Source organism: Dermacentor andersoni, chromosome 7 (genome assembly GCF_023375885.2).
Source record: "Dermacentor andersoni chromosome 7, qqDerAnde1_hic_scaffold, whole genome shotgun sequence".
NCBI lineage: Eukaryota > Metazoa > Arthropoda > Arachnida > Ixodida > Ixodidae > Dermacentor > Dermacentor andersoni.
Genome location: NC_092820.1, coordinates 166,256,405 through 166,328,493, shown reverse-complemented (window position 1 = coordinate 166,328,493; position 72,089 = coordinate 166,256,405).

Sequence of the window (72,089 nt, the reverse complement as noted above, 5' to 3'; positions counted from 1 at the left end):
GACTTATAGCCATTTTATCTTTTTCTCGCTTTGTGTTTCTTTTTCTCATGCTGAACTTATCGTAGAAGCCACTGCAGGGAGATGATGGAAAATGATGGTTTTTCGAGCATAACAGAACTTCGATAGCGCCATAATGTTTACGATCGCGACGAGAACTAAACCTAATAACATGCATGATAGATTACGTGACATTAAGTAATCAAGGTGATTGCCATTGAGTGTCAGGCACATTGAACGTCCTGTACATTGCACCCGCAATGTAAATAACAGACCTGCTTTTTATGTTTCTGTAGAAACCGAAAGAGCACGGAGAGAGACGATCGACAAGGAAAAGAGAGTGAGTGGGACGATAAAACAAGACGGTGCTCTCGTGGCTATAGAAGTAAATTGGCAACGAAATGTTGCTGCTACGCAGGTCCCTACAGTATCCACGAAATGGTGCATTTACCCCTCTTTCTTTTACTGAGGAACAATATATCTACGTGAAAGAAGGTAATCTTTCATCACGGTTAATTCGAGTGGCCCCACTCGTGGTGCAGCGGTTTCTAAAGAAATCATTAGGTATGCTTTGGCATATGTAATTCTCAATTCTTTGTGACCTTAACCGGGCACTTACCAACGCTAAAGAAGATTTGTGGCGCCGGTGGAGTGCTTTTGCAGAGGGCTAATAATAACTATTTTTCCCTCAGAAATCTTTATTCACATACTTATGTAGAGATCCTAATACCAGTTCTGGTATTACATCATAATTTCAAGCATTTCCTGATGATTGCATGGTATTCATAGTTATCTACAATGAACTTAATAAACAACCACTTAGTTTGTCTATCAATGCCTTATGGTGCGATAAATGGAAGACGTGACTGAAGGTGAAAAAAAAAATGTGCATGTCGCCTTTACGAGGAAGGGCTCACACGGGATTAATAATAAACACGGACAATGTTGCTGTATATAATGCGGTTGGATCTCCGCGCTTTTGCCTGACTTATCTCATATTAATCGCATCATCGTGTTAAAAAGGACACAGTTCGGCAATTAAAGAAAATTCTGCAACAATTATGTTTCATTCATGTGCGCAGGCGCGATTGTAAGAAAGTTTGCTGGGATCCACGCCTATCATTTCGTACACAAACTAAGTCCACAGTACTGCTTTACGTGCTCTTTTTCCTTGGTAATTATGAAAGAAGGTTAAGTATAAGTCCTATAAGTTGGAACAAATGAGAAAATAGTGGCCGAACTCCCCATGTAAAGTTTTTTTTTTCTTTTAAAGTATACATTGTCTTAAATGAAGCGTTGAAAAAGAGTGTTATTTTGCGCCACCCAATTATGTATGTCTCTGAAGGACGAGATAAGTTGAAAGTCCCCGTGTGATTTCTTTTAAGGATGTCGCCTTAAATGGATTCTTTTACAGTGAACAAGATAATTTGGAACAATGCGTTGCTTGGGATGCTGTGTGTTGGAAAAGGACATTTATTCCATGCGAATGAGCTATATTGTATTCCTTGTTTGAAGAATTGAAGCCCCTGGTGTAATGAATACACAAAGAGGAAATTAAGAACATGTGTAAATGTTTTTTCACCGCACCTTTTTCTCTTCCCTGCAACCCCTCCTTCTCCTCCTTGCACCCTCTCTCTTTCACACTCACACACACACACACACATGCACGCACGCAAGCGCGCACTTAACTGGCTGAGCTTTACGAGCGACTATCGTGTTGAACTCTGAAATGTGCTCGTGAATAGTAGTAAGGAAAGCAAGCAATATTGAAAATAGGAAGTAAAGATGCTTTTGAAGATATAACTGTTTTATTGTCCAACTTTCCAGAACAGCAATAATCCTGCCGTTTCTACGAATACCACCGCACCAGCTGGGGTATGAAGACAAGACAAGAAGAACGCGCATATTCATCGGAAGTAGTAAGGATTAAAGCAAATGAAGATTGAACAATAGGGCTACTGATGACTGAAGATCTTGTTGTAAACTTCTTTATTAATTTAAATACCACAAACACACGCCTCTCATATGTCCATACGTACATGCATACTCATCTACGCTTAACGAAGTAGGAAAGCCATCGGCTGCAGCAAGATTAACTATTGAATTAGAGAAGAGCCTTGGACATATGTCCAAGCGCCCTGCCACTCTAGTCCTAAGATTTCTTCGAAGCAGGTATTACTTAACGAATGTCCTGCTTCAATTCCCCAATATCAACATGCGGAAAAAGGTAATAAATCTAACGTTAATTAGGACATCTTTTGCATTACCTGCCTTGAAATCGTCATTTTCATTCTGGCAACTTTTGGCATTTCCCGAAAATCTCCTTGAAAAGGCAAGCAGCGCTATTTCTCGCCGGCGATTAACAAGAGAAATGTAATCTCCATGTACCTTTACCTTGCCCACGATAAGAATCCGAAATGAGCACTTTAGGTTCCGCGTCATAGGGCTCCGACGCACGCCCTCCTTTTTTTTTTTTTTTGTAATGATAATTGTATTGACTGAACGAAAAAAAAAGCACTAGGTCCAAATGTATCGGTTCGGCTGTTCCGTGCGACCAATTCGCAGGTACGGTCCCACTACAGCAGAGCTCGGAAGCTTTTGCCTGCTGCGTTTCCGCCCTGGGCCGGTCGGTATCTCCTTAGACGACCTGCCCACCGCCGTGTTCCCCGGGGGTCACAACTTCGATGCCCAGATTACCGCAGACACCCGATCAACATCCAGCACAGAACAGCACAGCACAGAATAGGGCTCTCAGCCTCAACCCACGCTCTAGTGCAAGCCTCCAGGCAACTGGACTACAGGGGCATGCCACAAAACCCGGCCGTCGAATCTGCACCCCCCCCCCCCCCTAAATTGGGTTTTTACACACCAAAGTCTTGTTGCCTGCACTTCTTTTATTAGTCTATGAAGAGTGTAATACGCACTAGATCGCGTTTCGAAATCGACGACGCTGCTATCGGGGTGGCTTTCGCAAAGGTACGTCCATGCTATCCCACTGTTTGCACATGCCCTCCGAGATGGCACACGCTGGCAGGTTTTTCACTCTCGGAGCGTTGCTTTCCACATGGAGGTTAGCTGAATTAACGGTAGTTGCCCCAGTAACAATACCTTTCGGTGTTTTTGTAGCACATTGTGAAGAGGCCAATAGTTAGAAGCAGGAGCGTAAAGCACAGAGTTTCCTGCAATTGCTTGAGTGAACTCTGGCGCTGCGATCGTTCAGCCACCAGGGGAAATGAAGGGTTATTGTGCATGGATTTGTCTGATTTTTGGTCTTTGGGCTTCAGACGTTCTGGTGGCTTCGTTTATTATGGTTGACCTAGTATTAAATTTGACCAAATTTCAAAGAAACTATATCTTTTTAGGACGGTAGGTGATAGGATTCCGCAAGCAGGCATATTCGTTGCCGAACGCAGTTTTTCCACTTGTTCATGCGTCCGTGGCATAATAGTTTCGATATCGGACTTCTGTGCTTAGAGGTCCTGCGCTCGAATCCTGACGTCGGACAATGTTATTCACGTTTATTTAATTATATATAAATTATATATACGGAAGTGAGTTCTTCAACATGGCCTCTTTACAAAGTGCCGAAGCCATTTAAATCCGGAAGGACGAAGTTTATGCATATGCATGTACCACCCATCATGACCGTTCACAACGTGACACCGTGCTGGCTACACTGGCCTGCATGCAGCTCTCGCAGACACCAGGGCCACATTTGCCTCTAGTAGTCGTAAGAAATTCTATGGCATAAAGGGTGTCGCTACCGCGCGCAGTTGGAACAATGCGCTTCCAAAATTTAAAAAAAGTCCTTTTTCGAAGGTCACCGTTCTGACACGATTGCTGTCTACAAGGGCTATTCGCAGAAGGTGCTTCACTTGTACACGAAAGAATACTTCCAGTAATTGGTTCGAAAGTGGCAGGAACACTCAATGCGCGGCATTGCTGCGCACGGGGACTCTAGCAAAGGTGACAGTGCTGGGATGCAGATGAAGTAAGCTCGTCACTGTATTTCGTTTGCAGCAACAGGCGAAATATATAAAGCAAATATAAAGGTATCATTCTGGACTTGGTTTTAGGAACGCGCTGATTTAAGACCACTACACGAAGAAATAAGACGTAAACACAAGTTGACAGGACAAACACAAGTTGTCCTGCCAACTTGTGTTTCAGTCTTGCCTCTTCGTGTAGTGTTTTCAATTCAGCTCGTACTTAAAAAAAAAACATGAACCAACTAGCACCATTTATAGATGTGTTCGCCTTCTTGGAGGGAAAGGAGGTACAAACAAGCCAGTCAAAGGAAACTAGACAGCAATAATTGTAACTGATACCATCTAAACGCAAATATTACAACATTACACCGAAGGTGTAGTGCGCGCCATCCAGTCATGACCACTGACCGGCGCGCACACCCAGAACAGCACGACATCATACGGTAGTCTGGATTCATTAACACAGCCATAATACAGTCATTAATAGAGTCCAAGAGTGAGACACTACTTGCTCCATTGTTCATGTTGCAATGCACTTGTTTACATGTCGTGTATTTGAATAGAAACGTTTACCTATCAGCATTTCTTCTCCATCTGGTCTACAGCGCTTCCTGTATGCATTTCATCACCACCTCCGATGATCGTGCGAGAAATTTCACGTTCCAACAAAAAAACGGAGAAGTCACAAGAAGAACCGACCTTAAAACGTTGCTACCTTCATTTAAGTGTGGCACACAGCTACTGGAATATACCCAGCGACCCAAGTTGACATCAACAAGTTTCTTTGAAGGCAAGCACAGACCGAGTGGCACATACCCAGTGCTTCAAGTCGGCGACAAAGAGTTTCTTCGAACCGCGGTACCTGATCTGTCGCGCATCTACAGTGGTCCATGTCAGGGTTAAAGAGGTTCGTGGAAGGGCGGTGCTAAGAATCTCTGGACCCGGACAGGGCGCCAATAGAAACTGACCTCGGCAACGTTTAACAACAGAAATTTCGCGAGTGAAGCTAGCCTAGCAGGACTCTTTGAGGAACTATCAGGCATTGGTTGAGATCGCTTTGGCCTTAGTGAGGTTAGAAGAACTGGTGAGGCTTATACAGTGCTGACAAATGTCCACGTCTTCTGCTATAGAGGACTACCAGATAAGAAGCAATTCGAAGTAGGATTCCTAATCAATAAGGACATAGCGGGTAACATTGACGAATTCTACAGTATTAATGAGAGGGTAGCAGTAGTCGTAATAAAGCTGAATAAGAGTTATAGAATAAAGGTAGTAAACCTACGCTCCAACCTCCAGTCACGATGATGAGGAAGCAGATCAGTTTTATGAAGATGTTGAATTAGCGATGCGAAAAATGCAAATTCAGTATGATGTAGACATGGGCGAATTCAATGCAAAAGTGGGGAAAAAGCACGCTGGTGAACAAGCAGTTGGCAACTACAGCGTGGTTTCTAGAAACACTCGAGGAGACATGTTGCTGCAATTCGCGGAAAGGAATAAGCTACAAATAATGAACACCTTCTTCAGGAATTAATGGTGAAGCAAGTAAGGAAATTGATTTCATATCTTCTGCCGATCCCAGCATAGTGTAGGCTGTACCATTGTTAGGTAGGGTAAAGTGCAGTGATCATAGGTTAAGGAGGTCTAGGATTCACCTCAATTTGAAGAGAGAAAGAGTAAAATTCATCAAGAAGAAACTGGCCAATCTAGACGCAGTAAGGGTAAAAGCAGAGCAATTCATGTTGGCACTTGTAAACAAAAATGCAGCCTTAGAACAGGGAGATGAAGATGACATAGAGGCAATTAGTGAAACCGTAACTAGGCTGCCTTCAGAAGCAGCAATTGAAGTATGAGGTAAGTCACCAAGGCAACCTGTAGGTAAGCTCTCCTAAGTAACCAAGAACCTAATACGGAAACCACAAAGAATGAAAGTGTCGAACTTAAGAGATCAGATAAAATTCGTGGAACTGTGAAAACTGACCAACAAGGAGATAATAAGGGTTATTCGAAATTATAACTGGAGAAAGACTGAGGAAGCAGTAAAAAATGGACGCAGCATGATATCAGTGAAAGGAAACTTGCCATAAGCCAAGCCAATATGTATGCATTGAATGATAAGCAGGGTAAAATCATCAGCAATCTCGAGGATGTAGTAAAAGCAGTGAAAGAATTCTATACTGAGCTGAACAGTACCCAAAGCAGCCACGATATCTCCATTCGAAGTAGTAATGCACAGGTTACAGAGGCTTCTTCTATAATTAGCGATGAAGTTATAAGGCCTTGCAAGACATGAAATGGAAAAAAGGGACTAGAGAAGATGGAATACGAGTTGATTTAATCAACGATGGAGAAGATATAATGCCTGAAAGACTGGCGGCCCTTTTTACGAACTGTCTGTTGATTTCGAGGGTCCTAGAGAACTGGAAGAATGCTAGCATTACACAAATCCACAGGAAGGGAGATGTTAAAGAATTGAAAAATTATAGGCCCAGTAATTCACGTACTGTATTATATAAAATATTCCCCAAGATAATTTCCAATGGAATAAGGGCAACACCGGACTTAAGTCAACCAAGGGAACAGGCTGGTTTCAGGAAGGGATACTGTAGAATTGACGACATCTACGTCATAAAGCAGGTAATCTGGAAATCCGTAGAATACAATCAGCATCTCTATATGGTTTTCATGGATTACGAAAAGGCATTTGATTCAGTAGTGATACCAGCAGTCATAGATGCATTACGTAATCAAGGAGCACAGTGCGCTTACGTAAATATCTTGAAAAGTATCTACAGAGATTCCACAGCTATCTTGATTCTTCACAAGAAAACTAGGAAGATACCTATAAAAAATGGGTCAGAAGAGGAGACACAATCTCTCCAAGTCTGTTCACTGTGTGCTTGGAAGAAGTATTCAAGCTATTAAACTGGGAAGGCTTAGAACTAAGGATCAATGGCCAATATCTTAGCAACCTTCGATTTGTAGATGGCGATGTCCTGTTCAGCAGCACTGGGGACGAGTTACAAGAAATGATTGAGGACCTTAACAGAGAGAGTATAGGAGTGGGGTTGAAGATTAATATGCAGAAGAAAAAGATAGGGATCAATATCCGGGCAAGAAAACAAGAGTTCAAGATCGCCAGTCAGCCTCTAGAGTCTGTGAAGGAGTACGTTTACCTAGGCCAATTATTCACAGGGTACCCTGAAGGAAATTTACAGAAGAATAAAAATGGGTTGGAGCGCATTGCGCAGACATTGTCAGATTCTGACTGGAAGCTTACCATTATAATTGAAAAGATAGGTGTACAATCACTGCATTCGACCGGTGCTGACACATGGGGCAAAAATTTGGAGACTGAGAAAGGAGATTGAAAACAAGTTAAGGACTGCGCAAAGAGCAATAGAGCGGAAAATGTTAGGTATAACGTTAAGAGTCAGGAAGAGAGCGGTGTGGATTAGAGAGCAAACAGGGATAGCCGATATTCTAATTGACATCAGGAGAAAAAAATGGAGCTGGGCAGGTCATGTAATGCGTAGGTTAGATAACCGCTGTACCATTAGAGTTACAGAATGGGTGCCAAGAGAAGAGAAGCGCAGTGGAGGACGGCAGAAGACTAGGTGGGGTGATGAAATTAAGAAATTCGCAGGCACTAGTTGAAATCGGTTGGCGCAGGACAGGGGTAATTGGAGATCGCAGGGAGAAGCCTTCGTCCTGCAGTGGACATAAAATAGCCTGATGATGATGATGAAGGACGGCACCTATGTACACTTTGCCACATACTACGTAGCCAAAGTTGCTGCCATGGTTGGTTTTGAACCCTGTTCTCTCAGCACAGCAACGCAATACGCTATCCATTCGACTGCGGACTACCCAGTGGTCTAGGTAGGTGGGCAAGCGGTTGTTAGAAACATAGACAGAACCATAGAAACGAAGATACTAACATAAGTAGCCCCCGGAAAGTGCGTGAAGTACCCTAAGAATGCTAACGCATTAGAAAAAGCACCTCGAGAAAGCTTGGATGCTGTGAACATAGGGTAAGAATTACATGGATATGTGCACAATGTGTCTTATTCACGGGACCTGAGCTTTGTGACGGAATAATTGTGACGTAAAACTGGGGCTACTCAACTTGGCAATGGCTAATATTACGCTATATCCGCCGTTTTGTCAGCGGTAACATACGTGTGCATTCCTCTTTCTTTATCGGCTTCTTAGTTTTTTTATTTAGTTTTAGACACTGTAATTTAGGCACCAGCACATGCTCTCTTGACCACAGACCATACGAAGGCAATGTTTGGCTGATAAAGCATAGTTGGTAGTGTGATCTTCGTCTTCCAGGTGCGATGTATCCGTCTGTGGTTACAAGTATATAGTACTATGGGCACTGCAATATGAAATAACACCAAATCGCCGAATTTTTCGCTGTACTAAAGATTTATGACATTGCCTCTATGTATATATTTAGAGTAGCATCTGTGACGATTTCGAGGAAAGTGAACGATTGCGACCCAAAATAATGCGAATATATAAACCTCACGCACCTCATTTGTATAACAACAATAATTAAAGAAAAAAGGGATTTCAATAAGTCCACATTTTCGTCGCTTGGAATTTGCTGCAGCTTTTGTGATATTTTAGACTGTGAGCACAAAGATAGAATACACGAGAACATTTGGAGGCTTCGATAATGCTCGGATATGCTGACTCAAATAAGAATTCCCAATTTAAGAACATTTCTTCGCATGACATATTGCTCAGCTTCACGAGGACATCTGTCAAGCTCGTGTCGAACCAAGTATACACTGTCTGAAACTTGCCCAGTGTGTCTCTTCTGTCTTCTGACGGCCTCGGGGACTGCCTTTCTCTCCAGTGTTTTTGAATTCTAGCCCTCATTGAGGAACTGGGCTGAGTTTGTCGTATTCTTGCGCATTGCACTGGCTGATTGTTCCAGATGTTGTTTTTGAGTGCGTTGACTCAAACTGATGCTTTCTTTGTCGTCCAGGCGTTGGTTAAGCGGTGACAGCGGCCTCGCATCTGCTTGCGCCTTACCCCACAACATTCCACGTAAGTGAACACAAGAGAAGGCAAGCGAATGACTGCATCACATACGACTGCAGCGTATGCATTGCTCGTCGTGTCAACCGGAGTTGACTGTGCGGCAGCAGCTGGTGCTGGTAGCGTTGTGGCCATGTCTAGTCAGCAGTCCAGACAAGTAAGGGATGATTAGAATAATGTTGGAAAAAAATCACGGACGGCGTTTATAGAACCGGAGTCGTTGTAGAGCAGGAAATTATAGACTAAAATGATTCAGATTTTAAATACGAAAGTTAAGATCGAGATCAGATAGGCAAAAAGATAGATGAAGTAGATAATTGAATGTAGATAGGTAGATATAGTAAAGCCTGATTAAATCAAGCAGACTAGGTGACTCTTTGTCCCTGATCCGTTGGAAAGGGGATGTCAATGAACATCATCATCATTATTATCATCCACAGTTATTATTACAATCAAAATTTTCTTGGAAATCAGGACCCTGTATAGCAATAAGTGACGAAGGTGCGGGAACGTGGAAGTAATCCAGCATACAGATGCTAATGGGGAAGACGTTTTCAGTTCACCTATATATTATCGTTTCCTAGTCCTCCATCTCCTGCTAATTTCACGGTGCCTTAAAAGTTGTCGCATCTGCGTGGTGCTTAAACGTTACATCTTGATCGGCCCTTACTAACCTTATCGAATTTGATCCGACCCCTATCTCTTGTCGGTGCTTATTAACCTTATCAGAATTTATCCGACCATTACAAGCCCTTATCTCTATTCAGCACCTTATTCATCCGCGTCAAACCATTATCAACCGTGATCTTATCACTCCTTATCATCCTTACCAACTCATTGACTGCTTATCTGTTTGTGCTGCGCGACGTGAAGCGCCTGAGCTCTCAGAGGTTGGTTGAATTTCGGTCGGTGAAGGAACACTCCAAGGGGAGGCGCATCCCGCGACCACTGAAACGCATCGGAGATGTGGCGTGTTTGGCAATAAATTTTGATAAAACCAGGACATTCCCGATGTCTATGAGGCACTCAGTCGGCGCTACGTGTGGTGCTAGAGATGGCTTTTATTCCACCATCACCAAATATTTTCACAAATCCTTAATAGAAACTGTTCTCATTTGGCACTTGTTTTATACCGCCGCTACAAGACACGCATATAGTTCTGATATATTCAACTTCTGTAAGCGTGGGTGTTCATAACAGCTAATGCAACATATAACTGTTCTAAACACCCACACTTAAAGAAGGTGATCCTTAACGGCAATCTGTCCGAACCAGAGCCTCCGTTTTCCTCTGTAAAACAATGTTGTCCGTTATTGCCACTTCTATTTGCCCTTTATCTAGAGCCACTGTGTATAAGTGCAGTGGCTTTCATGGTTTTAACATTTTGGGCAGCGAACATAAAGTATTGGCTTACGCAGATGAGCTTGCTTTTTTTTTTAGGCTCAGACAAACCGAGCATTGATAAAGTTCTATCATTGTCTGAAACTTTGGTATGGCTTCTAGTGCCGAGATAGATTGGTCGAAAAGCTCAGGTTACTGGTTTGATTTATGGGAATGTACGCCGACGCACTATGGTCGTATAGACTGGGCAACACTGCCATCTAAATACCTTGGTGTTCCTTTTCATGCGTATGAGCTTAGTGCACGTCTCTGGCTAGAGCGTGTACCGGTGCTTCAACGCTGTGGCAGTTCTTTTCTTTTTGAGGAGCGGGGGGGGGGGGGGGTTGTATCTATAGCCTGTGTAAGTAATACTGTCCTGTACAAAGGGTTGAGGGCTATAGACCCCATTTTATTATGTTTTGACTAGTAGCTCGGATGATTTCGTTTTGTTCTCGCAACTTGCCCTGATGTTCTCGTTTGAGTGCCCGGATAACGGCTCTGGCTTTTGCCGCAAGGTCACTAGAAGGTCACCGACTACGGAACCTAACAGCATTTCATGCTTAATGTGCAACTTCATTTATAAATGTGTACGTATCGACGCTACGTGGCGTGCATGTCACATGGCTTGTGTCCTCGCGCGCTAGGACGCATTTATATGGCAGTTTCCCGCTGCATGCTAGCAAGTGCTGGCGAGCCTCCAGCACATTCCGCTGCTATGCACTAAAGAAAGAAACGCATTGGCGAGGCTTAGTGGTAGAGTAGCTGACTCCCACGCAGCCGACCCAGGTTCGATCCCAGCGGGAACTGAGTATTTCTTTGCTCATTCCCCGCGATAGCTGCTACAGATACCGGACACCGGCGGACACCATCGCCAACCGAAGCGGTTATCGGAATGAGCCCACAACAGCATACGCTGTTAAAAAAGTAGAACAAAAGAAAACACCCGTTGTACTAATAAGGGCTGATTCTTGGATGTGTCGGGTAGAGTGCAGTGTGTTGCCGCCTTTGATACGTCCTGCGCGGCGTACTTATCTATACTTGTATGATATGTTGCATGATAATGTTGAACTGCTGTACAGGAAGGTGATAGTTACTCGCATAAAGGAATCGATATGCAAAACACTTTTTCTCTAAAATGAGAGAAAAGAAATTAGTAGTACGTTTTAGGCAAAGTGCGCAAACAAATTGAGACACAAATAACATAACAAAATAGAACACGTGTGCCACGAGAAGTGCCATATATGTTGTTTTCTTTTGAGAATAATTTTTCACAATGTACAAAATACAAGGTAACAATATAGCAGGTGTTGTAGCCGTCTGTTGTATGTTTTCTCACCACACACTACTGTTGTCCCTGAAGTTTGTGAAAAAGTATTGTGATCACATGTACTTTAGACCTTAAGTTTTTGTTGCAAATTAGGATTTGGTACATTTTTTGCCTGGTTAGTATAATTAAAAACATACAGGAGCAGAAGACATGCAGAGTCTAAATTTTTTACACAGCCTGTGGCGTCGTGAAACATATAATGCATGCTAAAATAAAAAGAACACAAACGGAAAAACAGGGAAAAAAACAAAACAAACAGTAAGAACAATACAGCGACACATCCTAATCGTTCAAGATACCTATTGAATTAAAATGTGTGTTACTCGAATTCAACGTAACTTGGTTACTTCATACAAGGAAAATTTTTTCTATAAAGGTACAGTCAACAGCAAAAGTTTACAGCACGCGGTTTCCTCTTCAAATGCAAATTCCTGCACTGTTAAGGCATGGCACATCGTATTTCATCAATCACTGTGTAGGTGGCGAAGGCTACTACATGCTTCAACATTTATTTCGAGGCTGTGCGACCACGCTTCGCGAGAATCCAGCTTCTTGGCAGATCCTGCGTCCCGTAAACGTTTGCGGTTGACTGTACATATACCAGCAGATACTGCATGAAACAATGAGTCAACAGAACCAGAGAAAATTTCATGTGCAGTACAAAGAACTCCGTGCTATTCACCAACAAAGCCTTTTGCGCAAAGAACATCAAAATCTGGTGAGGAAGAAAGCAAAGTCAGAAAAAAGTGCACAATAGCACAGTGATGCATGTAACGAATGAGCAAGAGAATACTACGTTAGTACGTTAAAATAATGTTTTAGTTTTGCTAGGGCCCACCGTGGTTGTTCTGTGGCTATGGCGTGGGGCTGCTGAGAATGAGGTCGCGGGATCGAATCCTGGCCACGGCGGCCGCATTTCGATGGGGGCGAAATGCGAAAACACCCGTGTACTTAGATTTAGGTGCACGTTACAGAACCCCAGGTGGTCCAAATTTCCTGAGTCCCCCACTACGGCGTGCCATATAATCAAAGTGGTTTTGGCACGTAAAACCCCTTAATTAAAAAAAAGGTTTGCTAGGAAATCAGCATGACTTAGAGCTGATACGGTTTCATTTGGTGACATATTCCAGTGCTATATCACCAGAAAGAGGGGCGAGTTACTCAAGAAGTTAGTGCGCGCAAGAACAGGCTGCACTTTAAAGGGATGATCAAAGCGCGGGAAGATACGATGGGTGGGCCTGATGTAGCATGCGCTGGAAGACGGCCTGCAGTGATAAAGCTTGTGAAAATGGGAAAGAAGTCCTATCAGCTTTCGATTTTCCTGATAGGGAAGGTTTAGAGATATCTTAATGTTAGTGATGCTAGACGTTCGTGAGTAATTTCTCGTGATGAAGCGGGCTTCTTTGTTTTCGACCGATTCGAGCTTGTTCGTGAGGTACGACTGATGCGGATTCCAAATAAAAGACGCGTACTCCATTTTCGAACGAACCAGTGTCGTATAGGCTGATAATTTAGTGGACTTGTTTGCCGAGTAAAGGTTACGCCTAATGTAGCCAAAGCCTTTACACGCGCTGCTAGTAATAGCTTCGATGTGATGATTGCATGAAGCGTTTGAAGATAGATGAATTCCCAAGTATTTTATTGTTTGCGCATGTGCAATACAAATGCCGTTCATCGAGTAATGGTTAAGCCTCGGGTTACTAGAGCTAGTGAAAGCTAGAGCCTTAGTTTTTGAAACAGTTTGAAACCGCATCACATTCAGTTGTTTGAAGTGGCATCCGAGAGAGACAATCAGCGTCAGCATGTCGCCGGCCACTTTTGTAGCAAATAACGAAATCGTATTCCTGTAGACGGAGGGCCCAGCGCGCTAGTCGTCCTGAGGGATCCCGCAGATTCACAAGCCAGCATAGCGAATGATGATCTGTTATCACAGTGAAAGGGTGCCCATAGAGATACGAACGAAACCGTTGCACGGCGAAGATGACCGCCAGACACTCTCGTTCGGTGACTGTGTAGTTGCGCTCGGAGCGGCTCAAGGACCGGCTAGCGTAAGAGATCACGTGCTCACTGTCGTCAACACGCTGAACTAGCACAGCACCGATGCCTACGCCGCTGGCATCGGTGTGAATTTCAGTTGGTGATGAAGGATCAAAGTGCCGAAGAATTGGTTGGGATGTCAACAGGAACTTGAGCTGGCGAAACGATGAGTCGCAATCTGCAGTCCACTCAAAGGGAACGCCTTTTTGGAGAAGGCGTGTAAGGGGATGAGCCATGTCAGCAAACCGGAGAATGAATCGGCGAAAATAGGAGCACAAGCCCAAGAAACTTCTTAACTGCTTGACAGAGTTGGGTACTCTAAATGCTTCTACGGCTGCAGTCTTTTGTGGATCTGGTCGGATGCCTTCTTTAGCGACGAGATGGCCTAGCACAAGAGTTTGTCGTTCCCCAAAACGGCATTTTTTTAATTGAGCACAAGGCCCGCTTTCTCCAAGCAGTTCAAGACCAAATCCAAACGTTTGTTGTGCTCACTAAACGTTCGCCCGAAGATCACAACGTCGTCTAAGTAGCACATGCAAACTTCCCATTTTAAGCCGCGTAATATCGTGTCCATGAACCTTTCGAACGTTGCAGGTGCGTTACACAACCCGAAAGGCATAACGTTAAACTCGAATAGTCCGTCGGGTGTTACAAATGCTGTCTTTTCTCTGTCGTCCTTGTGTATAGGAATTTGCCAGTAACCTGACCGTAAATCGATTGAGGAAAAGTAAGATGCCGCAAAGAGACAGTCGATGGCGTCGTCAATTCGTGGGAGCGGATATACATCTTTCTTAGTGACGGCGTTTAGGCGAAGGTAATCGACACAGAACCGCCACGTACCGCCTTTCTTCTTCACCAATATCACGGGTGCTGCCCAAGGACTAGATGATTCTCGAATGACGCCTTTGCATAGCATTTCTTGGACCTAATCACTGATTATCTTGCGTTCTGACGGAGGTACACGATAGGGTTTTTGTCGGATTGGCTGGGCGGCTCCTGTGTTGATGCGGTGACGAGTTCTGGACGCAGGAATTGATGGCGGGCCATCGTGCTGCGCAAAGTCGAATACCGAGGTATGTTTCGTAAGCAGGGCCATCAAAACTCGACGCTCGTGATCGCTGAGTGACTTGTCAATCATGAAAAGTATCTTCGAGCTCCCGGGGCTCGAGACATTGGTTGCTCCTCCATCGGGGAGCTCTGTAAATACTGCCACCGATACGGGCGAGTCTTCCTGAAACGTGGCAATCTTTAGGCCTTGAGGTAGCACTGCCGCTTCAGTGGAACAGTTTAGCGCCCACAGCCCCGCGCATCCATTGGTCACTGAGACTACGCAGTGCGGAACTAACACGTTTTTCTTGAGGCAGTTCCGATGTACAGGTTCCACTGCAGCGTCGAACGAGATAGGAGCCGGAGATGAACAGGCGACGGCAACACGCATCGCGGATAAGGCGGGCACAACTGTATCCTCAGACACGCACAGCACACTCTCCGGGCAAGCTTCACCTTCAAAGAGCACAGGTGAAACACTGGTGTCGACACTGAGTTCTCCCGTCCGGCAGTCAACATTCGCACCACACAATTGCAAAAAGTCAATCCCCAGAATCACGTCATGCGAGGAGCGAGGAAGAACAGTAAACTCTGCATTAAAAACTTTCCCACCCAATGACACATCCACGTTACACACACCAACCGGGTATAATGATTCACCACTGACTCCACGGAAACTTGTGCACTGGTCCCAACGAAACATCACCTTGCGTCCCAGAAGGCCTTTAAACCCCACACTCATGACCGAGACAGTTGCTCCTGTGTCGACTAAAGCCATTGTAGAGACCCCATCAATCAGTACATGAACCTTATTCTTTAGCATGAAAATAGTTGGAGGCAGTTGAGTCGGCAGCACACATTTTCCAGCGACCTCACCTCCTCCATCGGCCGCGCTGGCTAGTTTCCCGGCGGGAGCGACACGAAACGGCGCCGAGGCGATGGTGACGTGAATCGCGGCCGAGGGGATGGTGATCGGGAGGCTCGGAAGGCTGGTGGTGGCCTCAGAGTACGGTCGGAGGCAGGGGAGCGGTAGCGGTTCCGGGTTCTTTCTTCTCCAATGTAGGTCTCCTGGGCGCTGCATCGGTCCTCTCGAAAGTGGCTTCCTGAAGTGGAGTCTCCTGGCCACTGAGTGCGCAGTGTACGACCGCTAGACCGCATAGTCGGCGCTGACGATCCGTAGTTCGATGCTCGGCGTCGGCTACAGTACCTAGCTATATGGCCAGGCATGCCGCAGCAGTAACACACTGGCGAAGGGCGAACTTCAGAATGCGGATTGAAGTATTCTGCCGAAGACATCGGTTGAGGGTAACGAGGCTCTTCCCCTTGAAAGTCGTAGGTAGCGGCGAGTCTTCGTGGACGAAATTTGCGTGGGCGTGGATCAAAACGTTGAGGGGGCGAATCATTGCGTGGTGGTTCGGTTGTAGGTCGTGGGAGTTACCCCGCACCTCCACCAAATGTTACACACGAGGTGTTTAACGCAGAACCAGATGAATCTGGTTTATAGGCGCGGTTGTTGAAGAGCGGTCTCGCGGCAGCTTGGTCAACATCGTTTTCTGCTTTCTTCTGGTTGTCTCCGCGGCAGGCGTGGTTCATGACAGCTTGTGACAATATATTTCCATTTTCCACTGTTTACACCAGTCAGTATTTTTCGCGAGGTCAGATTGCAAAATGTAAGTGTCGGAAAACTTAATTATTCGACTATAAGTCACGCAGTCATCTGCAAACAGTCTTATTGTCGATTTAATATTATTGCTGATGTCGTTGACGCATAGCAGGAATAAAATTGGTCCCAATAGAGAGCCCTGCGGCTATTGCTTTTCGCGTATCGTGCGTGGTCAGAGCGTTATCGAGGTGCCCATGTTATCAATGAAGCCAGTTGGCCTCGAGAGACGGATATTAAGTTTGACGTATAGAGGAAGGAATAGCTGCGAAGCCGCGAAACCTGCTGTTCGCGCTTCTTCCGTACAATTATCAAGGTGGTGCGCTGCCTCTGCGTGTTTGCGACAGGCAAAGCAGTTGCTTTCAATCAGCTCAGTTGAGGGCGTTGCTTTATGATGAGGCTGTGAGCGCAGTCACGTGGTATTTTTCATATATTGTGGGGTTTCTTTACGAGTCCGAAGAAATTGTACGCAATTAGTACGTCGCAGAAAGCACCGAAGTTTGATGTTGCTTCATAGGATCGTTTCTATACTTAGATGTCATTTGGGGCACGTGCCTACAGATGCCTCATGAACACTAAGATAATCAGGAAACTACTTCTCGAGTTCGATAATTAAATGCCATTACCTAATTAAATCTCAGTAAGGAAAAAAGTTACTGGCGGCTACTCCATTGCGCTGGAAACAATATGCACTACGTTTTTTCGAGCAATGCAACTGCTATATTTTGAAGTCTTCGTGCATGATACTTGGAGAACAATGTATGACTCAGTCAGTAATCGAAATGAGGCTAAGCCGCATTGACTCGAAATAAGAATCAACAGCAGTCATGCGCACTAGCGCTTATACTTGGACTCACACAGGAAAGAGTGAAAGAGAGCGCCTGCAGTTTCTCCGGAAAGGCAAAGCAGTATTGGTGATAGAGAAGTATATGACAATTACATGACGCAATATTAAACCACCGAGAGATGCCAGATTCCTGGTGGTAAGAGAGGACTCAGGATGTGAAATTGAACTGTCTCCTACTATGAGGTCTTGTAAATACTCATGTAAGGCCGTCACTTATATGAGTGTTTCCTGGAGAAGGAGCAGCCCCCCCCCCCCTTCCCGCCACGCAAAAATGAAAACCTTCCGCCTATGCGTGCGAATCAAACCCTTTAGAGACCCATAAAAAAAAGAAAAAATATGCAGGCAAGGAGGCTTTCCTGTATCTAAAACCCCGATTATGTGCATCCTCGATCGCTGGAGGTTGTGGCGTGCTCCTGTAATCCAGCTACCTGGAGGCTTGCACTAGAGGGCGGGTTGAGGCTGGGATTCCTGTCCCATGTTGACCTATGTTGATCGGGTGTCCGCGCTAAGCTGGGCGTCGATATGGTGACCCCAGGGGAACCCGGTGGTGGCCAGGTCGCCTAAGGAGGAGCGAACCGGCCCAGGGCGGAAACGCAGCAGGCAAAGTCTCCCGCGCTCTGCAGTGGTGGGATAGTACCTGTTAATGGGTGGCATGGTATAGCCCAGCCGATAAATTCGGACCTAGGGCTAAATTTTTTTTTCTGTGCTATTAGTAGTTATGTTTAAAAAAACATGGGCATGCGTGGGAATCCTGTGACGCGGAGCATTAAGTACTCACCTAGTATTTTTTCTCGTGGGCAAGCTAAGAAGCGTGCGGAGATTACATTTTTCTCGCTAATCGCCTGCGAAAAATTGCGCTGTTTCACTTTGTCAGTGGAATTTTCGGAACTACCGGAAATTGCATTCATGAAAATGACGATTTCAAGGTAGGTAATGCACAAGATTCCCTAATTTCGATTTATTTCCATTTTCCGCATCCTGAAATTGGGAAATTGGATCAGGACGTTAGTTAAATAATAACTGCTTGGAAGAAACCCAAGGTTTAAAGTGCCAGCATGCACTTGTACACACGTCCAAGGCTTTTCTATGACTCAATAGTTAAACTTGCTGCAGCCGACGGCCTTCTTACTTCGTTAAGCGTAGGTCTGTATGCATGTATTTGCATATGAGAGGTGTATGTTCGTGGTCATGAAAATATTAAACAAGAAGCCTACGGACACAACAATATCTTCAGTCTTCAGTCGCTTTATTGTTCAGTGTTCATTTGCCTTAATTCTTACTGGTTAGGATGAACATACGGGTTCTTCTTGTCTTGTCTTCATACCACAGCAGGGGTGATGGTTTTCATAGAGGCTGCAGCATCATTATTATTCTGGAAAGTTGGGCAATAAAAACAGTTATATCTTCAACAGGATCTTTACATCCCGTTTGCAATATTACTTCTTGTCTTTACACCTTTTCACGAGTACATTTCAGTGTTCAACAATTAAGTTGGTCGCTCGTAAAACGCAGTCAGTTAAGTGTTCGTGTGTATGTACGTGAGAGCGTTTGTGAGTTTCTGTGTAGGTGTGTGTGACGGGGTGGAGAGGGGCAAATAAAGGCGCGGTGAAAAAACATTTGTGCTTTCTATTTATCTTTCTTATTTCCTCATCGTAGTTCTTACAGCAGGGGGTTCAATTCTTAAAACAAGGCACAAACAAAATCGCTTTCGCACGGAGGAAATCTTTATTTCCAACACATAAAGAATATCCCAAGAAACAGAAAGTTCCAATTTATCCATTTCAGGTATTCAATTAAGCTAAAAAATCTATTTAAGGCATCATCCTTAAGAAGAATCAGACAAGGACTTTCAACTTATCTCGTGTTTCAAGAACATAATTGAGTGGCATAAAATAACACTCGCTATTAATGCCACTTTTAACTTAGTATATATTATGAAAAAGTCTTACGTATGAGCTGTGGCGACTGTTTTCTAATTTGTTTCAATTGATAGCTTTCTTCTTTTTTCACTATCGGTAGTCTTCTGCCATAATTACGAAGAAAAAACGGCATCTTCATATTCTGCACGTTGTCTTCGAAATGAGCGGTAGGGACCCCGCAAACGAACTTATAATCGCGCATGCACATGTGGATGAAATATAACTGTTGCTTAATTTTCATTTATAACCGAACTGTCTCCTGTTTAACACGACTGACGTGCTGGCTCAATAAAGGATAAGCCGGGAAAATCGCCAAGATTCTACCGTATTATCTAGAGCAAGATTGTCCGTTTTTTATATTATTATTAATCTCGTGTGAATGCTTCCTCGGAAAGGTGGCGTGCACACTTTTTCACTTTCAGGGACGTCTGCCATTTATCGCACCATAAGGCACTGAAATGCAAGTAATGTTTAAGAGCTTGTTTATCAAACTCAATGTACATAACTATGCATACTATGTAATCATCAGGAAATGCTTTAAATTAGGATGTGTTAGCAGAATTGATATATATATATATATATATATATATATATATATATATATATATATATATATATATATCAAACGAAAGACCTCTACAGCGTTGCTAAGTGCCCGGCAAATTAAGAAAAGAAAGTGCGAATGCCATATGCCAAAACATAACTCATGATTTCCTTAAAAGCGCTTCAGTACGAGTGGGGCCACGTGGAATAGCCCAGACGAAAAGAGGTTGTGTTCTTTCACGCACATATACTGTTACACAGTGAAAAAAAAAAGTGCGCTAAATGCGCCATTTTGTAAATTCTGTAGGGACCTGCGTAGTAGCAACGTTTCGCGGCATATTTACCTATACAGGCACCAGAGCACTCTCTGATGTTAGCATCGCACTCACCCTGATTTTCTGTCTTACTGTCTATCACAGTCCGTGCTATATCGGCCCCTATAGAAACATAAAAGAGCAGGTCTGTTATTTACCTTGCGGTTGCTACACTGAGCACGTTCAATGTATCCTACACTCAATTGGCAATCATCTTCATTACTTAATGTCACATCACCCGTAATTTATCATATTATTCAGTTGAACTCTCGATCGAAAACATATGGTGGTATCGAAGTTCTGCTATGCTCGATGCACAGTCATTTTCCATCATCTGCTTGGAGGGGTTTTTAGGATAAGTTCAGCATGAGAAAAAGATAAAGTGGTGATAAGTCGAGGGCAATATTTGCGTGGCTGAAATTGTTTGAACGGGTCTCATATAATATGTTGTATAATATTTATTATCCTTAAAAAGACCAAAAGAAAAAGCCTACAGCCCTCTGAGTCTCGTTTCCGCAGCTAAGTGATGTGCGGGGGCATGGGAATAATCAACGCACTTTCATTTTCTGAGAACCGTGTGTTTCTCGGTGAGACACTCCCACTCTTCCGCATCTGGTTTCAGGCATTCATGTTTCTCTCACATTTCGTGGACCACTCAGGAGATAGCGCAATGTAAAAATGTGGGCCGATCCGGATGATAACGCCGTCAAAAAAAACTGAAACAGTCTGACGCTCTTTCTATACTCCCCTCACGCGAGAGGCGACATGATAGATTGCCGTTCGCAATGAATACGCTTCATTCTCACTCTCAACACCATCCGGAAGATTGTCTTTGATCGACTTCAACTGGAGGCTCAGTGGCCTTCCAACTTTTTTTTTCAATCATGTGGCCGTTATGGTTGTCCTATATATCTGATCAGATGAGCGCCACCCTGGGCGACCGCTGAAAAGACGTGTCGGAGAGAAGTTGTGCTTCGAGTGACAAGAAAAAAGCTCACAAAAAAACTTAGAACTTGAAGCGACTTCGGTTAACAGGACAGTTCCACGATAGGGAGCAGATTAAGAAATTAGGAATGAATCCGTCGGGACCACTCGCTATGCCCGAATAACGCCCGACAGAGCACTTGCTATGGAAGTTACCTGTCAATTTAGTGAGAACAAGGAAGCTGGCAAATGGTGTGCCGGTGGGAAACCGGCAAGGTGACTTGCAACCCCATGGTTTCGTTCACACTTATCACGCGGCAAGAGAGCCAAAAGGCCACAGCTGGTGGGTATTCTTTACCGCGCATGTCCAACATGTCCACATTTGTTGTTGCCTCCGCCGCCGCTTTCACCACACTTTCGCGCACTGTAGAGTGCGCTGCACGGCATCTCTCAGTAAACCCGCAAGTGTCGCTACGACTCGACTGCCCGTGCTGTGGTCTGGTCCCCTGGCAACCGAGGTCTCATCTCGGTATTCGTGCGCATCTCCTTGCTAACGCGACAAATTCCTCAGTCGTTTTGTTGTGCCTTACGACGTTACTGAGCAGGCATTTCTTGGTAATTGCCGCAATTTCGCCTGTTCCTACTCATTCGGATCGACGTTGCCCGAGGGAGAGCCGAAAGCGAAAGCCGTACACTCGGCACGTTTCATGATATACTCCCACGCTCCCATGGGGCCATTTTCGCCGTAAACAGTTAGTGTGAGCGATGTTTGTGACTTCCGTCTATCTCACCTGTACGCGTCGTCATCACGCGCAAGTGTTTCTCATCTGTGCAGACCATCATCAGCGCGCGTCTAGTCTGATTCGTCAACTCCCAGCTCGAGCTCGACGAGAATAAAACGATCCTGTTCACTTCGGTGGCTGGGATCGAACTGTTAATATTCGAGACACCGAACATATACTGAACAGCTCATAAATATAATCAGCAGCAACGTTCAAGTATTTGAAAATGAGAAACATAAAGCATCGCGAGAATTGTTTCTCTTGTTTCCATCATTTGAAGAAACCGAATCTAACGTGTAGCCCAACCTTTTATCAACTACCGGTGTGCCCAATGTTCGTCTCGCGGCGACGCTAATCATTAAATTCGTGTGACTCCGATGAACATGTACCACCAGTCGGGTATTACTGTCATGCAGTCCGAAGATTAGTTTATCTATCAAACTCTGCCGCGCAGCTTTCTCTCGACCATGCTGTTGTCGGTACTCTGGTTCTCTAGCCCTGCTCGTGCAGCTGTCATTTTGCTAAAGGTCGACTTTAATTCTAATGTCTCACTTTACTTTTAAGGATGGTGACAAAACAGCACCTCGACTTCCATATTCTATGCTGAATAGAAACGTATCTCAGCTTACAGTGCTCTGGTCTTTATTTGTTGATGGATGAAATTTCCGAAAGCTTCAATGTAATATTCGCGCAACTCGAGCACTGTATTGAACGAATTCGCCCTAATCATTCCAAATGTACTGCTAAAGTACTTAATTCACGTTCATATTCGTTTCGCAGTCATCGCGATTTGATTCGTATTTGATTCGGTTTTAAATGTTACTATTCGAACGCCCATAAAACGTAGCCCACAAAAGCGCATGCTCATTTAGCTGAGATAGAAAGCAACAACATGGCAGTGTGCGGTCGGAAGCAACCTGGGCTGCTGAAGAACTTCGTTGTAAAGTTATTTGGATCTATTTTGAATGACAGTGAAGTTTCCGTTGGTAAGAAGGCGTTCGCTGTACTCACCCGCACTTCCCAGTGAGCCCACAGCGCCTGTTAGGCCCAAGCCGACGTTGGTAGCGGTTGCAAGCCCTAAAAAATAACATTTATAAACATGCATTACTAAACCTGAGTAGCTTGTAAATATCCTAGAGACTAAACGCAAGAAAGATCGGTGTTCAAAAAGCCGTTAGTTATCGAAGTAGATTTTTCAAATGTAGATTCACCCTACGGCACGGTCAACTTGCCATTTGGGTGCGCTGAAGTGGCTCAGCAGCTAAGGTACGCGGGTTCGCGGGTTCGCGGGTTCGACTCCAGATAGTGGTGGCCGCATTCCGATTGGGGCTGACCTCAAAACAATTGTGTACATCCCATGCACTGTGGAATCCATGTAAGCGAGGCTTTCCGTGCTGGATGATTTGATTGACGATAATTAGTGGTGATGTTGACGGCTAAAACTTAATTTCTTCAACGTTTAGTCTAGCATGAGTGTGGCGAGTTGATGTTAAACGTTACCTTGCGTGCACCACTGATGTTTCTCTTCGTAGTACACAGAACACACAGGGAGAGGTGTTTGCTTGAGGCGTTGTTGTGCGCCTTATTTCATAACCTCTTAGAGGGTTGAGCATTGTAATTGTCTCACATGGCACATCCCACCGTGGCAGGACTATGAAACTTGAATGGGTTATGGGGCTGGGCGTGCCAGAGTCACAATCAGAATATGAGACCCACCGTAGTGGCGGACTCCGGATTAATTTTGACGCCGTGAGGCTCTTTAACGAGTCCGAAAATCCAAGTCCACGTGCGTTTTCTATTTCGCCCCCGTCGAAATGCGGCTGATGCCGTTGAGATCAAATCCACGGCCTCTACAATGTCATAGCCGCAAAGCTGCCTCGATGGGCTCAGAAGTGTTGATTTGACGATCGACCTCTTCCGTAGTGTAGCCTGGAGCCTGCGGTGCGCTTTAATTAATGCGGCTCTGCTTCTACACGCCCTGCGTAGTTTGCCCGCTTGACATATTTACATGTCGTTTATTTTTCAGAAATACCAGCGACGTAGTGCACCACACCTTGAGCTTAAGCTTATCCAGCTTCCACGCAACCGCTGTCGTATAGTAGGGTTTCCTTGCCTTCTCACGTCACCTACCCCCCACCCGTCTATTGTCTGAGAACTGCCTGTTCTCTCTTCTCTCTACAATTCTGTCTACGTCTCCTCTGGACTCGCACCTTAGTTGAAAGGGAAGCGCTGCAGTTTCTTCAATGTTTCTGACGGGAGTCACGAACAATTATAACTGTCAAGAGGGTAATGTGGCGACGGCCAGGCAGCTCCAGAGGGCGTTGTGCACATTCGACGCGATCCTCCCCTCAGGTGCAGATCGGTGGCGGATGGACGGGCTCTTTAGGGCTCCGTGGCGGCGACGAAATCGTGCTTTTGGGCATGCTTTGAGCTTGCTTCTGCTCTTGATTCGCGGTCCTTTTTTGTAGCCTTTAAATAAAAATTTGATAGTTTTCTTTTCTTTTGTCTCTGTCTTTTTGTCGTGTGCGCGGGTGTGTTTCGTGTACATTTGGCATTGCAGTATAGTCGGAGCGTCCTTTCGCGCCACGTGCGTCAGCACGTGCAACTGGGTGGGACGTTGAGTCTTTATAGCTTTTAAGTAGTAGCCTGGAAATGGCAAGACAAACAGCGATTAGTGGTTTTACTCTATGTGTGCTGGTAGGAAAGTGAGAGCGCGGCCGCGCGGTTGAACACGTGCGAAAACGTCTCATCCCTTACGTCTATGCGACATTCATTGCTTTTCAAAAGACTGGTGAGAATTACTTTGCGACATTTTAAGAATTTGGATCCTGTGCGTATCGGATTTTGCCAGAAGGCACGGGCTCTGCATTATTATAGTATTATTGTATTTGCATTAGAAAAATCCGTGCAATGCATGGCAAGAAAGCCGGGAACGCGAACAGTGTGCGGGGGGTCCCTCAAGGCACATGAAAGGACGGATGAGAGTGGAGAAGGAATACAGTCATTCGGCACACACTGTGATGTCGATGCTATAGGCTGAAGAAAATGGAGGCTTTCCAGGAAGAGCTTGTCAAACAGATGGAAGATCTCAAAAATGAGCTAAATAGGGAGCGTTATGCACGGAAGGTAGTTGAAAAAAGAGTTGAAGTAGCCGAGGAAAAGCTGAACAGGGCCGCCATTGTGAGCTAGAATGTGCGTGAAAATGGAACGCAGTCCCCCGACGTGACAGGAGAGGAAGTGCCAGCAAAGTGCGTGGAATGGGTGCAACGTGGTGAGGGGTTAGCTGGAAAGAGCGACACCTACTTGAGGCCGACACGCGGAAAAAGCAGGAGCGCATGGGTCAATGCCCCTTGTCAAGTCGGAATCACGCGGAAAAGGACAAAGGCAAGCACAGAGAGGTAGGAGAGAGTGAAATGGGGATTATCGCTGGCGACTCAAATCTGGCTGGGTGCTCAGAAGCAATTGTGGAGAGGGTGAAAGTCGATAAAATAGTGGCGGTAGGGACATTTCCGGGGTGGACGCTGGCTATTGATATGGAGCGAGCAAAAGCAAAGCTCGCGGAATATGCCCACGTGCGCAACCTTGTCATAGTAGCAGGTGGGCTAAATGATGTTCTAAACAGGAAAGGGACAGGACTAGCCCTGCGCTTGGCGAAGGGGGTGGACGACTTGCGCGAGCTGTTCCCTCAGGTGTAGATCGCGGTGTGCACGGTGCCGGAGGTGCCAGTACGTGCCAGTCACGTACAAAGAGCCGTAGTGACTGCTAATGAGGCGATATGGAAAATGAGCCCAAAGAAAGGCTTCTAAGTTGTCGAAGTAAACAGGGAAGTGAGAAGGTGTGGTGGTTTTAAACGAGACGGGATACACTTCAATTGCATGCTTGCACGAGAAGTGGGCTGGCGACTTGCTGGTCGCGCTGTTGCATTTTAATGGGCCCGCAGGTGCTCAGGAGGCCAGAGTAGGTAGTAATGAAGAAGGTCCCCTAGGGGAACATCAGAAGAGCATCGCCGTCAGTCACAGAAAAAGTAGGAAAGCAATAAAGAGACCTCGCCATGCAATAGGATACATTAACATGCAGGGCAGCAGAAGAAAGGAAAAGTGGGCAGAGATTGAGGAGCAGTTAAATAGAGAACAAATATGGGTGTATGCGGTTACAGAAACGCACTTTAGAGACTCGGAAGAGCCGCCAGTGATTTAGAATTATGTTTGGGAAGGGTGCCACAGAACTAAGTGGGAAATAAAGGGAGGGGGAGTCGGAAATATCATCCATCATGGAAGCAAATGGAAAAGAGTAAATTCGAAATGTCAAGAGCATCTTTGCTTATCAGGTACAATGAGTGGGAAAAAATCTTGGTTGGGCGTTACGTACTTGTGGACCGGAAATAATTGCCCAGAGAAGAATAAAGAGTTAGTGCAATGCGTAAGTGCTAATATTAATGGTTTCGGGAATGATGCCGAAATTATCCTATTAGGTGACATGAATGCCCACATACAGGATTTGGATGGCTATACCGACAACAACGGGAAGTCACTGCAAGACCTTTGTGAGCGACATAACCTTGTTATTGCGAATACAGGTGCTACGTGTGAAGAGCGGATCACATGGGAAGTAGGAAACCGGCAATCAACCATTCATTACTGTCTGATGACAGAAGGAATTCATGATAAGTTGAGAGAAATGGTCATTGAGGAGGAATGGTATAGCAGCATAGGGAGTGACCATAAACGCATCATTTTTAAAATGGTATATGTAGTTCGGAAGAGAGCAAGGAGTGCAAAATATACAATCCAAATTTGAACGCTGAACAAATAACAAATATAGTCACTAGGGTCAAGGAAGAACTTCCAAGTAAAGAGTGCGAATATAGTGAGCTTAAACTGTAATAACGATAGAAATACAGAAAGAGAAACAACATGTTCGTTGGAAAGCAATAAAGAATCCGAAAAGCTGGTGGAACAGGGAGATACGAAAGGCGATCCCCGAACGACAGAAAGCATTCCGACAGCACAGGCAGGCAAAGGAGGCGCCGTTGCCGCAGGAGGAAGTAGCCAGTAAATTGGAAATATACCTTCAGAAAAAGTCTATGGTTCAAATACTGGTGCAAGCAAAGGTAAAATGTGAAAGTGAACGCTGGTCGTCATAAACACGTGAAATAAAGAAGACCGCACCTAAAATATTTTGGAACCACATAAAACTATTAGGCAGAAAGTAGACAACAATACAACAATATACCCTATACGAAGATTGAAGTAAACTTGAAGGGGAAGCGGCAATAAATTACAGCCAAGAAATAACAGCCGAATCTTTCCAAGGCAATAACGAGGTCGTATTTGGGCATAGAAAGAACATAAGAGACCCAGATGGAAAAGAAGCTGGTGCTGACAAAATTCAACTGGAAGAAAGCGGAAGAGAAAATTCATAAGCGCACAGCCACAGAGCAAGACGAGGTTCCCTTTAGGCTGATTAATAAACTAGGACCAAGAAGTAAGGAAGCTCTGGTGAAAGCAGTGGAACAAAATTTAAAAGATAGACGAATACCAGACAGTTGCCGACAAAGTAGAATGAATTTAATTTATAAAGGTAAGGGGGAGAAAGATAGAATTCACTCGTATAGACCGTTGACCATTACACCGGAAATATACAGCAATGCAGGCAATCAAACTAAAGCTGCAAGCATGGGCAGAGAATAATGGCATTTTGGGAGAACTTCAGAATGGCTTCAGAATAGGTAGGCGTTTGGATGATAATTTATTTGTTCTTACTCAGTGTATTGAAATACCAAAAGCATAAAGCAGACCGTTACATGTTTCCCTTTTAGACATTACAGTAGCCTATGACAACGTAGACCTCAACATTTTGTGGGATATTCTGGAAGGGGAAGGCTTAGGTGACGATTGTCTACAGCTTTTGAGACAGCTTTACCTAGAAAATACCGTTTGCGTTGAATGCGAAGGGATGAGGAGCGTGGAGAAAGCTGATATCAACAAGGGACTGAGGCAGGGGTGCCCTTTATCCCCACTGCTGTTTATGATGTACATATCGAGGATGGAGAGGGCGCTAGAAGGAAGTAATATCGGGTTTAATCTCTCATACAACCAGGCGGGTACATTAGTACCGCAGCTTTGAGGTTTATTTTATGCGGACGAAATTGTCTGCATAAAATAAACAATACAGGACCAGGAAATGCCTCGGGTAAGAGAATATAAATACCTTGGGATGGGAAAATGTTGAGGTAATCTGTACTGGAAAAAACATTGATTCACAGTGGACGAAAATATCTTTGGACAGGAAGGCAACAATTTAGGTTTGAAATTTAGTGTTAGAAAATAAGGTGTTATGGTATTCAATGTAAACAGCGAGCAGACGGCGACAATACAGGGCCAGGAAATACCTCTGGTAAGAGAATATAAATACCTTGGTATATGGATAAACGAAAGCAATAGATATGTGGGAACACAGGAAAAAAAACAATAACAGTGAAGGGGAAGAGAAATGTAGCCATAATGAAGCACAGAGCGCTATGGGGATACAATAGGTACGAAGTGCTCCGGGGTATGTGGAAAGGTGTAATGGTGCCAGGACTTACGTTTGGAAATGCGATTGTTTGCTTTAAATCTGGAGTAAAATCAGGACTCGATGGGAACCGAAGGTCAGTGGGACGCCTTGCACTGGGCACTCACGGGAAGACTACAAATGAAGCTGTGCAGGGGGATATGGGCTGGACTAGTTTTGAAAGGAGGGAAGCTCGCAGTAAAATTGATTATGAAGAACGACTGAGGAATATGAAAGAAAGTAAATGGGCTGGGAAAATGTTGAGGTAATCTGTACTGGAAAAACATTGATTCACAGTGGACGAAAAGAACTAGGAAGCTTACCAGCAAGTATGCGGCCTGTAGGGTGGGCAACACAGCAACAAAGATCGTCAAGCGGAAATTCAGGGAGGCTGAAATAATCTCATCGGTGGCGGCAGCGGAAAAGAAACCTGCCATGAGTAACTACTTAAGATGGCAAAAGGAAATCAGGAAAAAAAGCAATTTATGATAACTCAAAAGGAAGCTCATTACTTTTCGAAGCGAGATCGGGATGCCTTAGAACATGCACCTATAAAGCGAGATATAAGAAGGAAGAAGCAGCATGGGCTTGCTGCGGTAAAGCTAGGAAAACGATGGAGCATGTTTTATAAGAACGTGAAGACGTCTGCCCAGCAGCGGATTTAGGCACCGCTGGCCTCCTTGAAGCCCTTGTGTTCAGCGAGAGCAGTGGAAAAGTAAACATGTCCGCTATAGAGATTAGTAAGAGGCGATTGGACGATTGGTGGAAGAAAAGTAGGGAAACGACAAAAAAAAACGGAGACGTACAGAAGCAAAGTTCGCAATAGAGGATCTGAAAGTTTGGTTGTGGGAGTTCATAGTGTTTTCTTTTTCTTTTTTAGCCTAGGTAGGACATCAGGCAGTGTAGTAGCACGAGCTTGGCGCAAGCGACCGCCCCGTTCCATAGGCGACGCTCGTAATATTCATCCATCCATCTATCCATGCGGTGGGGTGAAAACTACTTTCTCGCGTCGCCTTTCCTATCTGACTCGTCCCAGTGATGTATACACACGCTCTGAACCCCCCCCCCCCCACGTGGTGTGCCGGACAACAGCAGCCACAGCAGCCACAGGAGGCGCAGCAGCAGCAATGGAAAAGCCGAAGGAAGAGCCTAAGAAAGCTTCACTTTAAAACGCTCGTGTTTATGAGAAAAAAGACTCCTAGACGTCTAAATCGTTCTGGAGCCCCTTAGTGGGGCGTTTGTAGTAGCCCTTGTGTGTCGCTTCGGCATTTTCCTAACCTAAATGGATTTTGTGTTTTTACGCACCGAAATCGCGATCTAATTGATTAGGGACGTCCTAGCAGGGACCCCGGATTAATTTTGTACACCAGGGATTCTTTAACGTGCCCGCCAATGCACAGGACTCGGGCATTCCTGCACTTCGCCCCTATCGAAATGCGGCCGCCGTGGCCGGGATTTGATTCCGTGAACTCGTGCTTAACAGTGCAACATCATAGCCGCTAAGCCACAACGGTGGGTACTTCACACACGCATATTGTAATTGTAACATTAAGATTTTTTGTTTTATCACAACGTATCTCCGCCCAAAATGTTTTAGAGACTGTTGTCTTTTTCGGGTTAACTAGCCAGGGTGAGAGCTTCATGCTAATTTTTACGTCATCCCTCATGGACGTAGTTTGCTCTATGGACTGCTGAGAGCGCAGTAAATAAACCAGTAAGCACGCTACATTATATAAACGGCAATATCGCGGTACATGTGCTACTACATGAAATATACTATATAACGAGCACTAGGTTCTACACTGATCGCACAGTGGAAATGCACCAGGATCCTGATTATCTTCCTCGCCCAGAGTTAAGGCGAAGACGACGTCATCCTCAATTGCGCCGTCTTCCTTATTTCACATTTCAAATATTCTGGAGTACCCTTACATGCTCCGTTAAAAACTGATTGGGAGCTCATCTCCTCGAGATAAACCGACACTAAAGAGAAACCCTTTACCAGCTTAGACTGATAAAGGGTTCTTTCAAAACTTGATTTGCGTCAATTTTGTGATAATTCCGGTCGATCGTTAAAGTAGAAAATGAGGGTGGACGTTTCTTTTGCTTTCTTTTATTCTTCAGCGCGGGTACGTAAGTGTGACGTCAGGAATCTCAAAGTATTTTTTAGGCCGTTGTGGCCCAATAAGTGTTCTTGAAACTTGATAAGTTCAGTGTTTGGTTCTCCTAAAATACGATGTCAAAAATACATATTTAGCAACAATATAATCAACTACGCCCGAACAGACGCCGTCAAGTTTCGTGGTGCCAAAGCGAGCTAGTGTGGAAACTTCAAGGCGGTGTCGCCACATGTCTTGTTTTCGTGCAGTGGCCTTACGAAACCTTTTCTCGAGGTGGTTTTATTTGCACTGTAGAAACTGACTTTGATAATATAGAAAGCTCGAATAATCCCTCTATTTAGTGCCTTTCTAAGAGGCTGTTACGTTTATGCTACAATAGATAGGTGGTGCCAGAGAGAGTTAGCAGTCGCCTGTAACGGTGTCAATTAGAGAGCTTTAGCACTGCGCCTAGACGATACCAGCACGCAAGCGCTTGGCGGAACGTGGCAGATGGCGTCACGACTGGGCTGTTTAGAAATATATGAGCGTGCCCACGTACGTAAACGTATGCAAACTTGTTGTGCCACCTAGAGAATAAAAGTAAAAGCGCTTGTGGTCTACAGTCAAGCCAAGCCAATTCGAGCGTGCTAGCCGGATCCCTTGCCAGGTTACGGCACACATAGAGTTTCTCACTACATTACCTAGAGGGAAATCTGGCGCTGCTGCGTTGTGGTATGCATGGGAATGCCGGTATATTGTGACTTCGGATTGGCATCGTTCTCGGAGAGACAGCAAACCTTGAAGACGCGCTTGGCAAGTACCGTTCCGTCTGTCACAATGATTCATTTTCTACTAAAACAGCACGTGAAAAGCTGTTTTAGCTTTATTATTACGCGAAAACATGTTTAACTATGAGAACTTGTTATTGCGTGTACGACTATATGTTACGTAAAAAGTATCAGCGGGCCGTTAAAGTTGGAGGACAGACGACAACGTTCGCGCTCGCTTTGAAACAGTTAGTCGTCTGTTCTTGCTTTTCTTCGCTTGGTCATGCATTGTGGGTGAGTAAAGATGTAATATGTGTGAATGGAAGCATTTTAAGAAGATTTTACTTTGAGAGCGCGTTATTTGCGTAGCCATAGCCACGTTTTAGACGAAGCCTCTTACAACACCAGCCCACACGAGCCTCGCAGACACATATACCGTCATTCCCATGACGGCACGGTGCCCCCTTAAGAAACTCCAATAGACGGTGGCGCCAGATTTCCCTTTAGGTGTTATAGTGAGAAACTCTATGACGGCACATTAGCCTCCATTTTGCGGAAACGAAGAGTCTCGCTACAGTGTACTAGAATATAAGGGTAGTGTGCTCACTGCGCAGCCCCGCGGCAGCGGGGAGAGATGAAGGCGCCGATGTCAACTAGGAAACGCAGCCATACATTGAAATCGACGGTGCGACGCCTGGTGTGCCACAGGGCAAGCGCATATTGTTACACAGGCAAAGAAGAGACTCCGCGAACACGCACAGCGAGCACCGCGGCGTCGAAGCACAAACGGAAAGGGGCGAACGCTGTTGCGGACGCTATACTGATCTGGTGTCGACGGTACAACGCCGCTCTTCTTTCCTTGCGTAGCAATATGCGCTTTCCCTGCGGCACACCAGGCGTCGCACTGTCGATTTTAATGTATAGCTCATTTTCCAAGTTGACATCGGCGGCGTCACGCACCCGGCAGTACACAGTAGTCTCGCGTAGTCCCGAACGAACTTGAACTGCGTGAGCAGCCCACCAGGCCCCCACGTACCAATTGCACGTACACGCGCAAGAATGGGACGCAGACACGCACGGCGACTACGTGGGTATCGCTTACCCTTCGTGTTGCGTTCTGCATATGCACATTATGCAGAATGTAGCGATCCTGCGTACGCAACGTACGCAGCAATAGAACTGTCTAATAAGTGGTGCCCGCCTTGTTCATGCCAGACTAAAGGTCCAGCGACAACTCTAGGTAAGCGTAACTTTGCGTCTCCTTCCAAAGAAAGGCTGAGTAACAGTCCATGTGGCAAATCTCCACACACAATCACAAGCGTTATTTATGTCATGTGAACAGAGGTAACGAAACCACTATGGCAGAGGGCAACTCCTCATGTCTAAGCATGATTGCAAGCATGATTGCATCAAGAAGACTTAACCGTTTTAAGCAGGCTTTGTCTAGGCTTTGTCTTGACCACATATGAGCATTTGCTCTGAATGAAAGCGCAGCTACGCCGATTTACGGTTTTGTAAGTTACACGCACCAAAGAAAGACCCTTTCGTGAAGTCATTGTTGTAGTTGTTAGACCTTACAGCAAAATTCTAGCTGTACTCACCCACACGACTTGGTTTATGCAGCTTAGGGACTTTTGGCGCATGATCTGAAAATATAAGTGCAGTGTACGTGATGTGCTATATACTGTGCTCACAAAATCTGACATCTAAAAAGCATCACACAATTTGTAGACAACGATATTCAGTACGCTCGCATAGGCCCGTCATTTTGTTGTGCACATTTACGTATATTCATTTCATATTATAACACGAGACTCCTTCATAATGTAAACACTGTCTTGTAGTTGCACTTCCAATAGAAATGGTACGCGCGCTTTTCATTTGTAATGCCTAACCCTTTTATCGTTATATTATGGCGACAGAAATGATACGGACACTCCAGGCGAACTTTCGCTGTTGCCCTCGCGGTTAACTTCCGTATAGAATTCAAGTGCGATAGAAACCTATTACACCCCACGTGCCTTATGCTGTGTGTGTGAGGGTGAGCCGAGAGGCATATAAGCTTAATGCGCACCGTCTTCCCGCACGCCCAGTGTTGGAGGTCACGTGATCAAGCACGCAATAGGTGTAGCACTAGGAGGAGAAGCAGGCTAGCGTTTGTATCCTCGCCTACTACCCCGCCGCGCCTGCGCATGTCTGTCCCCGCGGCAGAACGCATGCGCGGGGCACACGCCGTACGGGCAAACAGGAACAGATCTTTCTCGATGACCGCGAAACGAACACTCTCTGTCACAGTGCTGGCGTAGTGAAGAGCGCCGCGATCGGGAAGCGAGCTCTTCGAGCTGCCTCTCGCTGCATACTGTCTCCGAAAATTAAAATAAGGCGAGCTCCGACACTATGGGCTCGCGGGAACACAGTAGTCATTAAGCCACTAGGCAGCAGGGCTCCATCTTCACGCCTGCTGCAGATTATGTCCAAGGTACCAGGATTATCTCCAAGCCAAGTCTGCATCCAGTTATACACGCCATTTAGAGCAAGCTGCAGCTACATGCGTGATTCGCACTAATAAATCCATCAACCAGTTTATTGAGGCGTTTTCCTACTTTACATTCAAATGGCGATCTATATGAAAATGCAGTCTCACACCTAGAAATGAGCAAACTGAATTGTACTGCATACGACGTAAATACATTGGACAGCTTCCTCCATGGCAACTGCGTCAGCTGTAACCGGCTGCCGCTCACAATGTCTGAACGTATCTGCTCTCTTCATGAGCTTGTTCACGTTGGACGCGGGCATCTTCCCAAGCGTCTTCTTCGCATTACAAGCGTACACAATGTGTAATGATATCTGGCCATCTTTTCACGGTCAATATAGGTCATATCGAAGCGGTGCTTGATTCAACATCCATGCTTAGCAAGACCCATTTGAATAATAGACAACAAATGCACGAACTCAAATACTTTCATCACACAGGGCTGCATACGTTTATTGGATACCCTTTACTTAATTTTTTTGCTACATATGCCTTGCAGCAAATTCCTAGAATAAAGATAAAGATGACCTCATTGCTCTGCGAAGCCAGTTCGCTGCAACTCATAAACTGTCTGTGCGAGATAACGTTCCGCCAATCGTCATAAGGGTTTTGATTATGAATGATTGTAATATAGGTCTCGCTACTCGCGGAAAGCTTCATTTGCTGGCTACAGGGAATTTTCCTCCATATTGTTTCAAGGAATATTGCGGCAGTAGATGCGGAAGCGAAATAATGTTGTAGTAAGCAAAATAAGCATCGAAGGATGACGGTGACGTTAATCCTCAACAGGGGAGCTAGTACTGCGGAGGATATGCAAGGAATCGAGTAGCCAGCTTGAAGAGACATAAAACCAACAAAACCTCTTAAAAAAGGACATTTTTTAAATAGATGTGCCAGAAAGCAATAATGATATCTAATCGAAACACACAGAACATTACATCCATTTCTTCTTGCATGAATGTTGTCTTCATAGCGCGAGCTAGCAGGTCTCGGTCTCAAAGAATGCGGAAATGACTAACGCTATGAGAATTGGCACGGAGGTCAAGATTCTTGCCTATAACTCGCTAACCGCGTGCTCCTGAATGCGCTGGCGACATCCAGCAATAACACCTTGAGCTAAACCCCGTAGATGTGACCATGTGTGCCTACACTTGCGATATGCCCTTTCTTCTTTTTCCCTACTGGTCACCTTGGGCTCAGAATCTGTGCTGTGGCTACCGGGAGCGCGTTGCAGACAGATTTTTTGGCATCTGCACAACTGCATGTTTCTACGCCGATTATTATTATTATTATTTGTTTTGAACACATATGCACATATACACAGGTATCAGGAAAGGGAAAGCGAGGAGCAGGCTGGCAACTGCCACCGGAAGGGGCACAACGCCTGCCTACTCTTCTGAAGGGAGGTGACAGCAACACAGAAATGGAAGATAGGAAGGAGGGGAGGAAAAAGAAAAGAGGAAAGGAGAGCAACAGGACAAATCTAAAGACGAAAGTAGAACACTGCAAGAGGACAAATCTAAAGACTAAAGTAGAACTCTGCAGCCGGAATTAAAGTGACGCCCCGTCGAACAGCCTCCACAATTATCAACCACATCCATGGCTAGTTCGCTATGCGGCTAATTGTGTTCTCCATGATGAGACGCCAAGTAAAGCTGCACGTAATCACCGTTTCACCGGTAGTCGGTTCACAATGTACACCATAAGGTGTTTGAACCCGCCACCTCCCATCTTCGAAGGAAGAAGCGTTAGGGTACAGTACTGATCACACACAGTAGGGCCGGTCACTGAAGGACACACTACTACGGAATGTCGAATGTTCATGCTACAAACGTGAACCTAAGTTAGTTAGTTCTATAAATGTTAGTAGGGCGCGATGGGCCTGATCACGTTTAGATGCACAGCAACTGGGGTATAAACATTCCTCGAGTGTCGCACACCGCATGCCAAGGAGATGATAGTTTCTCACTAGCGACATGCGCTGCGCATTGAAAGCGGGACACTCAAATATAAGGTGCTGAAGTGTCTCGTAGCAGCCACAAGACGTACACAATGGACTTTCCGCACGGCCTTGTCTGTATAAACGTTCGTGCACGTTCACGCAACCAACCCTCAGCTTGAGCAGTTGTGCTCTAGCGCGACGAGGCAAGCCTCGACCACGAACACGGGGCGGGAACGTTCCATTTGCGACGCGCTGATCTGGATGCTGCTTGAGTAGGTGGCGACGAATCAGCAGACGAGCGTCATCAAGCTTGCACAAAATTTCTGGGCAGTCACAGTTGTTATGAACGCAACTTGAAGCAAGCCGATCAGCCTCTTCATTTCCGGCGATTCCTACGTGTGAAGGTATCCATCGAGCAACGAGAGATACCCCACGTGATGTAATTTTGCTCGCAGAGTCAGTAATGCTGCGCACAAGTGGACAATCAAGCTCACTGCGTTGTAACCTGCTAAGGGCAGCACGGGAGTCCGTAAAGATGACAACCTTCGATGTAATTATCTCCTCTTGCACGTATTTCAGTGCAACATTAATCACTGCTAGTTCCGCAGTTGTTGACGAAGTTGGATGAGGTAATTGAAATGTACGTCGTACTTGAGTTGAAGGGCAGTAAAAAGCTGCAGAGGCGCCTTGACCGTCGTTGTGTACAGATGCATCTGTGAAAACTTGAAGATAATCTGGAAACTTTTCTAGCGAGCGCTGAAACTAGATTGATAGCCACTGACACAGTTCCAACGAATTGCTCTCAGATTGGAGAAGAATCTGCCATAGCACTTGCAATTGCAAGCACTTCAGCCAAAATTACAGTCAGCGACTCTAAGGTTGCGGTGATGAACTTTGCCAGAGGCAGAATTTCTCCCTAGGCGAACAGAATCCTGCAGACCTGCAGAGATAGCAGGAAAATTGAAATAATCTGGACACCTGCGCACGCCTCCCTCGCTGGGAACGAGGCGGCCCACGAATTAGCTCGAGGACTTACATTCCGAGCTGGTGGGCTAGCCGAAGGCTTCACGGGGCGGGACCGCTTAGTGCGTTACAGAGAGATCACGCAACACTACAGACTAGGGCGGGTTATCCTCCGGCTGATGCATCCTTAAACAAGAGCCAGGCCTCCACTTGGCGTCGCCTGCAGACCAACTCGTTTCCAAGCTCGGTGTCGTGCAGCCTCTACTACCCGGGTCAGTACTCCAGCCAGTGTAAGCTATGTAAAGCCAGGGCTAATCTTAATCACATTCTGTGGGAATGCCCACAGGCTCCCTCTGAGGGAAGAATAAAGTCTTTAGAACAATGGGAGACCTTATTACTCAGCTCCGATCCCGAGATTCAACTGAAGACCGTCCGACTGGCCGAAAACGCCGCTAGGGTCCAAGGACTCCTGGCCGTCGTCTAGGTGGGAAGGCACATCTGTTGGACAAATAAAGTTTTACAATCCAATCGAACAAGTGAGACTGAGCCAATTGGAATATTGCCGAAACAGCCATATCAGACTTTTTGTGCATGTCAGGGATTGTGAGGAAAATGGGGAATACATGTTTCGTGATACCTTTTGGAGGCGGAGACGTATCTGAAGCAGCATGTTCATAAATGGTAGTGATATCCATAAATAATGCCGCCATTTCTCCCGTGCGAGATAATGGGCGGTGAATCAGACGATCAAGGAGCGATTGACCATTCGATGCGCGGTGCAGACGCTCAATATGATATAGAGCTCTCTGATCTGCTTGCAGCCTCAGGGGTAACTGATGCGCTTCAGTAAGTAATGCAATAGATTGCGCCTCACGAGGTAATCCAAGCATTAGTCGAAGGGCAATGCGATGATCTCGCTCCAGTTGGGCCATCAAACTAGGTGGTATGTTCAAAATTGGTAACGCGTACAGCATGCCTGAGAGTACAGATGACTGGTACACCTGAAGAGCCGTTGTTTGGTCACAACCAGCACCTCGAGCAGTCAAGGCGGCCACGTACTTAAGAAGGGAGTGTGATTTGCGTCGTACAGATTTAACGGCAGGACGCCAAGAGATGCGATCATCTACAATTAACCCCAAATAACGGTGTTGTCGCACCCAGTTTATAGGCGTTTCGTCAAGATACAGTCGGCTCATTGTTCGACGAGCGCGTTGTTTAGGGTGATATGCTATTGCAGCCGACTTAACAGGTGATATGAGCAGGCCAACTTCACCCAAGTACTTCGAAGTAGCGTTGAGAGCTCTTTGCAAGCTTGCACGAAGCCGCGGACCAAGGTGCGAAGGGCCGCTTATCCACAGAGCAATGTCATCTGCGTAGACAGCTATGCTCACAGGGAAGTCAGTGTCTCGAGGCAAACGACTTGGAAGCGCGGCGAGTACCGCGTTAAACAAAAGCGGCGATAATCTGCTGAAAAGCTGCAGCATCGGCGAAAAAAACGCCGATGCTGCAGCAGTACTAAGACCATGCACTGTTTTTATATGACGCGTGTAATAAAGATTTAATTATCAATAACGTAATTCTGACTATGTTAGTATTATTAGTAAACAACCTAAAATGTGAAGCTGGTTTTGTGAGTTTATGGCTCGTACGTCACGATCCATGAATCATTTGGGGGAACTCGTTATTGGGTGCATCTTGTATCGCTACTATGGATTTCGTTCTTCTCGGGCTGTTTCTCTCTTTATCGCATTTCGAAGCAGACAAGTACCTGGCGCATCTATGAGGCGCCAACTGCTCCTTACGTACATTTATTAAAATAACGATAAAGGATAGTGCCTCAAGCACGTTTCAGTAGAAGTGAGAAAAAGCAGATGTACTCATGCCTGTGTGGAGCCTTTCAAGAATATGCATACAAGCTTATTTAAAGCATTCGGCCACTAATCTGCCCTACAAAAACACTTCTCAAGTTATCCTCACGCCTGCTTACATATTGTGGAAGTGTACGCTGTTGCAACAAGTCCGAAGTAGTACTTACGAGGTACACGTGGTTTCCTCACCTTCGCCAAACGCTTCGGCAATCGAACTGCAAATAAATAAATAAGCTATTGTTACTATTACTACTACTATCATATTGCGTTGCCTTGCCAAATCTGCAGGGCCATGTCCCACAAGCCCTTGTTGGCTTAGATGCAGACCTCTTATGGCAAACAACATATTATTATTATTATTATTATTATTATTATTATTATTATTATTATTATTATTATTATTATTATTATTATTATTATTATTATTATTATTATTATTTGGCAGTCGGCGGCATACTCTTGGTGGACACTGCTTTAATTAAGACGTACGGTCCTTGCTAGTTCCAGTGCTTACTTGTATTTTTAATTCTACTTTAAAGACGAACACATTCCCAAAGGCTTGGAAAACATTGCGGGTCGTTCCCGTCCTTAGGTCAGGGGTAAAAACTGCTGCGACTAACTACAGGCCCATTTCTGTCCTATGCGCAGCATCTAAATTATTCGAGTCAACTCTGCACTCAATAATTTCATCTCTATTAAAGACACTATCATTCCTCAGCAGCATGAATTCCTATAGGGAATTTCTACAACTACCAACCCCGTTATGTTTCATGATGCATGCCTCTCAAGCAGTATATAAGAAAGGACAGGTGTATGTTGTAAGCCACAAAATTATCCTCCAAAAGTTGACAAAACTTTATCTGTACCACTGATAAGAAGCTACCTACACGACCGGTACTGCTACGTTAGAGTGAATGGTCAGTCGACATAACTTTATGCGCTTCCAAGTGGAGTTCTTCAAGGTAATAATTCTTTTGAACATTCGTATACCACTGCGAATGTTCAGAACAGGGCATGATGTTATGTATTAGTGTGTAAAGAGTGACGAGAATGCATCGTTAAACGATTGAGCCCTTTCTAGATCGGAAAGCACGTCATCGTTCACGTCATTAAAAACAATGACAAGATGGCTGCTTGGGTTTAGTACACGTCAAATTCGTCATGGATTTCTAACTAGGAGCGAAGAAACGTCGCTTGAAAAAAAAAAAAGATTCGTCTCGTACTACTTAGCAAAGATTGCTAGTCGTTTCCGCATATTTTGTAGCGTTACCATGAACTAAAAAGAACATTTTTTGTCATCATGCCTATATAATCGCTTTTTTTTATAACGGAGACATCGAAGCCGCTTGTTGAACCAGGGTGTGGAGTTAAAACATCGTATTTTGATGACAGGAATGTACGCGGAAGTCAGAGTAATGAGGGTACCTTTAGTCACATACGGTTATCTGTAACTGATTTATGTAAATGACAAAGAACTGGTTAGGAAATGCTGAGAGCTCTGAGTTTATTCTGTCGAAGTGGACTCTTTTGCAACACCCTATATACTTGTCCTTAATTTAGCGTATACTATAGGTGAGATAGCAAGGTTACCGATATTAACGTCATGGTCATACAGACTATCAATGTGGATCAAGTTTGAGCAAGAGTCTGGATTCTTTGTTAAAGTTAGATCCAGAGATGGAGCCGTCGTCCGTGTAGGAAAAGTGATCATTTGGGTTAAGGAAAAGTCGAGACAGACTTGAAGAACACAGTGCTCTGCTGCTACATTGTTGTTACAACAGATAACATCGGCCAGTAAATACTCAGAAAGTCGGAATCTCTGAAGATAACCAAGGCGCGGGTTAAAATGTGATTGAGAACAAGGTTGAGTACTCTTTGTCTTTGACATTCGTCTGAGGAGCTGTTACTCATATTAGGGGGTCGATAAATTACACCAATGAGTATTAAACTGAAATCACGTTTCACCGTGACCCACATGCATCCTAAAAATGTATAAATTGGCACAGTTGTGGCAATGAACTAATTTATTTCAAATCTTCGCTTACAGTTGCCTTGAGAGCGTGAATACCAATGGAGACGACAGTCTGGTATAGACACGGCGCAAGCAAAGAGACCTGTTCTTAAAAAATAGCCGCATATGCCTGCTCCTATAGTATTTTGTTCTTTTTTTTTGCGTTGTTTTATAGCTCCATGCTGCATATATAAGAGTACGCTGCCCTACTGCACCTGCTCACACAATGGCAAAAGAGCCATAACTTGGGCTTGTCGTAAATGTTGCTAAGTATAGCAACAGCGCAAACGACATTATCAACGTCAGAAACGACGGAGGCGCTGATCGGCATAACTCCAGACTTTCACGAGTCACATTGTGACATTACTTTTGTTGGATGGTTACCATTGTTTATGCCTTTCTTTTTTCTGGCAAGAACCTGGCATCGCCCTTGTCAAAAGCAAGTGCCACGGTTCGCAATAGTATGGTAATTAAAAGTGATTGTGGTAGTTCCTAATGTTGTTGTACCCTTTTTTTGTATACCCTGAAGCTAATTGTACAGTCACGCACCTTGTTAGTCCAATACATTTAATGGACAATATTTAGCTCAACGCGTCCTCTATTGCTCAAATTTGGCAAGTTTTAAAAGCACAATTTTTTCTAATAACACATAGTGAATTACCAGATATGTATGCATTTACTTTTACATGTGTGACTCTTATTGTGTCTATGACGATGCGGTGCCAAATTGTGAATGGTTTCTTTATTACTTTCCGTTGTATGTTACTTTTCCATTCTAAGACAAGCTTTGTGAGTCAAAGCTTGTAGCTCGGTCGCGTTCTATGTTTCTTTTTGTTATTTTTATTCTCCACTCCTGTATTAGCCCGATGAGGGCTGACACTATGAATGAATGAATGAATGAATGAATGAATGAATGAATGAATGAATGAATGAATGAATGAATGAATGAATGAATTTATTAACAAGGTGGTCTTCCGCACCGTTCAATAATTGCCTTTGTAACTACCTCCTTCGTGCGAAAAATGTAAGAAACAACTCTCGAACGACTAGCCATCAGGGATGCGAGCTACTCCAAAGACGTGGACTCATCTCGCTGGACGTGAAAAACTAATTACTGCAGTTTCTTGGCTCTTTTTAAATTAACCTTGCAATCACATCTTGAAGATAATTTGTGCGAAACGTAACGGTGGTTCAGTGCTTCTCGGGCACTGGGTTGCGGGTTCGTTTCCCAACCGCAGGTGATGTATTCCGATAGGGGCGGCATGCAAGCACTCTGTTCCGCATGCAAGCTCAAGTTCCATACGCTGAGAGCTCCATACGTAACAAACTACACGTAATTGTTTGTAATCAGTCGCATATCTGTAGTTGTGTAAGTCGTCATCATCATCAGCCTGGTTACGCCCACTGCAGGGCAAAGGACTCTCCCATACTTCTCCAACTACCCCGGTCATGTACTAATTGAGGCCATGTCGTCCCTGCAAACTTCTTAATCTCAACCGCCGACCTAACTTTCCGCCGCCCCCTGCTAAGCTTCCCTTCCCTTGGAATCCAGTCCGTAACCCTTAATGACCATCGGTTCTCATTACATGTCCTGCCCATGCCCATTTCTTTTTCTTGATTTCAACTAAGATGTCATTAACTCGCGTTTGTTCCCTCACCCAATCTGCTCTTTTCTTATCCCTTAACGTTACACCCATCATTATTCTTTCCAAAGCTCGTTGCGTCGTCCTCAATTTGAGTAGAAACCTTTTCGTAAGCCTCCAGGTTTCTGCCCCGTAGGTGAGTACTGGTAAGACACAGCTATTATACACTTTTCCCTTGAGGGATAATGACAACTTGCTGTTCATGATCTGAGAATGCCTGCCAAACGCGCCCCAGCCCATTCTTTTTCTTCTGATTATTTCACTCTCATGATCCGGATCCGCGTTCACTACCTGCCCTAACTAGATGTATTCCCTTACCACTTCCAGTGCCTCGCTACCTATCGTAAATTGCTGTTCTCTTCCCGCGACGGTGAAACATTACTTTAGTTTTCTGCAAATTAATCTTTAGACCCACTCTTCTGCTTTGCCTCTCCAGGTCAGTGAGTATGCATTGCAATTGGTCCCCTGAATTACTAAGCAAGGCAATATCATCAGGGAATCGCAAGTTACTAAGGTATTCTCCATTAACTCTTATCCCCAATTCTTCCCAATCCAGGTCTCTGAATACCCACTGTAAACACGCTGTGAATAGCATTCGAGAGGTCGTATCTCCCTGCCTGGGGCCTTCCTTTATTGGGATTTTGTTGCGTTCTCTATGGAGGGCTACGGTGGCTGTGGAGCCGCTATAGATATCTTTCAGTATTTTTACATACGGCTCGTCTACACCCTGATTCCGTAATACCTCCATGACTGCTGAGGTTTCGACAGAATCAAACGCTTTCTCGTACTCAATGAAAGCTACATATAAGGGTTGTTTATATTCCGCACATTTCTCTATCACCTGATTGATAGCGTGAATATGGTCTATTGTGTAATGATCGATTGCTTTTTGGACTTCCTAACACGCACGGTAGGTAATTCAAATATTTTATTTTATTGTGGTAGCAATTACATGGACACTGCAGGCGCATTTCTATCGTCGGCATCAGTGAGCTTCAGTGCGGGGTTCGGTATCAAGTACAAGGGCGATAAAATCGTAGCCACCTACCGAATGATGTGTGTGCGAGTGAAAGCGGGCGAGGAAGGAGGGTCGGAAACGCGCCGCTTTCTGGCGCGCGCGAGGCGCCCGGGTTAGGCGAGGAACTGGAGGATGGGGGGGGGGGGAGGGGGGTTGTTCTTCTCCGGCAGCTACTGCTTATGGCGCGGCCGTGCAGCAGCTTTTCTAAGCGATCCATAGCGATCTGCGACGCGGCTGAAGTACGCGCCCACGCGGGCCCCATCTTCAAAGCGATTTGCGATCTCTGCTGAGTGTGTGTAGTCATGGTAGTTTTGTATGCTCTGTGCATTCGACATATCGTTCGCGTTGAAACCGGCGATTCGCAAAGGTCAATTCGCTCGCTGCTGCTAACGCGATTGCTCACTCCAGCATTTTGACAGCGAGTTTCTTCGCTCATCGAGCAAGATGTGTTTATGTTTACCTGTGCGCGCGTGACGCCGTGCTTGGTAGTGGCGGGCTAGCTGGTTCGAATCCATGCTGGAATTTGCAAGCACGACTGAATAAAGACGTACGAAAGAACAGACACACACAGACCGCGCTGTCTATGTGTATATGTTTCTTTCTACGTCCTCGTTCAGTCGCGCTTACAGATTCTATCATTGTTAATTTAGTTAGTAAGCAAATATTTACAAGTGTATACGGCCGATAAAACTACTATCCTTACTTTGTACAGCCATCTACTAATTTGCTCCCGCAATCGGTGCTTCGCCTTTCGGGCGAAACTGCAACCTTTTTTCGTTACGAAATGTCACGTAATCTATTACTTCGTTGACGAAACACGCTGTAACAGGCGACACACCTTTGAGACCTCTAGTTTGGTGGGAACTGCAACAGAACGCCCACAATTGTACCATGCCTTGCAAATGCCCAAGGTCAGGCAGGCAGATGCGGCCGCCAAGTATTTATTTCCTCATTCTAACGCACCACTAGAGTTTCGCCGACAAATTGAACAAACACTGCTACGACTCGATTGCTATGTCACTTCCGATGTTAATGCCAGAAGATCACCCACGGATTATGTTTCCCTCCTTTCATTAGTCCTACGCGTAGTCCCATCTCCGAGCCTCAGCAACAGGGAAGCACTGCGCTTCATAGAGAAGCCAAACCCAAGCATCGAGGCATCGCGTAGCCGCAGTTGTGTGCGCGAGGTGTTCGTGCGTTAGAGCACAGCTCTACTCTCCATCGCGCACGTGCACAAGTGTTGTGTCACTTCAGATGACAGTGCACGAAAACGAGAGAATATGACCGAGGAAAATTTAGAAAGGCAATTTTTATTCAAGATTAACATCTTGCGAAGGACGCTTTGAAAGACCTAGGCCAGCTCGTTCCATTCACTGTATTTATCTTGTGTTAATAAAAGTTGGGTAGAAAGTAGCATTAAAGTAATCGATTACTTTTTAGTAATTGCTAAGTTACTTTCGTGAAGGAGAAACTGGTAAGTAACCTCCGCCCCCCCCCCCCCCCCCACACACACAAAAAAAAAGAAACAATGATGAAGAGACGAAAGTTCTTCGACACCACGTCGTGAAAAAATGTGCCAGCGTAATTGACTACAATTTCAACGGGAACAACGTACAATTGCAAGGGGAACTGTCGATCGCGGCTCAATCTCATGCGCCATGTATGGAGCCAAGAGGGGTGGCAGCGCGAGAGAGAAGCGGGGCGGCTTCGACTCCGCCAACAGGTGCGTATATAATTTGCATGGCGCTTGCGGTTGCACGCGCCGTATCTTGAAAGGTATCTGCAAACGGCTCATCGTATGTGCACGATGTGTGCTCGCCGCTCTTGCGCTGAAGCGAAAGACCGCACGAAGTTGACTTCGCTCGATGTCGCGGTCGCGCTTGCCCAAACCAACGTTTTGACAGCGAGTGCCCGCGCTCATCGAGTGCGATGTCTTCATGTTTGCTCGTGGGTGCTGATACCACATGCTTGTCAATTCAGTTAGTAAGCGAATGTTTCCAAGCTTATACGGTCGATAAAACTACTCTCCTTACTTCATATAGATGAGAACTAATTTTGCTATCGTAATCGATGCTTCGCCTTTCGGGTGAAGCTGCTACTTTTTTTTATTGCGATAGTAATTAAATAGACACTCGTCTCACCTTGCCTCCCCTCGCCAGCACCTCACCTCGAGTGAATTGTGATGTCACATCACAGACCGGTAAGCTGTGCTGGCGGCCGACATTCATCAATGTTTAGTGCTTATTTTCGTGTTGGTTATCATGAGTTGTGCTCGCAACATATTTCAAGGCCCTCATAAGACTAACCGCACAAAGTTACGGATCTTCTTTCGGAACGTAAGACATTATCAACGAAAACCAACACACCTTTCGCTTTAGTGGAAACACTGCCAAGCAGTTGTGTTGGTAATATCACGACAATCGCGCGTATTAAAACTACCCAACTTAACGTAAAGTACACTTACTTCTTCCTTCAGCGAGCGGCAATTCCAGGAACACAAATGCAACGGCGATAAATGTGAGAGCAACAACGGCGGTTCTCATTGTTCCCTGCCTTGCCAGAAAATGCGTCCAGTTTATGTAGCGTTACGCAGAACCAAATGACGCATGTCGTTGCGAGGGCAGCTTGATCTAAAAAGATTTCACCAGCTAGAGATCAGCATTGTTTCATAGCCAACAATACGGGTGCTGCCATATTGTTATTTGCTAGAAGAATGTGTTCTCTGGGGAGGTGAGGCAAGTGTCTTTCTAACAATTGAAAATGAAAAAAAGTCTTACGGAATCATGGTAATCGGGCTTCCAAGCGACTTTCTAACTGGTTATATTGAAACAAATTTCAAACATTCCTACCAATAATAGATCTGTCATTTGTTTTTCGCTAAGAACTCGCCTGTAACTGAATGCGGATAATTCCTTTTAAAGGGAGCAGCTTCTTCAGAAAGCTAGCAACACCACATGTATAGGATTAGTTATCGATGAACGGTTCGCATATTGTATTACTACGTACATGAAGTAACTGATACTTACCTATATTATGTAAAATTACGCAGCTCTTCTGGCTACAGGCGATTTTCATCCTTTATCGATGTTTCGTAGAGCCGCTTCTTTCGTGACGTATTTCAATTTATGGACATAAGGTGTCCAACAACTTCACAGCCGACTCAGCTTGCTCAGAAACCCGACGCAGAACGCAGTGCTACGAGTAATTATTTTTTGCCAAACGTGCTACAAATCTGCAGCATTTGCGTGTCCTCTATTGAATACCTTACCACTGCATAACTGCATTCGCTTTCGCATAAGTCTGGCTGTCAGATTTCCAGTTAACGTTTTAAACAGTCCTCGTAATTCATCGCGTATTCCACGCGTCAAAATATTCAACCACATCTGGGTCATTTTCGTTGTTAGCTGCTTATCGCGCACGTAAAAATTAAGGAACGTTCTCATTCCCCAATAACTGCATCTCTGCAATCTGGAACGCTGTATATGCGGAAATAGTCTTATCATGCTTCCAGCTATGACTCGCCGAGGTAGCTTAGTCGCTAAGGATTGGTCGCGGGTTCACTCAACCCCACCTATACTCCCTTCCAAGTTCGATCACGCAAAGGTATAACTGCGCGCGTTCCGCCCATGCTTCGCGGCGCGCCAACATCGTTCGCTCGCGCGAGCAATCACGTGAGGCTCCTTGCGACGGGTTGAAAATAAGAAAACTCGAAACGAACAACAAAAATAAAAATGATCTAAAAGGACGCATCAGCAGCCGTATACCGCAGTGCGTTTGTTTCTAAGGATTGAAACTTGTTCAATTCAATACTGAGCCTATATAAAAAAAACAGTTGCGCACAATTGCGGTAAGAAACATCGAACTATGTCCAAGTGCGAACGAAGCCACCGCAGAAAGTCCGCCTAGCTTCCACAGCGTTGAGTGCTATGTATGGAACGGAGTACAGATAACGCAAGGCCTTTTCACCCCGATCCTTGACATCATGCAACTGGCCCGACTTCTAATGGGGATGCTCCCGAATAGGCAACCATGCTTTGGACGTCACCGTTTTCGTCACGCTAGCCTTGGCAACGAAAATTCTGGGCCAGTAGCACGACGTAGTGAACAGAGCTTGTGCTGTCAAGGTGCTGTTCGTTCAATCCCGGGTGCGGCGGCTACATTTCGATGATGGCAAAGTGCAAAAAAAAGAGAAAATTACCGCAGAAACCATCTTACGATGTCTGCCCACTTTAATGCGAAGACGCATTCAAGCGATGTAGCGACGCACCGTATTGTTTAAGACAGCTTTAGACGTCATTCTGAGATTGCCATTGTGTCGGCCATTTGCGACATACGCTTTCTCCGGTATCGGCCCACTTTGCTACGACACTCGCTCGCCATTGTGGGCTATGAGCATGACGGCATGACAACGACGCAGCGAAGACGATGAAATGACAAGATAATGCTCTCTGCTGGTTTATTGCTTTTCTCCTTCGGCAAGCTCCCATCGTACCCCTTGCGCCGTATTCTTTAAATGCGAAGGAAAGCACGTGAGGGTGAGCCGAGTCGGATGATGGCTTGATGCGGCGCCTAGTGTTTGATGTCACGTGAGCGAGCGCGCACAAAGCGGGGTGGGGTGTATGTGAGAGAGAAGTGGTTCTTGAAGGGAGAAGGAAAGGTTGACGCTGTTTTCTGCAGCCCTTGCGGGAGCACGGCTCAGCGTCAACAGGGGTGGGGGGGGGGGGGGGGTAAGAGTGGGAGCAAAGGAGATAGGAGAGTAGAGGGTTAAAGTGACGCCATTGGCAGCGGCTGAGCAGTCCGGCAGGAAGGGCCCATTGGGTCCGGTAGGAGTGGTGATCGGGTGAAAGGCCAGGGGGCGGTGATCCAGCAGGAGCCAGATGATTGGGGCAGGTCGAGTAGCCTGTCGTGGTTTGGATAGCCGTGAGGCTATCCGTCTTTGCAGAAAATCCTAGAGTCTCGCCGAGAGCCCCGACGAGTCGAGGTACTCGACGACACTTAGGAGGGCTGGTAGCTCGCTACGACCAGGGAAGAGGATGTCTTCCTGCCGTGCAGAAGGAAGCCCCAGGCGTCGGAACTCCTGCAGGAGACGGTCACGCTGCTGTAGGTAAGCAGGGCAGGCCAGCAGGAGGTGCTCCAGGGTCTCGGGCTCCCCACAGGAGGCACAGGCTGGAGAGGCGATGAGGCCATGACGGTGGCGGCGAGCACCCGTCCAACAGCAGCCAATCCTCAGTCGCAGAAGGAGGGAGGTCTCCCTGCGTGCGAGGCCGCGCTGTGGAAGTGGTCGCGGAGGGCGGCCCAAGGACGTCCGCTTGTCCGGATGGCAGGCCAGCAGATGGCGTCGAAGCCTGTGGCTTGTGAAATCATTGGCTGACACAGCCAGGCTGGGCGGGACCACGCAGTGGTGGGCACGCTTTGCCAGTGCATCTGCTTCCTCGTTGCCCGGTATTCCTACGTGGGCTGGAAGCCAGTGCAGGGACACTGAGCAGCCCGCCTCCTGGAGCGCCATCAGCCTTGTCGAGAGCAGGGAAACCCCGAGGCTGGCCCTTTCTGGCCTCTGCAGGCTGAGAAGTGCCGCCTTGGAGTCGCAGTAGATGGTCACTGGGGTCACCGGCAGCTCCTCTGCGAGTAAGTCCACAGCCAGGTGAAGGCCTGCTACCTCTGCCGCTGTTGACGTCGCATGGTCGGGGAGGTGTATGTGAGCGCGCGGTACCGTGATCACAGCGCGCTTGGAGGGCGAGGGGGACGCGGGTTAAGATGAGCGCGTCACCTCTGTTAGACCGACTGAGCGCGGACACTGCCCGTGCTGTATCTTGGGGGTTCTCCCCGGCGGGTATAAAGCTCGGGCGCGTCGGGATGGCTGGCGGCTGCATGGGCGCCATTTTCCCGCGCGCCTAGTGCCGGAGGCTCAAGCTTCGGAGACGCGTTGAAGAAAGAGACATCGGAAGGTTTCGCGCCCATCTATTAACACTCTTCGTCGAGCCAGCGTTGCGGTTGCTTCTGTTCGCGGTGATCGAGCGAGGTATGTTCATGTTTGCTGCGCGCGCGTGACAGCGTGCTTGTTTATTTAAAGTAGGCCCTGAAGCACTTCTTATCTAATTGGAGAAAGACATTTAAGTTAAACTAGACTATTTCAGAAATACTTGCCCACAAAGCTCCGCCTACTGAAAATCACGGTGGCTTGCGGTTCAAATTCGGTTTTCAATGTTTCCGTTGACGCCCCTATTTCCGATTTTGGCGCCTACGACGTGCCGATCGAGCTCATCGTGGCAGACCGTGGCGGTCGCCGTTTCTACGTAGCAGACCGCAGCTACGTACATGCAACTATAATGCGTACGCGCAACGTGTGCTTTGTGTGCGACAGGCCTGGAGTGCGCGCTTGCGCTCATGTACTCCAACCTGGCCGTGCTAAGTGGTGCGGACCGACTTCTTTCTGCACCAGCTTGACCGCAGGACAGTATCAACAGCAACTTGCGCATTGTGAAGCGCTGACAGTAGCTCACTACGAAGCGACGTCTGCTAAGGCGTCTAGCGGTCAGGAGTGAGCACGCGCTGGCAAGCCTACGTCTGGTCTGACTTTAAGTTTCGCGTGGTTCGATGTTAGTTGAGTGTTCAAAGCAAATAGAAATTAGCGAGAGCCGACGGCTACAAGACTTACAACAAATCCAGCTGCCCGATCATCGTCGACATCATTTGCGCCACCTATATACAGCAACCACCTTCGGCGCAAACTGTGAGTTTACCGGCTGTGCCACTACACATACCGCTAACCCGTTCATCCTGGCCATGCAGGCTGGTAGCTCGTATCATACGCCTATTAAAAATCAAGTGTTTACTGTTTGTTGCAATTGCCAAGCCCACAGTGCTATTTACTAACTACTGAATGATTTAGTGTTGCACGCGCCTTCTTAATGCTATCAGGGGACGTAGAGGCCAACCCTGGTCCTGACAAAGTTGTCCTGAACGAGTTGAAAAAGTTATCCGCCGGCCAGTCCACACTAATATTTGAGCTTCAGGGTCTTAAAACCCAGCTAAGGATCACAGACCAAACTATCACTAATCTTAGTGTGCGCATTGCAGAAAATCATTGTCAGAATGTTCTAACCCTCCGAACAGAAGTAGAAACCGTAAACACGAAAACCGTTCAGTAAATCCACCGTGTGTGTAACGTAGAAGAGCGTCTTGACAACCTCACGAACCACATTCGCCGTAACATTATAATATTTTATGGTCTTCCTGACACTAATCCGAATGAAACACACGCTTAGTCAGAACAACTAATACTTCACCACTGCCATGAACGCCTTGGTCTCACAATCGAAGCAATAGATACAGAGCGTGCGCACCGCCTAGGGCGGTACTCTACTAACCGCAAAGGACCCATAATCTTGAAACATTCATCCTTCAAAATTAAAGAATCTGTTCTTTCCAACGGCCCGCAACTAAAAGGTAATAACCTCAGTATTGGCGAAGATTTCACTCGTCCCGTTAGAACTGCTCGAAAGCAGCTCGTTACCTTTCCTAGGTCCAATTGTGTACCATTTTCATTGCGTTTCAGGACCTTGCACATTGGATCTCCGCGATGCATCTTTGACGACGCAGCAGGAATTGTCAGAGAGATATCATAGGGATCAGTAGGCCGTCGGAAAGCGCCCCAACAGCCTCGTACAAACGCTAGATCAAACCTTTCTGTGCTTTATACTAGCATACGTAGTTTTATTCCTAAGGACTGAAACGTGGCTTCATCATCACCAGCCAATTTTCAAGTATGATTTCCTCAAGGCGATGGGACTGCCATGAACTCGATACATAGAAAGCTTAGATACAAGAATTTAAGGATTCAGGTAATCAAACGCCTTGTCGAAGTCAATGAAAATCCAGAGGACTAAATTCTTACCGTCTATAGCTAACACAGTACTTTCCTTCAAGGATAAAGGAGCTGTCTCCGTAGATCTTCCTTTTGTAAAGCCAAATCGGGAACTTGTTATAACGTCATCTTTGTCTAGGAATTTTCTTAGGCGTGCAAAAATAATTTTTTGTAGTGCTTTGGAAAAAACTGGTAGTACATATATTGGCCCGTGGCTGGAGACTTTATTTACATCACCGTGTTTGAATAACGCCGATATTCTAGCTCGTTTCATACGATCTGGGAAAGTCGCCGACTCTATTGCAAAACTGAATATGTGAACCAACGCACGAGTGGAGGGTGTTACGAACGGCCTGCGAGGGCACCGACCTACAAAATTTTCGCAGCCAGCTGCAGCTGCGGTGGTGGCGAGCTTCCCAGAAGCGACTTTGGAACCTTTCACCCCCGGCTGCGGCCACTCGCTTTGTAGGGACGACGATGGGCCGCGTCAACACACCCTCGGCGCCGCTATGACTAAACACGGTCGGCGGACCAAGTATTGTTAGTGGATTCGCCGTCGCCACCACGGGTTGCTTGGAGCGGCGCAATTCCTGGAAAGATATATTTTTCAGCTGCTGTCTCAGGGGCGCCAGAAGTCGTCGGTCAATGGACAAACGCGGCGGCCACTGACTATGGAGTCAGTTCTTGGAACAAGACGCTCCTGCTCGGGTCAAGACCTCTGTCTGCAAGAAACCCTCTCACCTCGGTGTGTTCAGGGAAACCTGTGCGGGAGTGAGTGTGTAAACCCTCCCCCTCAAAGACGGATTGACAACGATGGCATTGGACACTCCCATTGGTCGAAGGTTAAACGACAGTTTTTCCTCACCTAGGGATCTAGGGAGGACAGAGTGTATTTAAGGAACCGTTGGCGGCTCCTCAGGGTCTATTCCTCTTTCAGTCACGCTATACGGGTGAACTGTAACGTTCTCATGTAGCTACTGTAAATAACTCCCCTATTCCTTGTTCTCGATGAGAACAAGTCTCTCCCTTCAGCAACGTCCTCAGCGTTGGATAAGTTGGACGACAGCATGGGCCAGCTACCATCTATTTCACGCCCGACCCCAACCATTACAAGAGCAGGTGGTCTAAAACGTATTTTTTTTGGCTTGATTTGTAAATTAACGATATCTAATGCTTTGCTGTTATTTAAATGTATAATTGTTGTAAACACCTCATGTTCATTAGTGTGCTCCATAAATATGGCATTTACAATACTGTTATTCAGTTAATAAGCAACTCGGGGATCCTGGCTGTGCACTATGCCTGTGTTCACGAAGGGAGTATTAAAGTGGTCAGCCAGCGCTTTGCCGCTAAGTTCACAATTGTTATCAGTTATCGATTTGGCTGTTTGAATTTTAGTTTCACGACCAAAGACGTTATATATTACTTTCCAAACCGCATCCGGACGCTTCTTGTCAATTTCAGACAACACACGTTGAGAAAAACCTATTTTCGCTTGCCTTAGTATTTTATTCAATCTATTTCATTCTGTCTTAAGTTCCTTAAGTTTAATTTCTGATCACGAGTGCAGCAACGTATGATAAAAGCGGTTTTTACTTTTTGTTAGCTTGACGTGCTCGTTCATGATTCATGGTTTTCATATCTTTTTTGAACGTCTGACCTGTCTGAATGCGAAATGCGCAACGTAAGTGGGCACGAAGGCCTAATTTGCATATCCTTCATATGTGTTTTACATATTTTATTTTATGCATTACATTTTAATTACATATTTACAAAATAAATCCAGTGCAGCATTGGAAATGTGTTGATAAGTAATTCATTGGGTTCTTTGCTACGCATTGTATACACTATGAAAACTGGACAGTGGTCACTAATATCATGGAATATTGCACCCATATTACACACAGGTGTATCTGTAATTGTAATGAGAAGGTCGAGGGCAGACGAAGTGGTAGGGCTAACCCTGGTTGGTATAGTAATCAGGTTAGTAAAGCCAGATGAAGTAGTAGGCGGTTTGTATCGTGTACATACTTATTATCCTCTAAACTATTTGTTAAAATCACCTCCACAGACAAAATGAATAGTTTAGACTAAGCAGAATTCCAAAAGCTTACTCGTCATCATCGCCATCATCATATTCATGTCCACTGCAGGACGAAGGCCTCTCCCTGCGATCTCCAATTACCCCTTCGCGGGCGCCAACCGATTCCAACTACCGCCCGCGAATTTCCTAATTTCATCGCTGCACCTAGTCTTCTGCCGTCCTCAAGTGCGTTTCCCTCCTCTTGGTACCCATTCTGTAATCCTAATGGTCCAACGGTTCTCTAACCGGCGCATTACATGACCGGCACAGCTCCATTTTTCTCTCTCAATGTCAATTAGAATCTCAGATATACCAGTTTGCTCCCTGAACCAAACCGCTCTCTTTCTGTCTCTTAACGTTATGCCTAGCAATCTTCGTTCCATCGCTCTTTGCACGGTTCTCAAGCTCCTTTGTCGGTCTCCAACTCTCAGCCCCACATGTCAGCACTGCTAAAATGCGCTGATTGTACATCTTTCTTTTCAATTATAATGGTAACCTTCCAGTCAGGAGCTGACACTGTCAGCCATATGCGATCCAACCCATTTTTATTCTGCTATGAATTTCCTTCTTATGATCATCGTTCCCTGTGATTAAATGATCTAGGTAAACGTGCTCCTTCACAGACTCTAGAGGCTGCCTGGCGATCTTAAACTCTTGTATTCTTTCCCGGCTATTCATCATTATCTTTGTCTTCGGCATATTAATCTACAACCCGACCCTTACACTCTCTCTGTTAAGGTCTTCAATCATTTGTTGTAATTCGTCTGCAGTGTTGCTGAATATGACAGTGTCATCGGCAAACTGAAGGTTGCTGCGATATTCGCCGTCGATCCTTACTCCTAAGCCTTCCTAGTTTAATAGCTTTAATATTTCTTCCAGGCACGCAGGGAATAGCATTGGAGAGATAGTCTCTCCCTGTCTGACCCCTTTCTTTATAGGTACATTCCTGCTTTTCTTGTTTAGAATTAAGGTAGCTGTAGAACCTCTGTAGACATTTTCCAAAGTATTTACGTAAGCGTTCTGTATTCCTTGATTACGTAATGCATCTATGATAGCTGGTATCTCTAATGAGTCAAATTCCTCTTTGTAATCTACGAAAGCCACATATAGAGCCTGATTGTACTCTGCGGATTTCTGGATTACCTGATTAATGACATCGATGTGTCCCTTCCTGAAGCCAGCCTGTTCCCTTGGCGGACTAAAGTCCAGCGTGGCCCTTATTCTATTGGAGAATGTGTTGGTGAATATTGTTGGTGAGCTAATGGGCCTATAATTTTTCAGTTCTTTAACGTCTTCCTTTTTGTGGATTAGTATAATTTTGGCATTCATGCAGTTTTCTGGCACCCTTACAGTCGATAGACACCTCGTATCTCTAGAGACTCGCCAGTTTTCTAAACATTGTCTCCTCTATCTTTAATTAAATTGATTGTTATTCCATCTTCTCCTGCCACTCTTCCTCGTTTCATGTCTTGCAAGGCCCTTCATCGCTCGTTATAGCAGGAGTTTCTGTATCCTGTTCATTATTGTTTCTAACTGAAATATCCTGACTCCTGTGGGTACTGTACTGGTCAGTATACATTGCTGATGATATTACTCTGCTTATCTTTGAGTGCATACATTTTGGTTTGACCTATGCCAACTTTCCTTCTCAGTGATTTCAGGCTGCGTCCATTTTTTGCGGATTCCTCAGTCTTTCTCACGTTATAGTTGCTGATATCACTTACATTCGCCTTGTTGATCAGTTTTGACAGTTCGGCGAATTCCATCTTATCTCTTGAGTTGGACACTTTCACTATTTCTTGTTTCTTTATTAGGTCCTTAGTTACTTGCGAAAGCTTGCCTACTGGTTGCCTTGGTGCCTTGCCTTCCACTTCAATTGCTGCCTCTGAAGCCAGCCTAGTTACGGATTCACTCATTGCCTCTATGTCATCTTCATCTCTCTGTTCTAAGGCTGCATATTTGTTGGGAAGTGCCAACCTGAATTGGCCTGCTTTTACCCTCACTGGGTCTAGCTAGGTTGGCCTGTTTGTTCTTGACCAATTTTCTGTTTCTCTTTCTTTTTCTCTTCAAATTGAAGTGAACCCTAGACCTCACTAACCTATGATCACTGCACTTTACCCTACGTAACACTTCTACATTCTGCAATATGCTGGGATCGGCAGAAATTATGAAATCAATTTCATTCCTTGTTTGACCATTAGAGCTTTTCCAGTTCCACGTTTTGTTCCTACGCTTCCTGAAGAAATTATTCATTATTCGCAGCTTATTCGTTTTCGAGAATTCTGCCAGCATCTCTCCTCGAGTGTTCCTAGAATCCACGCCGTAGTTTTCAATTGCTTGTTCACCAGCCTGCTTTTTCCCCTCTTTTGCATTCAAGTCACCCCTGACTACAGTATACAGAGTTTTCACTTTTCGCAGAGCTAATTCATCATCTTCATAAAGCTGTTATATTTCTTTATCATCATGACTGGAGGTTGGAGCGTAGGTTTGTGCTACATTTATTCTACATTTATACCTCCTATTCAGCATTATTATAACTACAGATACCCTTTTCTTAATGCTGTAAAATTCGTCAATGTTGCCCGCTATGTCCTTATCGATTAGTAATCCTCCCATTGGACCACCAACGTCCTACAGATGTTGAGCAGAGATCCGAAGCGGGACATTCGAACGTCCCTACGACACATGTAGGAGCCTGCGGATAATTCTTGTCTATTGGATCGTCCCATGCACGCGAATTGACGCTCATAGAAACATCGCACGAACGTCACAATGGGATATTCGGACGTCCAAGAGATGTCTAGAAATCAGTATTGCATAATACCTGGTACGTCCTAAGGACATTTTTCTCAGGATGTAGGTCGCTTCTGGCAGATTTTGTGTTACCTATCGTCCGAAGGTGATGAGCAAAACGAGAACAAGGTGAAAGCAGGAGCCAACGTTTCGACAAGTGGACTTGTCTTCTTCAAGGCGCTTGTCCACTTGTCGACAAGTCCACTTGTCGAAACGTTGGCTTCTGCTTTCACCTTGTTCACGTTCTGCTCATCGTCTTGAATTTCCATGTCCCGCATTCCCCGTGTTTTCCCTGGATTTATATCGACCGAACGACGTTTGTGGGACATTTTGTTGTGTATTTAGGATATCCACAAGGTTGCATACTGAATATAAATTAACATAATAGAGACGTTCCTCATAATACGCTCTAGCAGTGCAGTAGGCTTGCTGCATTTTACATACCATTAACAAAGCTTGGCCTGGCTTTGTGATGGCATGTGGGGTAATGATGAAAAGAAACTACATGGCTTTTGAAGGTTCATCCCAGCGGTCCAATAAGGCGACCAAACATTTTTGACATGCAAAACCTTAGATACCGGTAGACAGACCAGGAATACAGCCCACCGCATCTCAAAGCATGCTAAAGAAGGATGTAGTGTAGCTGAGCATTGTGCACGTAACTCCCTGCTACGGTAAACTAATACATACATACAACTTGATAAAACTGCATTAAATCAAAACACATAGACATACAAGCTCTACTTTTGGGGGCTAACAGGAACGCAGCTACAGGACTAAGTTCTGCAGGCTGCTGAATGATTGGACGATCTCTTTCAAAAATACAGCATTTATTTTTAATAAAACAGTTGCAGGAAGATCACAAGTTCAACTCTCAAATGCACTCAGCAGTTTTCAGTAAAGCGCATCAATGGAAACAAATAAAATTCAATAATTTCATATACAAGCTCAGCCATTAGGAGTTATGCATGATGCACCACGGTTAGTAAAAGTGCGCATGAATTAAACTTTTTACAAATGCACTTCGGATAGAAAGAAAATTTAAGACTTCGCAGTGGGGCCACTAGGGAAGCTACTATGAGGCTTTCTATGAGCTCACTGTCGTGGTCGCAGGCATATAAATGCGAAATTTGCTGAACAGTTCAGCTGTGTTAGCCACTTTAGGTTACCAGATCCTTTCTCTATGGCATATTTAGTAGTTACATACACTAACATGAGTTATGCTAAAGACGTCACAACTACATTAGTCATTAACGAAATAACTTGAGACTTGTTCAGTGGTCATATATAAACACAGGCGGCTGCGTTATGATTATTTATTGATATAGCAAATGCGCTCTGTATACGTAACAAATTGTGGGAAAGGTCACCAGAGCAAATATTGGCATTTTCGTGTAGTGACGAAACCACTTCAGTTGAGCTAATATTTTGCAGATACACCTCGGCCAGTAAAGAATTTTAAGAGCCCTCTGCAAGGATGGGGGTTACAAAGGAAGTCAGTAGGAGACCTACTACAGAATTACTCACTTCAGCGGCAGCAGGTGCATAAATACAATATATGCTGGAAAGTTCATGGGTGTCTTAGCCATGAAGGAAGCCTACTCCAGACTTTCTGTGCGCCTGCTCTAGTGGTGGCACACAGTAAAATTACTAAAGGTTTGCTAGATACATTGGGCATTAATAAAATTACTAAAGGATCACTTCAGCAGTTGCAGACACGATTATTACTGGAGAGTTCACAGGTACATCGTTACAAGACACTTACACGTTACAGTTACAAGACACTTGCTTCGGCACAAAACCAAATTGATTTCACAGCTACTAATTGGAAGTTACAAGATAATTGCTGCACTTGAATGGTCACAAGTGCAAGTGGCCTTTGAAGGTCTGTGAGCAAGTAAACAGACTGAATGTGACCTTTCCGTGGTCGCAGCCAAATAGTGCCCAAACCGTCACAGGTACCTTGGCGACTACACATTTAACTAAAGGGTTGCAGCATGCTCGCTTCAGCAGTCATAGACACAAAAATGCATTGTAGAAGTTCACCTGTACCAAAAGTTAACAAGAAAATTTATGGGGGCTAGCTTCAGTGGTCACGCACAAACACAAGTTCATCCTAAAAATTCACGGGTAATGGACAGCCTCGATGGAAGTATCCAGCGGCCGAGCGTGGCTGTTCTTCCATGGCAGCAGATTCAGACACTTCTGAAAAGTTCGCAAGTATCTTGGCGACTAAGCATTTTACTGAGGCTCACTGCATGCTGGCATCAGCGGCCGCATACAAGTACATTGCAGTTCACATGTACTAAGAAATTTAGTGGGACATTACTGTGGACTTGCTTCAACAGTCGCAGAGAAAAGCTTAACCCACAGTTTACAGGTACGTTGGCCCATAAGGAAGTTACCACTCGCTGGGTGGAGCCTTTCATTCATGGTTGCAGATGCAGAACAGAAGAGATCACGGGTACGCTACACAATTTACTAGTCATCCTGCAGGGTCAGTTCCAGTGGCCGCAAACGCGAAAACACACTGTTAAGATGAGAGGTACAAATAAAGTTAGCAGATTTCTGTGGGCTTGTTTTTGTGCTGATCATAACGAAGAATGATGTCGACCCGAAGTGACACCAGGCTGATGGCAGGAACACAACATGGCTGTAAAGCACGCAATAAAAACATGTTAGAAATATGTACGAAAATTACTATCAACCATGGGCATGTTACCAACCTTCACTTTTAACAGCAATCTGCTGGTTCTGACAGCAAGTTTGCTTTCTTCTGACTTTATATAAACTTGCCGAGCTACAGCCATCAGAAAAGAAGTTGTAATAATTTCAACTCTGTGCAATGATAACAGGAATTCTCCTAGTCTCTACGTCAGCATATCTTCGTCAAACGAGCTGATAACAGTAAAAAATGTCGCAATTTCGCCCGAAAAGCGAAGCAGCGCTTGCGACAGCAAATTACCTGACAGCTATAGTTAAGCAGCCCTGCGTGTCATCGCCAGTGTACATTACAGCAAACCTTCGCTTCCTTGTTAAATTAACAAAACTTGTTGTCGTGCGCAAAGCCAAACAAGAACACATCTCACTGACGGTAAACTCGCTGTAGGAACACTGACGGGATGAAGTGAAGCAGCAGCGACAAGAGATCGCTTCTTGCTCCTTCCAGTCACAATGCGTTTCCAGAGTCAAGTTTACGCAACCTTCGACACTACAGCTGCGCGGGAACAGCGCCCACGAAGCAACAACCCACCGCAGCACCCTTGTAATATTGTCCAGTGCGTTGGGCACACATGCCAGCACATACGCTGGCCCAAGTGATAGAAATGCGAGAGGAAAGAAAACTGAAGCCGCTGGGTTGGTCAGCCGCCCTGTGTGAGAAGTGATACCAATGAAATACAAATGCCTACAGTAGTTCCGTTATTCATACTTCGGCAGTTTTAAGCTTCCTCTTGCACTCACCGTTACGCAAAGAAAATTAAAACAAGAGATGAAGCTTAAGCGACGTAGCAAAAAACCTGACAGAAATTTAAGTAACAGTCAACCGAGACAAATGTTCTCCATTACTAAAAAATTAAATTACTTTGGTTTTAAGTGCCAAAAACACGATCTGAAGATGAGACACACCATAGTGGAGGACTCCGGAATAATTTGGACCACCTACGGTTCTCAACGTGCACTTAATTCCAGGTAAAGTGGCGTTTTCGCAATTGCCCCCCCCCCCCATCTAAATGCGGGCGCCGTGGACGGGACTCCATTACTAAAGATACATCCCAGGGGAAGGTGTCCATGAAATCCGGTAGACTCAGTTACCTGGAAAGTAGAACCACAAGCACAGTTACTTCATCCTCAGAAGCTCTAGGTCATAGCTCAAATATTCTTTGTGCTTGGCGACCTTTCTTATTCAACTTATCTCCTTTTTTATGGGGTCATGCTTTTGTATTTTAACAAGCAGCAAGCTGGTCACTATAGGAAAACAAATTCACTTAACTGAGGGTGTGGCGTATATTATTATTTTTGCCTTCTTGGCATCATAGTTCTCCATTGTAGGCATTACTGCAGGGAGTGTAATTCGCAAAGCAATAGACTTATGAAACCACTCTCTAGATTATGAAATCAATTTCACTTCAAACACGAGCAATATCAGTAGATAGAACGTTCAAACTTTTCTTTACAAGGTATAATGGCCAAAGACATCACCCTAAAAGAAATTTCACGAATTTTGTATTGATTATATTCTCTTTTCGAGGCATCGTTTGGTTACTTAGACAAGATATACCTACTACTTTCTCTCAGTGCCACATTGATAGTAATGTATCTATATTGCGAAGCGGCTGCAGGTCAAGCTGCAGGCGAGAGGTGCTGGGATTGATGTCACAAAAGAAAAACTATATAGATGGTGGCGTAGAGATCCACACAAGACAAAGAAAAAAAGCGTGCAAGTATAACGTATACGCTCGTGTAAAAGCCACAATTGTTTTCGCAATCATGACGAGGTAGGACCTTTGCACGGGGGTGGGCCATTGTGGTCCAATTCTTTCTCGCCGTGCGTAATATTATTCATTGATTTGTGCAAAAAGAACAAACGCTGTTGTTTTCATAACGCATATATTTGTTCGCGCAAGCTATCCACGCAGCTGGTGCCCATCTATAGTTATCACTACTGTCGTTGTCACAGCTGCTCATTCGTGGATACAGTCGCTCTCAGTGCCCTTTATGACGTCAGATATTGTGACGTCAACGCTTTCCAAAGCGATGTCCGAAGACCGTGCACGCCACGCGCTCAGATTCCAAGTCACGCACACATGCTGTGACGCTCCACACAGTCTGACCATTTTTATTTCAGCATTTCCTTTTTCGAATTTCGGGCGGGGGGGGGGGGGACGGAATCCTTACATAAGCGCGTCCATTAGCCGAGTATATATGGTATTTTAACCTTCTAGGTCGCGCGGTCGATTTACAAATATTTTTTTACAACCCGGCTACGTTAATTATATTTACCTACCATAGGAATATCTCTGTATGTTATGCTTAATGCACTTAGTCTTAGACTTAGACGGCTTAGTCACCAGCAACATCTGTCTTGCTACTTTAATTCAGAGTCTCTGAGTTAACATTACGCGCCAGCATGCTGTTATGGCTGAAGGCGCTCACCAAAATTCAATGCTTCTTTTTCGTCTAGCGCTATGCGCGTAAAGCTGGCACCGTACCTCAAGACCATTCTAAAGCTGGCTTCACTATGTACTCAGCTATTCTTTTTTTATCGGAGCACAGAGGGAAAGCAACGAAGTCCTTGCACTAAATTACCCGGTTCGTTATTGCCAAAAAGACTGCCTAATGCGCCATGGTACGCTGATTTGCAGCACCGTGGAGCCACTAATTCAGCCAGAGGAATATTTCTCTGCATTGTAAACACGGTCATTTGGTCACACTTTTGTTATCGCAGAAAGGACGCCTATTGGAAATTATAAATGTAAGCAAAGCTTCACTCACTCTTTCCTTCATCGAGCGGCACTTCCAGGCATACGAGTGCGACGGTGATCCTCATTGCTTTCTGCCTTCCCAGAAAATCCGTGCAGCGTCCTAACGTAGATACCATCAGTACAATGCGTTGCGAACGCAGCTTTTGCAAAAAAGATGCCACTAGCTAGATGTTTACATTGTTTAAAGGGCCCCTCACCAAGCCCCATATCAAATTTTGGTTACATGCTGGAAGTTGATACGGGTCCTCTAGGGAGCGTTCTCCAGCAATTTTTTTCAAATTTGCTCATTAATAGCCGAGAAAGAAATATTTCAGTGCTGAGAACCCATGATTTCGGCAGGTGGTCTCCACCGCCAAGCAAGACGCTCTCTCCAGTCGCCCCGTGTAGCCTTCGCAAGCGAAATTCCTTCCCTGCGTTCTCCCATATCGGACCTCGAGGATCGCGTGACGCATACGTCACAGGCCCAGCTGTCACTTTTTTCTACTCTCTTCTTTTTGTTCTTTTCCTGCACTACGCATTTCCGTTGACGGCGTCGCGCGCGAGCTGTTGTGTCGTTCGCGGACTGCACGATTTTGCGCGCTGTGTGCAAGGAAACATGACTAGCGGTATTTATTTCAATGCTATACGAATACTGAGGCAGAACAAGTGGACCGCAGAGCATGATCACGCATTGGAGCACGGTAGAAAATGGCATAGTTTCCGTACCTACGCACGTGACCGCATGATCGTGGGTAAAAGCAGACGAAGCGGAAGTAGATCTCTCTTTCTTCGGTGCGAAGTAAAACAACACGCAGACATTCCGTTTGTGTGTTTTATTATTTCTCTAAACTTCAATTCGTCAATTCATGCAACAGATCGCACAGATAACAGATGTCCTGAATAATTCTCGAAGTCGCGTGTAACCATGAGCGACGTCACATTGCGGACACGACTACGAAGCCGTAGGGATGCGATAGTCATCCTCCGGTTTGGAGCGCGGCGGCCGCGAGGAGAAGAAAAAACGGCTTTCGGTTTGAAATTTCAGATCATTCCGTCATGCGTAGCGATGTAATACTTTGCAGACACGATCGTTGTCGCGCATGGTATGCTCTGCGCTTGTCAGCTCAAAATGCCCAGACCTGGTTAGGGGCCCTTTAAGAACAATAAGAGGATTATATATATATATATATATATATATATGGTGTCCTCGCCATTTGCGTAACATAAGGTGACGGAGCAATCGCGCAATCGCGCTGTAGTTCACAATAAGACAAATATGCATGGTAATACTACAGCGAACTCCTTCAGTAGGAAACCCAACAGCACCAAGTAAAACGTTTAGCATCTCCAAAGAAAAGATCCCGCGTTCGTTCTTATAATTCCATATGCTTTTTTGGATATTCACAAAGATGGCTCGGTCTTTGTGTAAACCAGGCAGAAAGTGATTCAGGCTCGTTGTTCTGACATGCTGCAAATCCGGGTAGCGCTATTTAGAAGGGCAAGGACGGACATAAGATACGACAACACACGGCGCTAAATTTTCTTGTGTGTTTTACGAGGTGGTATCAATAAGTTTCGAGATTGGGTCTGTCTTGAAAAAAATTATTCTTGTTCAGTCAGACACTGTCACCTTTGATATAGTCCCCTTGCACAGCAATATGGCTCTTTCAGTGCTCCTGCCACTTTCTAGATATTTCCTGGAAGTATTCTCTCCTGTACGAGTGCAGCACCTTCTGCGAATCGCCCTTGTATTCAGCGATAGTGTCAGAACGGCGGCCTTAGAGCTGGGCTTTCTTTTTATCTCTACCGTCCGAGGAGAGAGAGAGAGAGAGAGAGAGAGAGAGAACTTTATTTATCCCATCTTAAAGGAAAAGGGGCTGCGAGAAGAAGGCGAGAGAGGTTATCCTACTCGCGGTAGGCCTCCTCTACCACCTCAGCCCACCTCAGGATAGCTTCCTGAAGTTCGGGCTTGTAGCTGCGCATGGCAGCCTCCCACAGCTCCCTACTACTTAAAACTCTGCAAAGGTTAGGGGGAGGGGAGTGGTTCTTGCATTGCCACATAATGTGGTTAAGGTCCGCTCTGCTAGCAGGACAAAACCTGCAGGCTGAAGTAAGGTATATTCCCGGGTGAATATTGTGACGTAAGGCAGGAGACAGAAAAGTGCGAGTCTGTAGTTTACGCCATAGTACCCCGTGTATGAGTGACGACTGAGTCATTAAAGGAGGCAGGGTTGTGCGACCTAGGCGGTAATGCTCGCAAATGTCGTGGTATGTAAGTAATCTGTCTTTGGGGGTGAATGCTGGAGAGAGATTATTGGCGTCCGAACCGTCTCCTAGTCTAGCCTGTGCTCGGTTCGTGGAAGCTCGAGCACTTAGGTGGGCCGCTTCATTGCCGATTAGGCCTGCGTGAGCAGGTATGGTATGGTATGGTGAAACTTTAAAGAAGTCCTGCAGATTGTGAGTCTTCACGAAGCGGGCCGCTCCCACGTGGGAACCGGAAGGCCGAGCCTTTCGGCCGCATCGTGGGTCTGCTGGACAGCCCAGAGTTGGTCAGCCAGAAGAGGGCTGCGGAGAACCGCCTCCCATCTGGCCGAGCTGTTAGCGATGATAGAGCGTGACCGGGCACACCGCCAGAGCATATGGTCTAATGTGGCTATATCTCCACAATCGTGGCAGGTAGCGTTGGTGTAAGTATCCGGATATATTTTATGTAAGAGCGACGGATTCGGATAGGTATTCGTTTGTAGTAGATGGAGCGTTAATGCTTGAGCTCTATTGAGGCGCGGATGAAGAACAAAGTAGTTTCTACGGCTGAGATAATAGTGTTTAGTAATCTCGTTGTAAGTGGAGGGCGTGTCCCTGTTCTCTGGGGAGTCGGCTTCCGATTGGTCGAGGCTAGCGCGGTGGGCAAGTTCACGCGCAGCCCCGTGAGCCGACTCGTTGAGGTTGGGAGGAGCACCCTTTATCTGACCCTGATGTGCCGGAAACCAATAAATGAAGTGGTGCGTGATTGCCTTGCCCCCAATAAGTCTGAGGGCCTGTTTGGAAACGGTGCCTTTTTCAAAGGCTCGGACTGCAGATCTTGAATCACTATAGTAGGACACCTGCTCACTATAGCGTGAGCAGGTGTCCAGATTAAACTCAGAAGTTGGGCTGGCGGATTGTGAGATAGAATGGCCTGGGCTGTCCTGCAAACCCTCATTAAAACTTCTTTCTAGGTGAGTTGGTGCATACTTGACATAAAAATTGTTACAGCGCAAACACATGCAACCACAAGTATCAAGGACGGGACACAAGCGCTTGTGTCCCGTCCTTGATACTTGTGGTTGCATGTGTTTGCGCTGTAACAATTTTTATGTCAAGACTGCAAACCCTACCCGCTCCGAAGTTGTGTATGGCAGTTTTTGAGTCACTATGACAGAATAATTGGGTATTGTTGCGACGCGTGCCACCGCCGCCTCCTCTGCCTCCTCCGAAGAAGAGGCTATAATCGATGCTCCCGTCGCAACATTGCCAGTGGAGTCAACGACTGATATGGCGAATTTGGATACTCTGCGGCATCTAGATAGACCACGTCTTTGTAGTTAAATAACTTTTTCTGCAGGGCTTTACCTCGTTGCCTTCTATGCTCGTGATGAACAGGGTGCATATTCTTAGGGAGAGAAGGGATATGAAAGTGCTCATGTATCGGAGGGGGGGGGGGGGGGTATTCAATTTCTCATTGGTCATGGGTGCTGGGGCAATACTTAGGGAGTTTAGGATGTGCCTACCAGTGTAGTTATTCGATAAGAGCGGGTATTGAGTGGTCAGGTGGGCTTCTGTGAGCTCACTAAAAGTATCCTGTAGCCAAACGTCTCTCAGTGGAAGCTTTACTTGGCACTCGATCAAAGGGCAAATTTGTAGAGTCTGCGTATCATTGAGTCTCCGTATCAGTGAGTTAACTTTATCTTCCTCGACCCTAGTTAAGTGGAGATAAGGAAGGGAGAATGTGATTTTACTGACAGAAAACGCCTGTACCAGTCTTAACAATTCTGCCTCGCGGAGACCTCTGCGCTTATTGTACACTCTTACAATAAGCCGTGTGGCATGACTTACGCTGGCAGTAACCGTTTGAGTGTATACGTATTGAGTCGGTTAGATTGAATGTGCATGCCAAGTACACGGATTTTGTCGACAACGGGAACTTGCTTCCCGTTAATGTTAGTCTGAATGCTGGGCGTAACGCTTTTATTTGCGGATGGAAGTAACAGCTCAGATTAGGCGGGCGAGCACTCGAGGTTCATGAACCCGGCTCTCGTAGCCACTGCATCTGCAGCTTCTTGTAATGTATCTTGAATGTAGCCATCTGAGCCACCCTTAATCCATAGGGTAACGTCGTCTGCATATAAAGAATATTGGAGATGCGGTATTTGTCCCAGCTTCCCAGCAATAGATCTCATAGCTAGGTTAAATAGAAACGGCGAGAGCACAGATCCCTGAGAAGTGCCAAAGCTACCTAGGGTGATTGGCGAAGAAGTTTTATCATTGAGACTAATGACACCTGTGCGATTGGCAAGAAATTCGCGGATGTAGTCATGCATTTTTCTACCACAGTTAATAACGTTCAATTAGCGTAAGATAAATCCATTCTCTATGTTGTTGAATGCACCGCGAAGGTCGAGTCCTAAGATGGCTTGGGTGTCTTTACTAAATATAGGAGTAAGAAGGTCATGCTTCAGCCTTAGCATGGCATTCTGGCAAGAAAGCGACTGGCGAAAGCCAATCACCTCTGGCGGGAATAACTGATTGTCTTCCGTCTATTTATTGAAGCGATTAAGCACGGCATGTTCGAACGTTTTGCCCAAGCACGACGTGAGGGAAATAGGTCTAAGATTAGCTACGTCAGAGGGTTGATCGGGTTTGGGAATAACTATTACTTTAGCAGTTTTCCATGCGTTCGGAAGAGAGCTGTTATCGAAGCAATGATTATAGTATTCTGTGAGGGCAGAGATAAATTTGTCGTCCAGATTTCGGAGTAATTTGTTATTTACATTATCTATACCCGGAGCAGATGTTGTTTTAAGGGAAGCTAAGACATGTCGAACTTCTGTCTCCGTTATTGGGGCACCGAGAAGTTCTTTAACTTCGCCTGTATAATCTGAATTCTCATGAGTTGTGGTAGGAGGGAGGTGTAATCGTGCAAGCTCCTGAAAAAGATGGGGAATATTATCCTTGTGTTTGTGCAATAATTGAGTGATGTAGTGAGTGTGTTGAGCGCGAGGTCGAGGGATCAAGCAAATGTCTCAGCAGTTGCCAAGTCTTTTTACTACAGAGATTACCATGCATGGTCTCACATATTTGGCCCCATTGTTGATTAACTAGTTTGGTCGCAGATGCTTGGATGTCATCGTCAAGTCTAGCTACACGGATGCGAAGCCTGGCATTATAGCGGCGTCTTTTCCACGGCTTTAATAGTGATTCCTTCGCTTTCCACATCTGTAGTAGTTTGGCATCAGCTGTTTGAAAAGGAGCATCAGGTGGCATAGTTGTAGTATGATTGTCAACGTCCATTTGGAGTTGACTGATCCATTGCTGCAGATCAAGTATGGAATTAAGAGCATTATTTGCGCGAGTTTTCCGAAATTTGTCCCAGTCCGTAAGTTTGGGAGGCAGAGTGTGAAATGGCTTGTGAGAGAAAGTAACAGAAATCTGTATGACGTAGTGATCGCTACCAAAATTGATTTGAAGGTTTTCCCATTTAGTTAAGTTAACCCAAGAGGTGAGGGTGAGATCTGGTGATGTATCTTTGGAGACACTATATCCTAAGCGAGTGGGTGTGTCGAAGTCATTGTGGAGGGTGAGTTGGTGACCCTGAATTTGGGTCCATAAAGCTTGTCCTTTAGGTGTGGAAGTAGTGTGATCCCATAGCTGATTTGGAGAGTTAAAATCGCCAACAATGAGGAGCGGGTTTTTCCGAGCTTCCTGTTTAGTACAAGCGAAAACGGTAGTAAAACGGTGGTGTTTAGAGCAGGCACTGCTGTAAACGTTGAGGATGTAAATAGGAGCCGACCTGGTCTTTTTAGGAAGTATTTCTACGAAGTCGTGATCAATGATCAAATGGGAGCAAGTAACAGTCAAATGCATTTGTGCTAGGATCGCGGTATTGGGACGTTCGCATCTTTTGCATTGGAATGTGTTGTATCCGGGGAATTTAACGTAACCATGCGTTTCTTATAAAGCAATGACTGCGGGTGGTTGTGTGAGATTGGATATGTATTGTTGCAGACTGGCCTTCTTTTTCGAAAAGCCCCTACAGTTCCACTGCCACGCAACTAGGTTGGAGCGCCATGCAGTCGACCGAGTCTTTCGACAATTTGATTGAATCGCTCATCAATTTGGGTAAGTCGCGTGTCATACTGCATAAATTTAGCATTTATATGGGTACTGAGGTTATGAACGTTAGTAGTGACTCAAGCTTGGCTCCTACGGCATCCATGCGTTTTTCAAGGGCCTCAAAACGGTTGTTAATGTTTCTAATGTGTGAGGCGAGTTTACGGCTTAGCTTATCGTGTTCCACCCAAGTATCTCTCCCATCATCAATAGATTTGCGCTTTGTGGCGGTTATGGTAGTAGGAGGAGGAGAAGTGTCCATGGTTAGAGTATGTTCGTCATTCTCACTGACACGGGGAGGAGTTACAGTGGGTTGTTCATCAGTAGAGGGTTGTGATCGAGTGGTAGTAATGGTACATGGAGGAGGGGTTTGGAGGTCGGGAATTTGTTTACACAGAAGACGATTTGCTTCCTGAAACTGCTGTAGGAGGGCATAGATTGGGGCATCAGGTTGCTTAGGATTAGGTAAGCTGTGCGAAGCTACCGATTCCCAGCTTACCTGAGGAAAGCTTGATTTGTTGTTAGAGGGAGCAACGGATGGAAGAGGCCAACCTTCTTCTTGCTTTTTCTTAGGAAAAGGTTCTTGGGAGAAGGAGAAGACTTGGTCTTGAATTGAGGAGGAGTCTTGTCAGCCTCGAGGAGCTAGATTTTGGGCTTATATCGTAGTGCACACTGAATGGATCCAGTCTCATGACTTCCACTACATAGTACGCACGTGGAAATGCACACATGATCAATCGGAGGATTCACAGTTCCGCATTTATGGCAAGTATCCTCAGTGTGCATAGGGCACACGTCTGGTCGATGTCCAACTTTCCAACAACGTGCGCAGGACTCCATACTTTGTCGAAAAGGCTTGCACCGGAGCGTCGCCATTTCATATTTGACCCAAAAAGGAACTTTAGTTCCCAAGAAAGTCACGAGGAGTGCGTCGGAAGTTTTTACCATTCGTCTGGCTACTAAAAAGTGCATTTGTGGATTGTACTCACGAAGCATGGGTAGAATGTTTTTTTCGTAGATAACTTCACCCAGCCATACTCTGTCGTTATAGATAATGCCTTTGCACGTCTCGGAGTTTGGAACGCTGTAGGAGGTGACTTCGTGCTCTTGGCCGTCGGCCGTGAGTGACTTGATGGCGAGATATTTCTTCAAGCGATCGCAGTTTTCCGTGCTGAGGATAACTGTGTTGGTGGTGGGGTTGATGGTAACGACGCATTGGCGCAGCTCCGCAGTGGCTGGAAAGCCGGCTGCCGTAGAGAGAAGCTTGGTGAGTTGGAAGTGGCTGAAGCGGGAGGCTTCGAAACCTCCACGAATGCGAAATATAGCCTTGTATGAGCCTTCGGGTAACTTGGGAGGCCTCACTTTGTTATTCCTGGGGATAATCTGTTTCCATACAACAGCCTTGGCCGTGGCAGCGATGGCGTCCTTGCTGAGGGAGTATTGATATGCGGCGTCGTATATGTGCGTTTGCCCCCACTTGAACATCTTCTCCGCGAAAGATCTTCCCCTTCTACTGCCTCAACCTGGTTCACGATGCATGCACGAGGCGTGTCGGATTTGACACGCCGCACGAGGCGTGTCGAGGTGTGTCGTTGGCGTGGTGAGCAAAAAAACTGCCCATACATGGGCCGATCCTGGAGATGGTGCAATGCCGGGCCGACCCGCGGCACAGGTGGAGCAGGCGTTAAGCTCTCCAAATACGTAGGCCGATTCCGAAGACAGTACAATGCCGGGCCAACCCACGGCAGAGGTGAAGCAGACGTTAAGCTCTCCCCATACGTGGGCCGATCCCGAAGATAGTGCAATGGCGAGTCGACCCGCGGCGGAGGTGAAGCAGGCGTTAAGCTCTCCCCATACGTGGTCCCGATCCCGAAGATAGTGCAATGCCGGGCCGACCCGCGGCGGAGGTGAAGCAGGCGCTAAACTCTCCCCACACGTGTGCCGATCCCGAAGTTAGAGCAAGGCCTAGCCGACCGGCGGGGGAGGTGAAGCAGGCGTTAAGCTCTCCCCATACGTGGGCCGATCCCGAAGATAGTGCAATGCTGAACCGACGTGCGGCGGAGGTGAAACAGGCGTTAAGCTCTCCCCATACGTAGGCCTATCCCGGAGATAGTGCAATACCGGCCCGACCCGCGACGGAGGTGCAGTTCGCCATTAATGGGCCCACATACACCGCTTTGCTGGTCATCCTTCTTCACAAAGTGGAAGGGCACTGAGTTTTTTTTTTATTTCGGCAAGTGCATTGTTCAAACTTAGCGCGGTGGCGACACCCTTTCCGCCGTAGAGTTTCTTACAATTACTAGAGGAAACGGTTGCGCTAGTGTCTACGGGAGCTGCAAGCAAACCAGTGCAGCCAGCATGATGTCACGTTGTCAATGGGCATGATGGGTAGTTCTACTGTAGTAGTGCATGGATGTGTCTAAACTTCGTCCTTCTAGCTTTAATTGGCCTCGGCGATTAGCAAAGTGGTCATTTTTAAGAGGGTACTTTGTTAGATATAATTAAATAAACATCAATCATATAGTCCGATGGAAGGATTCGAGTACAGGACCTCAAAGCACAGAAGCCCAATATCGAAACCATTACGCCACGAACACATGGGCAAGTGGAACCATTGCATTTGGCAGAGATTATGGGGATTGCAGATTCTTATTACCTGCTGTCCTAAAAAACTTTAATTGCTTTGAAATTTAGCCCAATTTAGGCCCAGGTCTTGCGTAATTAACGAAGCCACAATAACATCTCAAGCCCCAAGGCCAAAGGTCAACCAAATCTGTGTACAGACTATCATTTCCCATGGTGGTTGAACGATCGCCACGCTAGAGTTCAATAGAGTAATTCCATGAAATTCTATGCTTGACGCTACTGCTTCTACATATTCACCTGCTCACAATGTGCTACAAACAACACCGAAAGGTATTGTTACTGCAGCAGTGGCGGCAACTACCGATGATTCGGAGAACGTCAATGTGGAAAGCATGGCTCCGAGAGCGAAAGCCTGCCAGCGCGTGCCATCTCGGAGGTCATGTGCAAACAGTGGATATGCACGGACGTACCTTTTGCGAAAGCCACGCCGATCGCAGCGCCGTCATTTACGAAACACAATCTCGTGCTTATTAGGCTCTTCATAGATTAATAAAACAAACTGCAGGCAAGAAGATTTTGGGGGGTATAAAACCCCGCTTATGGGCAGCTTCCACCGCCGAGGGTTGTGGCGTGCCCCTGTAATCTAGCTGCCTGGAGGCTTGCACTAGAAGACCGGTTGAGGCTAGGACACCTGTCCCGTGTTGACCTATTTTGATCGATTGTCCGCGCTAAACTGGGCGTCGATATGGTGACCCCACGGGGACCCGGTGGTGGCCAGGTCGCTTAAGAAGGAGCGAACTGGTCCAGGGAGGAAAGGCAGCAGACATAAGCTCCCGCGCACTGCAGTAGTGGCATAGCACCTGTGAATGGGCGGCATGAAGCAACTGAGCCGATACATTCGAGCCTAGCGCTTATCTCTTTTCCGTTCAATCAATGCAATGAATTATCTTCATAAGGAAACAAGGCATTGCATCAGGGTCCTGTGACGCCGAAACTAAAGTGCTCATTTAGGATTGTTATCGTGGGCAAGCTAAGAGGTGTACGGAGAGTAGATGTGTCTCTCTAATCACCTGCTAAAAATAGCGCTGTTTCCCTTTTTGAGGTGAATACTGCCGGAAATTGCCTGTATGAAAATTACGATTGCAAGGTAGGGAATGCAAAAGATTCCCTAATTATCTTCCGATTTATTACCGTTTTTCATATTTGGCAATATTACACAATTGGGAAATTGAAGCAGGACATTACATAAGTAATACCTGATTAACAGAAATCCTAGGACTAGAGCGACAGCGTGCGCTTGGACAGACGCCCAAGGCTTTTCTCTAATTCAACAGTTAATCTTGCTGCAACCACTGGCCTTCCTACTTTGTTAATCGTAGATGTGTATGCATGTATGTATATATGGGAGGTGTATGTGCGTGGCCATTAAACGATTAACCAAAACTGCGGACACCACATTATCCTCTGTATTCAATAAGTTCAGTCCTCATTTGCTTTAATGCTTACTAGTTAGGATGAACATAAGGGTTCTTCTTGTCTTGTCTTCATAGCACAGCAGGTGTGATGGTTTTCGTAGAGGCTGCAGGGTCATTATTCTTCTGGAAAGAGAGAGAGAGAGAGAACAACTTTAGTGAAAATGCCTGCAGAGTCGGTTAGGCTCCCTCCACGCAGGGAGGACAAGCTTTTACCACGACGCGGCCACTACGTCAGAC